The 72089-nt window shown below is 44.5% G+C and overlaps 1 protein-coding gene across 1 annotated transcript; it reads left to right on the top strand.

The window, feature by feature from the left end:
* Positions 1–31773: 31773 nt before the first annotated feature.
* LOC144774132 (vomeronasal type-2 receptor 1-like) lies at positions 31774–63603 on the top strand. Its single transcript, XM_078659155.1, has 5 exons — positions 31774–32306; positions 46470–46761; positions 53692–54534; positions 55140–55358; positions 63379–63603. The coding sequence occupies exons 2-5, from the start codon at positions 46504–46506 to the stop codon at positions 63601–63603; spliced, it is 1545 nt and encodes a 514-aa protein (XP_078515281.1). The 5' UTR covers positions 31774–32306; positions 46470–46503.
* The last annotated feature ends 8486 nt before the right edge of the window (positions 63604–72089 follow it).

Here is a 72089-nt window from a genome sequence, read left to right as displayed (position 1 = left end):
CTTTTGGGCCTTTCCTGTTGCGGGTGCTAGGTCCTCCTACACAAATGAGGTACCATTTTAATCAGGAGACCTGAGAGAACACTGGGTGGTAGGAAATTTGTGTCAGCCCGGTGATACCACAACTTTTCCACACAAAAATGTGTGAAAAAAGTGATTTTTTCAGCTAATTATGACCTTTGCAGGGGATTCTGTGTAAGAAAACATTGGGGGATTCACGCAAGCCATATGTCCCTGGCATCCCCGGGGTGTCTAATTTTTACAAATGTACAGGTTTGCTAGGTTTCCCAAGGTGCCGGCAGAGCTAGAGTTAAAAAACTACAGCTAGTCACTTTGCAAAAAAAGGGTCATTTTTCATTTTTCACTGTTGCGGGCACTAGGCCTACCCACACAAGTGAAGTACCATTTTTCTTTGAAGACTTTGGGGACTGAGGAGTGGGTAGTATTTTGTGGATCCGCGCAGATACCAGAACTTTCCAAAACAGAAATCTGAGGAAAATGTGTTTTTTGGACAATTTTTTAGGTTTGCAAGGGATTCTGTGTAACAGAACCTGGTGAGAGACAGTCAAGTAACCCCATTCTGGATTTTCCTGGGTGTCTAGTTTTCATAATGTATGGGTTTGCTAGGTTTCCCCAGGTGTAAGCAGAGGTAGGGTTAAATAACTACACCTAGGCACTTTGCAAAAAAAGGGTCATTTTTCATTTTGAAAATGTTGTGTTTCCATGTTGCGTTTTGAGACGTTTCCTGTTGTGGGAACAAGGCCGGTTAAACACGTATGAGCTATCCTTTTTATTGGGAGACTTAGGGTAACACAGATGTGTAGAGCAACTGTTTTTACCTATTGACTTTCGATGCATTTTTGCCGTCCAAATGAAAGACAATGTGCAAAAAGACGTCATTTTGAAAAATGACCTATAATTCTCATACTATTATGGGTACTCCTGATTTACGAAATGTGCACATATCTACTGTTTCTAAGCTCTATAGTTTGTTCCCATTTCAGAAATACATAGGTGTCTTTCATACCGATTTTTCCACGTATAAATTTTTCCAAAATAATTGCCATATGCCCGGTACATAATAAAAAAACATTGAAAGACGCTGCTCAGTTATTGGCTCTGGGTTTGTCAGGTTCTTGGTGAACATACAAGTCCTATATATCCCCACAACCAGAAAGGTTCAGCAAATGTAACAGTATATTGCTTTCAAACAGCTGTCATAATTAGAAGAAGTTACAGGGGAAAACGTTGACACAAATGGCTGTTTTTTTCAACTAATTTTCAATTTTTCCTATATTTAACTGTTAGTTTCTATAAAGAAACCTTGAAGGATCCACACAAATGACCCCTTGCTAAATTCAGAATGTTGTCTACTTTTCTAAAATGTATAGTTTCCAGGATCCATTATTGCTTTAATACCCATTTTTACCATTAACTGGAAGGAGGTTGAAAGCAGGAAAAATAGCAAAAATAGGCTATGTCCCAGAAAAAAGCCAAAACTGTGTAAAACATGTTGGTTTTCTGACAAAAGTCTGCTTGTCCCGGAAAGCAGGGAAGATGGTGATTTCAGCACTACAACCCCTTTGTTGATACCGTTTTGAGGGAAACAAACAGACGCTTTCATCTGGAGCCCTTTATTCCCATTTAAAAAAAAAATGTAGCTGTATTTTGGCTAATTTCTGGGTCCCCTCTAGGGGAATCCACAAAACCTGGGTACCTTTAGAATCCCTATCATGTGGGAAAAAAGGACACAAATTTGGCATGGATACCTTATGTGGTCAGAAAGTTACAGGGGCCTAAGCGCGAACTACCCCAAATAGCCAAAAAAAGGCTTAGCACAGGGGGGAAATGACCTAGCAGCGAAGGGGTTAAAGATGCCTTCTCCACTTTTCAGAAGAAGCTTTGCTTGATTACCTGACTTGCAGATTTGCTTTGAAGGGTTTTCACTTCATGGGGAGTTAAGTCTGATTTGTGTTATTTCGAGACAACTTTTTTAACAGTTTGTCTTTGATTTTGAATTGCTTAGAACTATATTGACTACTAGCGTACCCGTCGCACGTTGCTGTGATCTCCGAAGAAAGGAAATTCAAGGAAACTCGTTATGATAACATTCAATTTACATTGTGTCATTTTTATGGAAATTTATTCATTTTAATATGGAAAACATTTCAAAGTGTCGTTTTAATTCTATTTATTTATTCGAGTGCTTGTGGATACACGATTTTTTGTTTTTCCGTCTGGTGCGTACATCAGTATTCGAAAGATTATGAGGGCCCTGGGGGGGCCGATATTGAATAAAATGTTATGGCAGAAACCTTTGCGGGAGTGTACTCAACAACTTCCCATAGTTTCATGGCGATCGGCTGAATGGTGTAGTAATGCATAAAGGACAAACAGACAGACAGACAGACAGACAGACAGACATACATTAGTTTTTTATATATATAGATGTACTGGATACTGATTTTCAAATGATTTGATTTGACTTGTGACTTTGCTAATCCTTTAATAAACCTTCATGGATTACAAATCTTACACGTCCTGTCCTTTTTGTGGAGCCTGATGGGGTCAAGTTATTGAAATGCATTGATGGCCTTGTCAGCCTCAGTCAGAACTAAAGATCCATCCATGTGAGTTTACCCTGAACCTGAGTTTGCACTGCAAATTGCAGATTGTAAGGTGCTGCACCACCCTTGATGCACATGCATGTGTCACAAAAACAGTCACATTTGCATTACAACCCACAATCAAGCATGTTGGGGCACATGGCCTCGTAAGACATGAGTGCACATGTATAGCGACGTATGGCGGCCGCTTTTGTATTTTAAAATGATTGTTCTAACACGGTAGAACAGTAAATTGAAACTAGTTCAAGGAAAGAAGCACGAGGTTATACTAATATAAAAAGATTACTGGTGCATGTGAGTACAACTTACAGATGCATATGGCTTGGGAAATGAACCCCATAGAATCCACCCACACGTTTATGTGCAATCGCCTCCCTCTCAGTTTCATTCAGTTTCTTTATCGAACATATCTTGACACAACACCTTCCCTTTACACATAAACACTCATCTGCAGAAGTTGTTCCTGTCTCCCTTATATGCACTATGCCTCACTTCTCTCTGTTATGCATCCTGACTCCCATCAACTCTTTTTACCAGGGTTTCATGCATCCCATGTGTATACCTGGACTTAGGACCCTTCCTCTCTCTCTCTCTCTCTCTCTCTCTCTCTTTCACAAACACACAGTTGCAGTCTCTCTGGTACATCCCATCTAACCTCTAGAACATGTCAGTTAATTATGCAAATGGGACCAAGAGTATCCTGCAGGGTCAGAAGCAGTCCAGACAGGATGCCTCATGCGGCCCCACACTCTGCGACCATTCATGGGTATCTGTTTGTAGAAGAGCCCGGAGTGACCACTTCCTGTATATGTGTGAGACTGGAAGGGAGTTAAATGCAGATTTAGAAACAAATATCACCTTAGAGATGTCAATAGGTAGGAATATGTTGTATGTACTTTATTCGATAAAAAATTATCATAAAGCATGTACAGGTAGGAATATGGAAACCCACACCCAAGCCGTCCAGAACTCGGGAGAGGATGTGGTCTCACGGCTAGAGCTGCTGACTTTGAAGCTGGGAAACCAAGGTTCGAGACGCGGGGGGTAGAATCCACAGCCTGTGATTCTGGGCAAATCACTTAATCTCCCCATGCCTACCAAAAATGAAAGTGTCCTTGTGTAACATAACTGGTGCTAATGTAAAGTGCTCCAATACCTTCTGGTCGAGTCCGCGCTATATAAAATCTGCCAAAAAAAAACAACGAAAAAAACGGTTGGCGACTGGCCCAAAATAATTTAATGCAGTTCTCACAAATAAGAGCCTTTTTTTTGTAGAGTTTTATATAGTGCGAACTAGACCCGAAGATATCGGGTATCAGAGCGATTTACATGAGCACCAGTTTTGTTACACAAGGACAAATTCATTTTTTTAGGCACATGGAGATCAAGTGATTTGACCAGAATCACAGGATGTTGAGCGTCGTTGCCGAGACTTGAACCTGGTTCCCCAGCTTCAACGCCGACCACTCTAGCCGTAAGGCTACTTTAGGTCAGTTGCATTAATGGATACTCCAGCCACACACATGCCTTGTGCTGATTGTACTCCCGTAGCACAGCCATGCACAGGACGTATGCTAGTTGTACTCCTAACACCAGTGATCCTGTAGGACATCCGGCCATGCACAGAGCTTGTCCTGATGATACTCCTAACACCAGTCATCTTCCAGTAGGTATTAACACTACAGCTATTAATACAGGAAAGGGTCTTAGACACCTTGGGGGTCATTAGGATGGCGGGCGGACTTTGTCTGCCCGCCATCCTATCATGAAAAGGGAGCGCCCGCCATAAGGGCAGGGGTCCCGTGGGGGCCATTAGGATGCACCCGCCACAGTGACGGGTGCATCCTGCATTCCTGACATTGTGGCGGGCGGTGCTCTCAGCACCCCCCGCCACAATGCCAGGAAGGCATGTTGTGCACTTCCATGTACAACATGGCAGGCACCCCCCATCCCCGAGAGTCCCTGGGGACCCGCAACGGGCTCCCGCAAGCTATTCCCGCATGCCTTTCCGTGGCGAGCATGTTTCCACCCCCATAATAAAATGGCTGGCGGTGTCTAACAGACGCCGCCACCATATTAAACTCTTTTACACCTGGGCGTAAAAGTGTCCGCCCTGGGCCACCTCGCCATAGTAATATGGCGGGGGAAATGAGTGGCGGGTAGGGATGGATCTTGGGCGGATCGCCACCGCCATGCGGGCGGTGGCGATCCGCCCGAGATCCTAATGGGCCCCCTTGTGTCTGAGACCCTCGTTTACCAGAAGTCACAAGTCTACAAGTCGTGGAGACATGTTCATCATTTCAACATTCCAAATGCTTCCCTTTGAGTACGATTGGGTTGCCCATCTTACAAATCTTGCTCACGCTCTAAAAAACAGACTCCAATAGCATCACTCACCATAACCAACTGATATCATCCTCTCCTTGAAGATGTGTGTCAAATTTACAAAACCTTTATGCTAGGTTTGCATCACAAAGCCAATGGAAAATGTATTTTTCATTGCAAACCTTTTTTTATTAGAAATGTGCCAATAAGTAATGCAAAGTAGTGTAAAGCGATGCATTGCGTTACTCTCCATCAGAGGTGCATTACATGGATATTTCATGGCCGCTCCTGTGCTAACACGGATGCTTCTTGATGCAAAAACATGGACCGGATTTACAAGGTTTTGCATCGCTTTTGCCTTACTTTTTTAACACAGACCCAGCAGAATATATTTCTTGTGATTTACAAACCAATGCAAATTGGTATTTGCGTTGGTTTGTAATAAAAAGTAACTCAAACAAGTACAAAGCGCGGCTTTGCATCACTTTGTGTCAAGGGGACATTTAATGGGGAGGGTACATGGGAATTCTCATGCTACCACCCACGGTTTTTGATGCAACGCCCTACCTACTAACAATTGTAGATCAGGCTTTGCACCAAAAAGTTAACACCACTTCGCGAGCGTGCGTTAAAAGGAGAAATACTTTGCCTGTGTACTGTACTACACTGCACACATACAAAGCAGGTAAATTTGTAAAGTCAGTGTAAGCATAGGTACAGTTCCAGTTCAATACCTATGCTAGAGTCATGCAGACTCCAGTGCACTATGGTGCAAAGGTGTGCATGGTGCTCAACTGCATAATCCTGCATCGTCGCAAGGGAGAGAGGGGAATAGTTCTATATCTCTGTAGATATGGTGCCGCAGCACAGAAACTTTGGGGCAGATTTACAAGCATAGGAAAAAGGACGCAAAAGTGGCGCAAGGGGCTTGTAAATATGCCCCTTTGTGTTCTGTGCTGCACTGCATGAGAGTTTGTTAAAACACAGCACAGCAGCTTGAGGTGCTGCGCTGCGTTGCCTGGCATCTTCATAAATCTGGCCCCTATATTTTGCGGTATAAGGTACAAGTACTTGCATCAGCATCAGCCTTTAGCACCTCATAAATCTGTTCCTGTAGAATCATTACATCTGCCCCATCCCAAATAAATCAGGAAAAACGCTTGGCTCAAAGAGCCCTACATAAACGTTTATATAGAGTAAGCAACACATGCACACGTCCTGTTCAGCATGCATGGGGAAATGAAGAATGTAGGTATACTGTTTACTTTCTTTGGAACTCATGACACCCCTCATGTGATTGGGAAATTCATCGTTCTGCTACTACTACCAACAAAAGGAGATTCCTCTGTGTGGCGGTGAAAGATTCTCTTCTTACCCAATAACACGCTTATGTTGCTGTGGATAGATGACCCTCTGAGTTGTGCTCTTTGCTGTTCATTGTCTGAAACAACTCATAGGGCCCGATTCACAGAACTAACTTAAGACAAAATCCTAAATGTACTACTTTTGGTATTCACAGAATGCACTTACTACTTTTGGTATTCACAGAATGGATTTATGCCTACTAACTTTACGTCCGCAATCTCTGGCCCGGAGGCGGAGTTTCTGGCCTCGGGGGCAGAGTTGTCGGGCCAGAGGCAGAGCTTCTGGCCCAGAGGTGGAGCTTCCAAGCCCAGAAGCTCCGCCTCTGGGCCCAGAAGCTCCGCCTCCGGTCCCAGAAGCCCCGCCTCCGGGCCGGAAGCTCCAGCCCGAGTGCAGACGTAAAGTTAGTAGTCGTAAATCCAAACTGTGAATACCAAAAGTAGTAAGTGCATTCTGTGAATACCAAACGTAGTAAGTGCATTCTGTAAATACCAAAAGTAGTAAGTTTAGGATTTTGTCTTAAGTTAGTTCTGTGAATCGGGCCCAGGGCCATCGCTTCCATTGGTGCAGCTTGTGCAGTGGCACCAGGGCACAAAGATCTGTGGGCCCACTGAACCATTATTATTGCTGCATTTCACAATTCAAAGAGCGGCCATGGGGGGCATTTCCTCCCCTGCACTAGGGTTCATGAGACACTGGCTAAGCTACTGGTAAGCCTTTGCAATCTACCACACAAAAGGGGGTGCCGCTGTGTTTAGCAATGACCTCAGATTTAAAAAGAACCTGCTGCAGAGTGCCTTGTGCATCCAGTTTTCAGGCAGCAATCAAAATGGCAAGATAATTCTTGTCATTAATGTCCCTGCTAGATACAGAGATTAGACTTTGGTCTAGTGGCAGCTTTGACTCACCATAAAATAGCGAGGAGGGTTAGCATGCCTGCTGCAAAGAAAAGATTTGTATTTTATGTTGATAGCTGCATGAACAACTGAAGACAGCCTTTACCAGCGCTTTAAAACAAATGAAATGTTTGTGAGAGAGGGGCTATGGAGAGATGAGAGGCAATTATGGCGGTGGCAGTGATAGAATCCGAGGAGGAGGTCGTAGGGGTGCTAAAAAAGACTGTCGCACCGGGCGCCACCAGAGGTAAAGATGGCCCTGTGTCAGACACCCGGATGCAGAGAGGGGAGCCATCAGCAATGGCAGCAGCATTCAGAGCTGCCGGATTTGGCGATCAGACGCTGAGGAGGGTGCCCTTCACTGCCTGCCTGACCCACCGCCGCACTCACCTTATTGCCTGTCTGGTGCTTGCCACCTGCACAGTCGTGGCTGGCATGCCTCCCGGGTGCGGGTGGCGAGCATGGGTTGAGTGGGGAGAAGGGCTGTGGTCACAAGGAAAGGGGGCTCGTGACGGGATGTAGGTTTTAAGTACTAATAAAAATAAAAAAAATACCTTTCTTTGGTCCCCGGTCTTCTGCTTAGTCTACTCCTGCTTTCCTGCCTGCTCGGTAACAGGAAGCAGGCAGTCTTCCTCCACTGCCCTAAGTCAATTACAATGCTACATTGGCAGTATTGTGATAGATTGGGACGCGACCCCACAGGCGTATATGGGGAGGCCATTTTCGCGATGTAGGCTGCATGCAGCCCATATGGAGAAAAGGGAGAGTGCGCATGACTGATTGGGCCAACCAAACAGTCAGGGCCCGCAACATTGGACCAGTTAATTCTTCCCCTGCCCACGAGCAGGACCGTCCACCCACCCGCCCCAACCAAACTTTTTTGCTTTATCTCATTGCGAGAAGCAGAAATGTAAAATAGTATTTATAATACCATTTTATGTTTCTGCTTCTTGCACTGTGTGAAAGCAGTGGGGCGACGCTCCTCTTCCCACATGGAGAAGCCGCCCCTACACCTGCACCATTCTCCTCTGGGCTGCTTGGAGACTTGGCCCACTCCTCACCTCCCACCTCCTCACCTCCTGTCTCATGCCTCTAGCCAGTCAGTAGCAGCTACAGTCTGATGGCTAATGTCAGACGGCTTCGCAGATGCTCTAAAGGATGAGTAAGAGCTGGGGGGGTCACAGGGACAAGGTGAGGGAGTGCCCTGTAGACCTTGGTGGACCTGAAGTTCATTTGGCACAGCGACCTCAACCACAGGGGGCGGAAGTGGCTTGCTTTGTGGCGGTGTGGTTTGTACCCAGGTTAGGGGTCGCCAGAAATGAGTGGAGATCGGATGCAAGGCCCAAATGGGTCCATCTCGGGTATAACTCATGTATTGATGTCACGCACCACGCCTCACTGTGCCTAGTCACATGCTGGCTCATAACTCCTGAGTCTCCTGCACTTAGTATCATTTAGCACTGTAGAGCTGCATAGTGGCACAGCTTTAATCATCGCCTCCTCCTGCCACCTTTGGACCCATTCCACTAGCCACAGCCAATAGCCTCACAGACGTCCCCTTTGAAAGGCCCCATAAAAGGACAGGAGGCCAGGCAGCCAGAAGACTGCAACCAGCTAACCGAAGACCGGGCAGCGGGGGCGGCATCACCTTCAGTACTGTGGCTTGACGTTGCCACTCATTCAACCATTGATTCAACACGCAAGTGATCATGCCATCAATGCAGTTTACTACCAGCCATGAGGTAAAAAAGACAAGGTTCCCAGACACCATTGTTTTCCTTGGAGTGGAAACTGCCATATAGCCTGCTTCACAGGCACTTCTCCAGCAGCTTTAATACAAGGCACCCAAATATAAACCCAGAAGGTGCACTGCAGCAATCGTTAGGAGGCGACAAACTCAAATGTTCCAGTACAACACAGCCTAGGTTCCACCTTCCTCAGTAGCAGGTGGTGGCACCTCTGGTGAATCGCCCTGATGGGCCAGCAATCTGCCTTAATAAAACCACCAGCCATATCAAAATTCTATCTCAGACATTCCCAAAATTGAAACTCTCTATTCAATCAGCTAGGAAGTATCACCTAGTAAGCAAATAGATAGTGGTACTTTTAAGCCCCCAGGTCAGCATGCGGCGGCTTCACTTCCTGGGTCATCGGTCAGTGCTCATCCACACCAGCCTACTTGGATGAGTATGACATGGTCAACTAATAACTCTGATGACACAAATTACTCCAATGTTGCAGACATGAGACAGGTGCAGCAATGAAACTCTACAGAGTTGTCATGACCTAATTGGCTCTTCTACCAACACCCTGGTCAATTCCCCAAGAATTGGAAACTCAAAAGCTAATTCACCTACAGAGGATCCAGATAACGTCTTGTGTGATGATCAATCAAGATGATTGAAGGAAATGTTCACACCAAAGTATATATCAAGCGGTCAGAATGACATCCTGAACAGAGTAAACATTCTTTATCTCCTACATCACGTACCGGCCTAGGCCCGTCTCCTGTCCATCAACATTCTTAGAGTCGAGTTTGACAGACTTCTGATATCGAGGAACACAGAATAACCTGGAGATCTGCGCCAATTGCAGAAAAAGTTTTGAATGAATCAAAACATTTTACATCATGGAGTAATGATATACAACATATGTAAACAGAAAACACCCCTACACTCTGAACAATAACCACCTTACTAAAAAATGCAAATTGATCCCAAGCATCTTAAAGGGAGCAAGAGGTTCAGTAGACTCTAATCCGATCAACAACGTCACGATTCAAGTCCGTCCAAACAAAACCCAGCAGGAGTACAGTGTAGTTAAATCTAATGCAAGGTAGGCGCCAGAAGCAGAATGGAGCTGGGTTGCAGCAATACTACAAGCTAACTTGAATTACAGATGCCTGCCTATAGGGCCAGCTTTTCACAACCCAATCTTACCATGATCTCCTGGAATATAGCAGGCCAAAAGATGAGGTACAAAAAATGATAAAGGATGCTGACTGTTAAAAATGGTGGGGCATATTAGTAAGAACCTTATTAAAATTATCGCTGTTTTAGCGGCAGGAAACTGGTGCTAAAACTGCAATAATGGGCTTGCTAATATGCCTTCTAGAATTCCAATAGAAGCCCAGTTAGATGTGCAGGACATAAAAATACATTCACTGGGAAAGCTGGGTGAGCAGCAGCATAAATTAGCTAATCGTTAGGTTCACAGGTTTAAAACCACAATTTACTTGGACATAAACTTTCTACAGTGAAGACTGACTTTAAAAATGTGGAAATAGATACAATTAAAAGTTCATCCCCAAGCGATGACATGACCAAAATGCAGGGCGACATAGTCGCAGACCTAATGATCTAAGAACAGGGAGAATCCATCTCTTCCTCTGAGCTTGATAAAATGTACAGAAAAATAAAACATGCATAGGGCTCCGAATTGATATCTCATCGCATGAACATTTGATTAGCAGTCTGGAAGAGTCATTTCTGGCTGGGAAGATGAGGGATCTATGAATAATGCCCAGCCTAAAACGGGTAAGCAAGAATCTATCGTAATCAGAGGTGGCCAGTTTTAAGTAGGGCTGCCTCTTGGGAGAGATGAGGATATGTTGATGGGCTAGAACAGTAATTTTGGAAATCTCTGAATTAAATCTAAGATTTTCAACAAAGTGAAAACAGCTTTGTTTAAATTCTTTCTTGTCTAGGTTGGTTAAAATGGATGGGTTATCAAAATATTTCTGATCGCCCATTCTGCGCAAAAAGTCTCTAACATATTTCAGCCAACCTATACGAGAAGGTCCATCAAGCCCACAACCATCGATGACCATTTGGCGAATAAAAATGGTCTGCTCTGTGGTCCAGACACGATACCAAAGAATAATTGGTTGGATATGAATAACATCCGTTACATATGATAAGCCAAGCTCCATATGACAATTAAAAGTGGACACACTTTCCGGGACAGCCAATAAAAATCTAAGAAATCTGTTTTCCGCCGTCTGAAGGGCAGTCGCGTCGCCTGACCTCAGATGCCTGCCCCATGGGTTGCAATAGCAACGCATTTGGCTTTATAAATTTGGAGTAATTCTGGGCGCGGGGTTTACCCAGTTTCCTGCTAAAGTTTGTCAAGGCTGCCAAAGCCTTTAAGAATAACAATTTCCTAGAGTGAACGGCCTGGGACCATGTACCAGTGTGCTCAAATAAAACCCCCAAATAAGAGAAGGTGTTCGAGCATTCTAGGCGGTTTTTCTCTAGAAAGAACGAGCGAGAGCTCTTACTCCCCAATCCACATTTTAAAATAATGTTTTTGAGGTGTTGACTGAAAGACCCAATTTTGACATAAAATTTGCAAAACAAGAGATAACTTTCTGTAGGCTAATCGGTGTACGGGCCATAAGGTCAGCATCGTCTGCATACATAAGCGCGGGGAGTGGACGCTTCCCTACCAGTGGAAGGTCCTGGCATTCATCCATCAAAACCCTTCCTAAGTTGTTAATGTACAATGTAAATAAGAAGGGTGCCAGGACACAACCTTGTCTCACTCCTCTTCCAATAGTAAAGAAATCAGTGAGCTCGCCCTCTGCCCCGTAACGAACTCCGAACCTAGCCCTGGTATAAAATTGTCTCATAAATGAAATGAGACTGGGGTCCACTCCTATGCTTTCCAATATAGCCCAAACTTTTTTGTGGATAACGCAATCAAAAGCCGCGGTTAAATCCACGAACGCCAGATACAGGTTACCCCCTTGGCCTTGGTATATTTTCCGATTGTAAGATCCAAATTTAAACATTGATCAATTGTCCCCAGACCTTTGCGGAAGCCATATTGATTGTTGCTGATTATTTGATGGTCATCTGCCCAATCCTGCAGACGGGCTAAAAGAACTCTCTCAATTATTTTAACTGTAGAGTCCAATAGTGAAATTGGCCTATAACAGGCTGGGTTGTGCCTGTTATGTTAATGCTGAGCTCTGGGGTAGCAGTGGGGCCTGCGTTAACGTGCATGCCAGGCAGGGAGGGGTACACAAAAGGAAGTGTCTGGGATATTTTTATTCTGTTAGAGCTTGACACCTAGAATTACTTTAATACTCCAAGGCAGGTGTGTCTAGTCGAGTTGCAGGATGGCTACATCCATGTCTGATTTTTAGAATAGCCATTGTCATCTTGTGGGTAAGTTGTAGTTTTGGGAAAAAAGAGATCTGGGTTCAAATCCTGGTTTTCACTTGTCCAAACTTTGTGAGCCTGGGTTAATCGTTTTATGTTTTTGGGCAGATTTCCCTTACCTGCCAAACACTGAGGGGAGTGAGATGTGAATCTTTAGTAATGTGCTGTATGCAAAAAGAAGCAATACTTAGTGCCCATTTGTCTTTGCTTTGAGTGAGTTCCATAAATGTAAAAATACACCAATCCGGTGTTTTTGAACTGTGAGAAGTTGTGCAGATTGGTTGTCATTTTCTGCAAACATACAATTAGGAGAATGTTGTTGTCCACGTTGGTTGTCTTTTTTGGAAACATAAATGGTGGGAATGTGTTTGCCCAAGGTGGCTGTTTTTGTTTTGTATTTTGAATACACAATAAAGGGCGTAAACCTCACATGCTTCTGTCGTGTACCACAATGTGAGTTCTCCTCTTTGCTGCGGTGAGATACTTTTACTATAAATATAGGGCCAGATGTACGAACCTTTCATTTAGCACTTCGAAATGTGTGACACATTGTGAGTCGCAAATTGTGAGGTGCTAAAGGAAATGTACAACAGTGTGTTTACACTGTTTTGCAATTCCCAATGGAGTCGCAAATTGCGAGGCTCATTAATAATAATTAGCCTCTCGAAATTTGCAAGCCCATTGTGAATGCCAGCCCTCCCAGGGATGGTGGCCTGCTGGGCTCAGCAGACCACCATGTCTAGGACTGCTTTTTGATAAAGCAGCTTTTTTTTTAAATGCAACCCGTTTTCCTTTAAAACGTTTTCATTTCATTTTTTAAGGGCAGGCAGTTGTCCCTGGGACCCCTGCTTGCCCTTAAAAAAATATTTTGCATGCATTTGCAGAGGGGAAGCCGTCCCCTTCCCATTTGCAAATGCATTACCACCTACTTGAAGTAGGTGGTAATTGCGAGTGTTTTGCAAGCGAAATTGCGGTTGCAAAACATTAGTACATTGTTTTGAGATTCGCTATTTGGAAGGGAATGCCCCTTACAAATAGCGAGTCGCAAAACCTATTTAGCGAGTTGCCCAAAAAATGTGACTCTCTAAATAGGCTATGTACATGGCCCGATATGTTTTAGCATGCACAAACAGGTTTGCAAACCCGTTTGCACATGCAAAAATGGGTTGTACATCTGGCCCTCTGTCTTTTCATGAGTTTATTCTTTGAAAACACCATTTGAAAATCTGCCAAACTAAGAGGCCGATTATGATGGCCTCCACCATAGAGTAGGAGGGAACCTCCGCATGGCCTGCGGAGTTCCCTCCTGTGCAATTAGGATGTGACCGCCACCCTGGCAGTCACATCCTCTATTTTTACCATTGCCGCGGGTGCGGCTTCAAGCTGCATCCGCCGCAATGGTAAAAATGCATACATTGCATTTGTATGCAGAAAGCGGCAGGCACCGTGCGGTGCCTGCGGATTACTGCATACAAACCCCCCATGTGCACCCACCACCCCCCCTTCACCCAGGGGGCCCGCAACGGGCCCCCGCAGTGAAGTTACACATGCTTTTCCAAATTAGCATTTCGCTGACCTGTGCGCTTTCAGGGGTGCTGGCACAGTAATGGTCATTTCAGGAACTTAAGAAAGATATTCTTGTTCTGAGGCTGCTTCTCATTTACTCGAGCTCCCCTTTCAGCCCAGCGCACTCTTATCTCGACGGAGAATTTCATTCAGATTAGACAATCAGCATAATGAATCACAATAATGAAACAAGAAAAACTTAATTAATGTCCAGGAGGTGGAGGATTAGCAGAGGCTAAAAGCAGAAGTAAAAGCACATTCCAACCTAGCTGACTGATTGCTGTATCTGTAACCACCAAGTAGCAGAGAGCGTGTCACAAGTGCTCAGTCATATCTCTTGGGTGGGGGCTCCGCTAAACTTTGCTCTGCCAGTGGTTGGTAGTGTTTTTGCCAAACTCCACACTCCAAGTGGGGCGCGTAGTAGCAAAACTCAGTGAACTCTGCCAATGCAGTGGAGTTTACCGTCCAGGCCTAGTGATTGGAGAGGTGGTCGTAGCAGTGCTTGTTGATAGCTGTATAATGCAGGAGGAATATTGGCCGGTAGTTAGTGAATTTGATCAGGCTGCCCAAGGGTTTCTTTAGGAGGGCATTGCTGGATGCATGGTTCCATGCTTCTGTAAATGTGGCTATGCGGATGGAGGGGTTGAGGATGTGGTTGAGGGCCTTGCTTAAAGGAATCGCTTCTTTTTCTACGGTAAGATGGGTTCAGGTATTGAACGGGCCCAAAGCGAATGGTCTTTATGATTGCTGTGGTTTCCTCTGTGGTTATGAAGCTCTATGTGGTGAGTGTGTTATCTTTGTTCATCACTGGAAGACTTCTGGTGAGAGTGGGGGGTCCCGTTACGAGGTGAAGTTCCCATATATAGTTGTGAGCTTGATGCAAAACAAGATTGAAAGGCTATTGCACAGATCTTGGGATGGACTGATCATGTTGGTGGTAGCTGTGGGTGTAGTGTAATTCTTGACGATTGCAAAGATTATTTTGTTGCTGTAGCTGTTTATTCTTTCGATTAGAGCCTTCCTCTCAGTTTTTCAGATTAGCTGGTGGTTCCTTCATGGGTGGTTTTAAAAGGGTCTTTTTCCAATTCCAACTGGTTGTTACTCCATTTCTTTTGCAGTTGATTGCAGTGTAACTTGGTCACTCTGACGTCTCCAACGTACTAACTGGTTTGTGTTCTGGTTTTTGCTGTGTTGTTTAATTTCTTGGGGCCAGTGTTCTGGCCTAGTTGGTGATCCACTTGTTGAGATTTCTAATGTTGCATGCTAGAAGGCTCATCGGTTTTGGTTTGGCGGATATCCAAACTGACATTGGAACAACCTTTCATAGGCAGAGTGCTGTGTCTGATGTGCGGGTTCTTATGTTACGACAGATGTTGATTGTTAAATTGATTATAGCTTGGTCGGTCTGGGTGTGTAGATCATGATGTTATTGAAGTATGTGAAGACAGGATCTAGGATGTGTCCGGCAGTGTGGGTGGCTCCATGATGCTTTGACTAAGTTCCATTTTTCCAAGGCTTTCAAGAAGGGCAGATGAGCTGGGTTCAATCTGTTCATCAAGACAGAAGTTGAGGTCTCCTAGGATGATGTATGCCCTGGAGTCGATGACTAATGTAGTGATGTAGTCCGTAATGTTGCTAAGAAAGTGGTAGATCAGGTTTCCACATAGGGTGAAGGTAGCTGTGTATTGTATTTTAAAGTCGAGGTGTTATATGTAGTTTGTTTTGACATCTGAGGAGACGGTGCAGTTGAAGATGTCCTTATAGACAATTCATCTCCAGGCCTGTTTAGCTGGTCCTGTCTGGTGATCTTGTAATGGTGGCAGCGATGTCTAGCACTGAAGCTGTGGTCAACCATGAGTCTGTGAGGAAGAGGAGGTCCAGTCAAAGTTGTCCAGCAGGTCCCCGATCTCCCTGGCATTCTTACTGTGCGAGCACGTGTAAAAAAGCATGCATGACGAAGGTGTGAGGGGTGAAAATGTGTTTGTTGGTAGGTGTTTTAGTGTATGTGTTGGGTGTTAGATGTTTGATCTTGGTCGATGATGGAGTTGCGGGAGCAATGGTGCAGGTGAAAGCTCCATTCATGTTGTACGGTGTGCAGGGCCGAATTGACCCTACTGGGCATCAGGTTTTTCCTTGGGAGGCTGGAAGGGTTATGTTACCTGGGGCCAGTTTTGCAGTTGTGCTCCAGTATCAGCCCCCACTAACAAAAGCAGCAAGTAAGTGTTTCCAGCCTCTTGGGCCAGGCAGTGCTTCCTCTATGGGCTGGTTTGAAAAAATTGCCAGGGCTGCTTTGGGTTTCCAGTCCAGCCTAGATAGTGTGGCACACCAGCAGAGGGTGGGGCTATGTTTGGTATTCCAGGATGCGAAGGAGAGCAGAGTTGTAGCTCTGGGTTGGTGTAGGACCAGGGTTTCTGGCGCTGGGCATGGTCCAGGCATGGACGGGTGCAGATGGGCATGCATTCGGTGCCCCAACTGTGTGCCCCTACTCTGTGCATCTGCTGCCACTGCCTAAAAGTAGTTCCCAGGAAGGGGAGGAATGCAGGTTGTGTTGGACAGAGCTGCGAAAGAGTGCAGTCACCAGGAGATTGTGAGGAACATCTATGGAGTGGGGGAGCAGAGAGGGAGTGAAGAGAGGGAGTGGGAAATGGGCAGTAAGTAGCGAGAGAAATGTCACAAAAGTCACAGAAAAGAGTGAGAAAAATCACACAGAGCAAGAGAAACTACACAAATTCACAGATTGGAGTGAGAGACAAGCCACAAAGAGTGAGAGAAAAGGCACAAATAGCCAGTTTAATGGCACAAAAGTCAAAGAAAAGAGCAAGAGAAAAGGCACACAAAGAGAGGGAAATGGCAAAGTCAGAGAAAAGAATGAGAGAAAAGGCACAAAGAGCAAGAGCAAAATCAAGAGAAATGGCACCAAAGTCCCAAAAAAGAGTGAGAGAAGGCATACAGAGCAAGAGAAATGGCAGAAAGAGAAAAAAAGGCACAACAAGTGTGAGAAGTGGCATTAAAAGTCAGGGATTAGCATACAAAATGGGTGATATAGACACATGGAGCGGGCAGGGTAGAAACACATAGCCGAGAAAGCACTGGGGAGAACATGAAATTGAGTGCACCATGGAGGAGGTCGGGGAGACGCACATTGGTGACAACGTAATGGGGGGAGGACACAATAATTAGCACAACATGTAGTAGATGGAGAGAAACATAGAGATACCAGTGAGCAACATGGTTGCCAAGGGAAGAGAATTACACAAGGAAGACAGCTGGAAAACCCATACAGTCTTGTGGAGTGCTTAACCAAAAAGCTCGGACACAAATAAGAAGTAGGCAAATGAGACCAACAAGAAAGCCAACCAATGGTAAGTAATGGGCAGGCTTCAAACCCTGTGAGCCACAATATGTCTTTCACAGTCTTCGCAGTCAGACAGTGGGCTGTCTGGTAGACTTGACATGAAAAAAAGGAAAAACTGAGCAAAAAATATCAGCAGATAAGATGTCATATATATAAAAGACAGTACAAAGACTACAAAATAAACATTGTGCTTGGATACTTGACTGGTTTTATTCTCAAGCCTTGCCTCTCCCATTTATGTAGCTGCAAAGTGTGTCTCGAATTCTATAGATTGAATGGTAGTCAGAGGTATTCACTTACCCAGCATTGCTCTCCTCTCTCTTCAGCAGTCATTATGAGCCAAGCGTATGTTTTGCTTTTAGATTCACATCCTCCTCGATGGAGCAAGAAAGGGGTTTTCCATCCGCCGTCCCAGGATCAAGCTAGTTCCAGCAGGTCAGCCCTATCTCTGAGTGATGAGACAACTGAACAAAGGCCTGTGTCCAAGTGTAGACTGCATTGACAAATCTTTGCTCCTGGCCTGTGGCCCACTTAACATGTCCTGCTGTCAGAATTTTCATAAGATAGGCCATGACTGTCAGGCTATTTATCCCAGCCGCCACTGCTACATCTGACTGATCGCCATTCTGCTAGTCTGACATTGTTTCATCAGGATGCAGGACATGGGGCAGCTATTAGAGTAGGATGGGCTGCTAAGACCCCAAACATGCCCATTCAGGTTGTGGCTTCCTTCAGTTTGGACTGGTTTGAATATTTATGCAATGGCCTTTTTATTGGTTCTAAACTGAGTTACTTAACCACTCCCCTGACAATTCAGAAGACCAATGGTGTGCTACTTGTAGGAAGCAAGATCTGTACATTCTATCACAAAGTAAGGTATATTGTGCACAGCGACCAGTAGATTTCCACAGCCTTTAGAAAGGGGTAAGTAGGTAATACTAATGCTCTCTTTTTGTGGTAGTGTGGGCAAGTAGTTAGGCTTATCCGAGGGTTGTGTTAAGCATTTATTGCACACACACTCAATGACTAGATCCGAGACCAATTGTTTATAAAAATATTACTTTTTGTATGTTTATTATATAGAACCAAAGATACTTAGTTGCAGTAAAATATATTTTGCAATATCACAATTTTTAGGTATAAAAAGTGGACACAGTGCATTACACAAACAGTTCAATGTTAAACTATAGAGGACAAACAATGTTGTAATTTCACAGGTAAGTAGACTTAAAATTCCAGTCTGCCGGTTTTAGTACCAAACCAGGGCAAGGGTCAGGTAAATGTAGACATTGCACCACCAGCGGTACTGGGGCAGCCAGGTGCAGAGGTCAAACGCGGTTACAGGAGCCCAATGTTAGTTAACGGACACTAGAGACATACAAAGAGGTGCCTTTTGCAAGTAAGTAGAATCGGATTTAGTGGCCAATCCCCAGGGATTAGGACCAGCACTGGGGGGCCATGAGGCAGCACCAAACACACACCCTCAGCGGCAGAGAGGCAGCCTGGTGAAGAGTGCCAAAACAGCATGGGGTGCCCAATGCAAAACGACAGAGACTGAAGATTTTGAACGAAGGCTGCAGGCTCGGATCAGGAGGCTGTACAAAGGGAACCGGTGGCCCATGAAAGTAATTTGGACTGCTGAGGAACTCAGGGACACCATCAGTCGAGCTCCCCAAGGCCGGGGGGGCTGTGGGTGCAGGGATGTCTTTGGGCATCAGAGATATCTTACCGGAGTTGGTTTATGTTGAGGTACCCTTCGTGTTGAGGCTGCAGGCAGCTTTTTGGTGTCCAGGAGGCGTTCATGCCTGGGTGGACTCAACGTCAGGATTTCTGAGAAACATTCTTAGAATCAGTGGGCTACTTCGACTCTGTGTGGAGGCATCAGGAGCAGAGGTAGGTCCGGAAGTCTGGTTGTGCGGTTCAGCAGGGCACTAGAGCTCTTCTTGTTGGTTTCTATCCGGACAGGGCGGCTGTCCTCTGGAGTTCTTGGTCTGTAGGGAAGGCAGGCAGTCCTCCCAGGGTTGGGGAGATTACTGCGCCTGCAGGACAGCTCAATTTTTGGTGCAGGGTTCTTCGAGTACTGCGGACAGTCCTAAAATCCTCATGAATCAATATGGAGGATTTTCAAAGGAGGGGGTCACTTCAGCTCAGGACACCTTAGGGGTGGTCCCGACTGAGGGGGGTCACACCTCTCCTGTTTACTAATTTTCCCCACTGACCTTGCCCCAAAAGTGGGGCTTGGTCAGGGGGTGGGCATCTCCACTAACTGGAGAGGCCCTGGCTCGCATAATAAAGGACAGGAAGCTTTTGAGGCTCACTATCCTTGAATGCTGTTCCTGCTTGGAGATAGGTGTGTAGCACCTCCACCCAGAGCTGCCTTTGGTTCTGACCCACAAAAACACAAGGCTTCCACCTCCGGGGGTCAGGAACATGTCTGGAAGTTGCAGGCTGATCCAGACCAGTCAGCTGCACACTAGTGGTTTGGTAGTTTTTCAGAGGCCACCTCTGATGTGCCCTTTGAGTGCATTTATGAATGCATCCACCACTGGAATCAGTGAGGGCTCATTAAGCTGAGATGTTTGGTACCAAACATCTTGGGATTGGGTGAAGCCATCGTGGAGCTGTGGAACTCAACTGTCATGTTTGATGTAGGGGTGACTTAGCTATTCCTCTTGCAGTGCTAGTAGGCCTAGCACACATGATGAGTGCCAGGTCGACTCTTCACTTTTAGCTGCACCAAAACAGGCTGGCTTCAGTGGCAGGGTGCATGTTGGTAAGGGGTCTCTTAGTCTCTTAATACATACTGCAGCCCTGAGAGTCCCTCTCTGGTCACAATGCCTTGGTATCACTGGTACCTTTTACAAGAGATGTATGTGCGAGCCAGGGTTGTGCCACTTGTGGAAACAAAGGTACAGTTTTTGGAAAGAACACCAGCCCTAGGAACCTGGTTATCAGGGCCCCAGTGCACATTCAGTCAAAGTTGCATTCAGAGTCAGGCAAAAAGTGTGGGGGGGGGGGGTAACCATGCCAAAAGGAGTATCTTTGTACACTCCTGATTTGAAAATAATCTACTACTATTAGAACTATTCTGTTGCTAAGCAACTTAGCAAAGTAGAACTGTGTATAGTTTCTTTAGATGAGGACATACCACTGCCTGTGCAATCCAGTCATCATCTTAGATAAATTCAATGCTATGAGTTTGAATAAATATTCATCACTGGTGCCTGACTCCTGCGGTTCAAGGGGGAACTGGCAATGATTTTCAGAAGGATCATACAGTTGACCTTGAGATCCACAGCCCAGTGCTTAATTTATAAAATAATAAGTGCCAGGGTTCTTATCAAGGGGCCACTGCAGGTTGCACCACACATCGCCTCTGACATGTTCCCAATGATTGTAGCAACACAACTACTAACCCTCACAGTCCTACAAGTGTGACTATTCGGACTATTCCAAGCCCACATAGTTATAAGAATGTCTTGGGCACCGGGTAATAGTCATTTTAAATCTATATTGAATTAATAATTAACTGTTGTTGGGATCATCTCTAAATTAGCCAGACAACGCCACCTTGTGGCACACTGTGACAAGCACCGATGCTGACAATTAAATGCCTGTGTCGAGCACCATAAACCACTGGCTGAAATTAAGCACTGCAGAGTCCCCAGATCACATTGCAACTGATAACCTAGACAATCCTCTAGAAGTGGATACATTGGGTGCACTAATTCTTCAAGAAGTGAAAAAATATCTCAAGTGGATTTGTGGTCACAGGATAATTTTGATACACAAAGTGTATACACATTCACACGGGCCTGCCACTTGCATCATATTGCCATAAAATGGAAATAAAAAGCCCCATCTATCAGAAGGTTAGTCCAAAGCATGGTCATTCTATGTGGACATTTGTAGTGGTTTCTTACTTTACCTACAACTATTACAGCTCTCTCAAATCAATGTGCTGATTACAATTAGCCTATTGCTCTTGAACTATTGAAAGTAATGCTATGTTTCTGTCCCATGTGTCTCCTCCTCCCTAGAGGCCACACCTTGTGTTTAAGTATAATTGTGAGCTGCACATTTTCATTACATGTATTAGATGTGTGCATTTGGGATAATCACTCATGGGTTAAGGAAGGGATGGTGTAGGTGAAAATTATAGACCCATGTATCTCGCTTCATCTGTAAGAATGTATAAATACCTTGTGCCTGTAGGGGCAGTTCACTGGCCCTTGCCTGCAGAGTGAATCCCACAGACTATGTGTTACAGAGCTCACTCTATCACTGCTGCTGAAGATGGATTTAACGCATAAGCTCGTCAGTGTGTTTTGATCAGAGGTGGTCTCACTGCTGGGACCCATATTTATCTTCAGGGCACACGCCTAAATGATGGGTGTTACTCTGTGCCTCATATTTCTGCTGTTCTCTCATGGTGTGGAAGCATACCTTCAGTCAGCCTGTAAAATCAAGCCCTGGAAGCAACAGGTGTATACCAGGGATGGAGACATCCTTATAGCTGGAGTTTTTGTTGTTCACTCAGAAATCACTTTCACCAAACTAACTTTTGCAGAAGAACCATTGCCCGTTTCTTGTGAGGGGTAAGAGCAGTTTATTACATTCTTTATAGAAGTGCCACAGCTGATATCCTGTAAGAATGGTTTATGACATATGTACAGAAGTGCCACAGCTGATATCCTGTACGAATGGTTTATGACATATGTACAGAAGTGTCACAGCTGATATCCTGTGTGTGTAAGAATGGTTTATTACATATGTATAGAAGTGTCACAGCTGATACCCTGTGGGTGAAAGAATAGTGTATTACAGTATGTACAGAAGTGTCACAGCTGATATCCTGTGTGTGTAAGAATGGTTTATTACATATGTATAGACGTGTGACAGCTGATATTCTGTGGGTGAAGGAATAGTTTATTACAGTATGTACAGAAGTGTCACAGCTGATATCCCGTGTGTGTAAGAATGGTTTATTACATATGTATAGATGTGTCCCAGCTGATATCTTGTGTGTGTGTGTGAGAACAGTTTATTACAGTCTGTACAGAAGTGTCCCAGCTGATATTCTGTGTGTGTAAGAATGGTTTATTATATTCCATTTGGAAGTGTCAGAGATGATGTCCTGTGAGGGGTTAGAACAGTTTATTACACCCTTTAGGGAAGTTTTGGAGAAGATGTCATGTGACTGGTTAGCACAGTTTATTACAGTGTGCATTCAAATGCCACAGCTCAAATCTTGTGTGTATAAGAATGGTGTATTACAATCTGTGTAAGTGTCACATCTGATATCGTGTGAGGGGTTAGAGCAGTTTATTAGAGTCTTTATGGAAGTGTCATAGCTGATATCTTGTGTGGAGTAAGAACATTTTATTACAGTATGTTTGGAAGTGTCACAGGTGGTATAGTGTGAAGCGTGAGCACAGTTCATTACAGTATGTATAGAAGTGTCACAGCTGATATCCTATGATGGTTAAGAGTAGTTTATTATTATTATTATTTAGCTTTTAAAGCGCCTGGTTACTCCAACCAGAGTTTCCCCACGCTAGAACACCATCAGACACCTAACAAATGACCTATGCCGCCAGGCCGTCAAAAAGACACTACTTTCGTCCTTCGTGTGGGTGTTGAAAAAGCCAGTTTTTACATGTTTTCCTTAACATAGTTTCCGATACAGACATCCGTAGATCCATAGGCAGATCATTCCATGCCTTAGCCGCCAAAAAGCCAAAGGATCTCTCTCCCGCTCGAGCCTTTCGTACCCTGGGCACGTGCACTTTGGCTGTGCCCAATGATCTCAGGTTTGGGGCAGGTCGATATGCAGTCCAAAGCATAGGGCCTAAAAAGTAACTCTGGCCTGCATAGGGAGCCATTGAAGTTTCATCACGGTTTCCCCCACTGATGCCTGCCTGGGACTATTCAAAATCAGCCGAACTGCTGCATTCTGGACCTTCTGCAGGACATTCAAATTTCTGGCAGTCACCCCTAGATACAGTATGTTACAATAGTCAAGGTGCGAAGTAACAAGGGCCTGTAAAATAGTTCTTTTTGCATCAAGTGGAAGTAGGCCCAACAACTTTCGTAGCATTTTAAGGATGTCAAAGCAGGCCCCAGATACAGCGGGTATCTACTCTGAGAAGGACAGATTGTCGTCAATCCACACTCCCAAATTTTTTAACTTAGCTTTCGGGACCGGAGAAAGTCCCAGTTCCTCCGGCCACCATAGCTGAGACCAGAGTGAGGGCTGTTTACCGATTACCAACACCTCAGTCTTCCCTGCATTCAACTGAAGACAACTGTGTTTCATCCAATCAGCGAGCACACCCAAGCAGATCTTAAAACCAGATGCCATTCCAGACTCCTTTTGCTCCAGAGTAACAATTAACTGAGTGTCATCGGAATACAGTATGTATAGAAGTGTCACAGCTGATATCTGTGTATGGTGACAACAGTTAATTACAGTATGTATAGGAGTGTCACAGCAGATATCTTGTGAGGGGTAAGAACAGTTTAGTACAGTATGTATAGAAGTGTCACAGCTGATATCCTGTGAGGGGTAAGACAGTGTATTACAGTATGTATAGAAGTGTCACAGCTGATATCCTGTGAGGGGTAAGAACAGTGCATTACAGTATGTATAGAAGTGTCACAGCTGATATCCTGTGAGGGGTAAGAACAGTGCATTACAGTATGTATAGAAGTGTCACAGCTGATATCCTGTGAGGGGTAAGAACAGTTCATTACAGTATGTATAGAAGTGTCACAGCTAATATCTTGTGAGGGGTAAGAACAGTTTATTACAGTATACATATATGTGTCACAGCTGATATTTCGTACAGCAAGAACAGTCGACTACAGTATGTATAGGTCAAATGCCCCAGTAGAACAGACAACCATCCCTTGAGTTTCATAGAGCGCATCTCTTGCACTGCTTGCATGCTTGAGGCCTGTTGCTCCCAGCAATCCCTCCTGTAGCGCCTTTATCAGGCTGTGTATCAGGTTTAAAGGGTGTGTAGGAACGCAGACAATGTGATTTTTATGTAAAATTAGTAATGCATTATTTTATTAGCAGTTAAACTGAAATGAAAAGACCCGGGAGGTGAAATAATTTTTTTCATAGGAACAAGTTACAGGTCACATGAGGAATCGAAGCATGTAATGGAAATACAGAATGGGGCACAGCTTGGTTAGTAAGATTGGAGGGGTGAGCCTTAGATTTCCTAACAATCATGCTGGTTTATAATGTTAAAATATATCTTAAGACAAGCAGGGTGCAAGAGAGGGGCTTAAGGGACAGTGGAAAGGGAGTAAAATGTGGATTGGTAGAAGAACTAAGTGAGAAATTTGTAAAATACCCAACACTTTTGTGTACTTTCAAAACAGAGAGAGGGAGAGTGTGTGTGTGTTTGGGGGGGGTTTGTCTGCGCATGTGTGTGCAAAACACCCGACTGAAATCCGCCAGACAACTCACCATTCCTGATTGAAAGCACCTGTACACAACTATTCATCAGAAGATACATTTGTTATGGGATATAACACCCCAAACACGCCGCCACCCCTGGGTAGCTAGACCCCTGAGAATTGATGGCTGTATTAAATGCCACATAAGATTTACTTGGGGAGGTTTATGTACTGCAACCCATAAACTTACAGACAAGTGCCTCTTCTCAGATCAGGATTTGTTTACATGCAGAGATTCACAATGGGCTGCCAAGATAAGCTTCCAGTTTACTTTATAATAAATGTACTTTTGGAAGTTGTGATTTCTTCCCATCAGCGTGCAGACACGTTTATGTCAGGCGAGGACGGTACGGGGTTACTGGGAGCAGGGAACGTGCCCAGTGTTTGATGTCAGCTTCTAATGTGAGGTGCTGTGAATGTCAAATAGCAAATGGGGAAAGGATGTAGTCCTACGGCTAGAGTGGTCAATGTCAAAGTTGGGGAACTAAGGTCGATTCTCGGCAACAACGCTCAATATCATGTGATTCTGGTCAAATCACTTAGGGGCATATTAGCAAGAACCTCGTTAAAATTATCGCCATTTTAGTGGCAGGAAACCAATGCTAAAACGGCAATAATGGGCTTGCTAATATGCGTTACAGAATTCCAATAGACACCCAGGTTAGATGTGCAGGACATCGCTGTTTTAGCTGCAGTTTCCTGACGCTAAAACGGGGATCATTTTAACAATGTTCTTGCTGATATGCCCCACAATCTCCCCGTGCCTAACAAAAATGAATGTGCCTCTTGTAATGAAACTGGTACTAAGTAGAGCGCCCTGATACCCGATATCTTTGGGTCTAGTTTGCGCATCAATTCCTGTTGAATTTTGAGTGTTACATGAGATGGGGTGAGCAGATATTTTCTCTGTTGAGTTCAGGGGTGTAGCTTGGTCAGTAAGATTTGGATGTGTCAGTGTTGGATTTTCCAGTTATCATGCTGCCATATCATATTAAAACATATGAGAAGCAGGGAATGATTGCAGGTTAAGAGGTGAGGAGATGAGTACAGATTGGTAGGGTACTTAGAACACAATATTTTGCAAAGTAAACAATATTTTTTAAGAGTTTCAAAACAGACAAGCGAATGCTTGTGTGTTATTTGTCTCTGTGTATAAGTAAATATTGCAAGTGTAATTTGACAGATACCTCACCATACCTGACTAAAAGCAGCTGTCCCCAACTACTTACTAGATAATTAATTTATCTGGGGGATGTAATGCCCCAAACACCTCCACTAAAGGTAAGTCCCTGCTCAGGCTTCCATAATTTGTTGCAAATATGGGCAGAGTGTGTAAGCATAAGTTATAGAGTGGAGTTCTATAAAGTAGAGTGCAGTGTCATACACTGGATTGTTACACATTGGACTAGTTTACATTGCAGTGGAGTGTTGTGCTATGGATCCTCATTAAGCGGGGTGTTGTCGAGTTGCCTGTCGTGAGTGTATTGCTCTACAGTAGCATAAACTGAGCAGCATATTGTACAGTTGCTTACTGTGTAGTACAGTGGTGTTAAGTGTGTTATAGTGGAGGGCAGAGAGTGGAGTGATATAGAATGTAGTGCCCGATTATACAGTAGTGTGTCCTCAAGTCTCTTACAGTGGAGGGGCTTAAAGTGGAGCAGCATATCATAGAACGGAGTGGTGTGTTTTAAAGTGGAGTGTGGTGTCAAAGAATGGAGTGGTGTGTCGTAGATTGCAGTGACGTTGAGTGCTATAGAGTGTAGTAGAGTGTTGTAGAGTGGTAAGGCATCTCAAACACTCAAGTGGTGTAGAGTGTTATAGAGTGAAGTGGAGTGTTATAAAGTGGATTTCCATCTTATACAGTGGAGTTGAGTCTCATCCAGTGTCATCCAGTGGTGTACAGTAGCATACAGTGGAGGGCCATAGAGTGCTGCAGAGTGGTCTACAGTGGGTTGACATGTCACACAGCGGTGTGTCCTACACTTGATTAGAGTGTCATACAGTGTGAAAGAGAGGAATAAAGTGTGGGAAAATGGCGTAGAGTGTAGTACATTCCCATAGGGTGGGTAAGCGTATAGTGTAATAGTGTGGTAGAGATTTGTACCATGCTGTCGAGGAAGGACAGTGTGGTAAAATGGATGAGCTCTGAGTGTTGGAGACAGGAGACGTGTATTATAGAGTGCTGTGCAGTTTAGTAGAGTGTTGTAGAGTAAAATAGCGTGGACTAGAGTGTTGTTCAGTGGGATAGGGTGAGGTATTGTATTGTAGAGTTGAGGGGGGGTCCAGTATCATACAGTGCCATATGACGGAGTGAGGTTGTGTCAACTGGTGTGGCATAGCCTGCAGTGGAATTATGTACAGTGTGTTGTTGAGTCGAGTCTCATTTAGTCATGTGTTGTTAAATGCAGTGTCATTGAGTGGAGTGTTAGAAAGTGTAATACAGTGAGTACTGTTTTGGAGAGTGGAGTGGCTTACAGTGGAGTGGTGTGGCATAGTGTGGTGTAATATCATGTGCTACAGTGGAGGGATATAACGTGAACTACCCTACAATTGAGCAAGATGTGGTACAGTAGAGTGGAATGTGGTAGAGTGGAGCGACATGGCAGATAGTTGAGTGCCATGTCATACAGTGAAGTGCATTGGTGTGTCGTATAGAGTCACAAAGAGTCCAGAGGCCTAGAACAGAATGGCATGCCAACTTTTCTGTTAGTAAAACAGAATTGGATTGTAGTTGTGTATAGTAAAACAGCATTTCATAAGCTTACAACTCTCCCAATTGTACAAAATAGGCACGTAAATCCTTTATCCACATTCAATTTGAATTTTTAAAACTATGAGGTAGTGGAGCTTGGAAATAATTTTTCATTGTTTTCTGAAGCCACCTTCCAACTATTCCACACTAGCAATGCTAAATTTATACTCAAGTACTACAGAGATGTCTTAATGTATATAACGGCCATAACAAAACGGAAATACATTGTTATGTGTTTCTCAGACATAAGTAACATTATGTACATATTATCATAACTATTGTATCTGCAAGTGCTTCACTACTGAAATATTTGGGAAAATAAATAATTTTAAAAAGAACTGAGATTTAAAAAAAATTCAAACAAATTAGCTTGAAAAACAGCTACACTTGAAAGTCTGAATTTATACAATACAAACCCAGATTTGAGCAGGATATGCTCCATTTTATATTTTTATGTAGATTTTATGAATACCCACGCAAGCGCTATCTTGCAACTCTTTTAAAAAAACTTAATTTTACTCAGATCAGACCGGCTTTAATGTATTTACAACTTTTGCACAATGACAGTATTCTCCATATTACTGAATTTTTAAAATGAACTGTTAGGCTGAGAAATTGTATGGACAAGTAATGTTTTCTTTTTTTCTTTTTTTGTGATGAATGTATTAGTCTTTTTTTCGTTATTGTAAAGATGATACCGTTCTTTTGCACTTCTGGCACTTTATCTGATACGTGTTTACAATTAATGTGCTTTTAAAATGTACTTTTATGGTTGGTGCAAAAAACCGAAATAAAGTCTTTATTGAATTGAATTGAATTAATATGCTCCATATACACATATGCCCTTTCTATGTAGTCATGTATCTATAAATGTTCCATAGAGTAAAGAAAAAAAACGTTCACTCTCTCCAATGCACTACGGTCTCACCCGATAACTCTCTCAGTAAATACTCTAACTCCAGTCTCTGACTCACCTTAAATTTCAGTCTACTACTCTGATCTCCAGAATAACCCTTTTTATAGTCTACCCTCCTGGCTCACCCCAAATCTCATTTTACTACTATGATCTCCCGAACAACTCTTTCTAAATTCTTCCTTCCTCTATCTCTCCTTTGACTCACCCCAATTCTCATTTTTACTACTATGATCTCCCTAATCCCTTTTCAGAGACTCTTCTCTCCTCCATATCTCCCTTTTCCACACCCCACGCTTCATCTTACTAATATGCTCTCCCAATAAACACTTTCTAGACTCTTCCCTCTTCTATCCCTCCATTGTCATGTCAAATGTCAAAGGTTCTTATATAGCGCCTTATCACCGCAAGGTCTCAAGGCGCTTGCTTTGGGAACGCGTCCTGGCTTTTTCCATGTGAGATAACCCCTACTGGGCATCCCCAAGGTGAAAGCCAGGCATCCCGCCGCGGGGTGGGGGGGGCATAGTGGAGATTAAGCAAGCTATTGCCCAGAGTTGCAGAGTGTGAACCCATGATTCGAGTAGGCACCAAAGCGAGAATTATCAAGTCCGTGGACATTTGGGCTCAAGACCCTGCCGCGTCGGGAATTGAACCCTGGTCCCGGGTCTGACCTCTGCTTCAGGGTCTGCCTAATCTAACAAGTGAGCCACACTTCTCCACTAACCTACTCAATCCTACTAACTATCGCTCAAATTGATTCCTATTTCTCGATACTAATCCAATAGTAATCCTTTTGGGATCTGGTGTAGTGTACTACTCACCAAAAAGCGTTTCGAACTCCTCATCAGGGGTAGTAAACGCTATATAAATACAATTTCAATTGCATCCTTTAGCACATCAGAGGTGAACTGACCCGGTGGACCAGCACTACCGCAGCACACATAGAAAGAAGTATATGCCTCTCAGGTTTGTTTTTGTGCAAGAAGGTGTCTCTTCCTGCACAAAAACTCTGCATGCAATGCAGGTACCCTTGCACCATGGTGCAAGGCTGTCTGTGTTAGTGCTAGGCTGCAAAAAGAGCGCAGATGAAAGGGAAGAGTTCTCCATAGTGCCTTAAATACGGTGCAGTCCTGACCTTTATCTGTCGCGCAGTGCAACGCAGCAAGAAGTCGTGCTGCGCTGCTTGAATTTTACATTAACAGGCCCACAAGTCTCCAAAGTGTGACACTACACACCCAGTTGTTTCTTTCCGGTGCACAAGGATGGAGTGAACCACATGGCTGTGTAGGAGGGGGTGGCCTGGGAAGTGCCTCCTTTATTTATAAAGCCTGCCCAGTACAGGGCGGCATCCACGTGGGGGCCACTCAGGGCAGGCTACAATGATGGGCAACCTTCCCCCAAATGACCTTGTCTCCAGGCAATGCTGGGAGGCCAAACTGGATTCTACAAGTTGGACTGTCCTCTTTTCACCCCTTTCTTTCCTGCTTCTTTCTATCATCCTTTGCCTAATTTTCAGCAAGTCATGTCAGAGGGGATTAGCTAAACATATATTTCAAAGTGCCTGTAAACACTGCTCTACAAACTACGTTTGGCTAACCTTGTAATAGAAATTCTAGTGTATTTGCTTATAAAATGAATACAAATACTTTGTAATCGGGTAAAGTTGGACTGGCCTTGCGATATGGAGAATGTGGCAGACTCAGTGCAAGAGCTGGTCTGCACTGCTAAAGAACCTGGGCCTCATTTATGAGGCTGTGCGTCACTTTTACGCCGCCGGTGCATCACTTTTTGTGACGCACCAGTGGTGTAAAAAATGCACCTTATTGCGCCGTATTTACAAAGTGACGCATCTAAGCAGATGCGTCACTTTGTAAAGTCCTGCGCCACATTATACCTGCGCCAGGTATAATGTATGCAAGGGTGGCGCACTGACGCAAGAAAGGGTCATGGAAGTGACGCAGTGAAATCTATAAGATTTCACTGCGCCATTTCTAGGACAGATATGCGTCAATTTCTTACGCCTGCCTCACAGCAGGCGTAAGACTGACGCAGGCCCTTTCACATGGGGTTTGCCCCATGTGAAAGGACACATTGCTGGAGTTGCGTCACTTTTGTGACACACTCCAGCAATGCGTCACTTTTGCACCATACAGATACGTCAGAAATCCTGATGTATCTGTAACTCCTTGCGACATGATGCGTCATACTGTAAATATGACGCATCATTGGTGTCGCAAGGAGGGCGCAGTGAAAAGTGACGCATCGCTGTTGTCACGCAGCTATGCGTCACTTTTCATAAATGAGGCCCCCTTTTTTTAGTAAATCAAACCGAGGCATTGCCTGCCTCCATGAATGCTCCTGGGCAGCCAGCTATCACAAGGAAAGTGAGCCATCAATCAAAAGATGGTAAGATATTGTACTGATGATCAGTAGATAGGTTGCACTCCTGTTTTTTACTCTGCTCATCATATTTCTATATTTAACTTTGATTAAATCAAGCGTGCTCAGTGGTTACGTGCCACAATCCATCTGTTTTCACGTGCCACAGGGGCAGGGCACGTAACCACTGAGCACGCTTGATTTAATCAAAGTTAAATATAGAAATATGATGAGCAGAGTAAAAAACAGGAGTGCAACCTATCTACTGATCATGATTATTATAAACTGCCTCAACCAGGTTTGCACCCACAAGAAAATGGAAAATAATAGTTTACCTCGAAGTCGCACATTGAATATCCACGAATAAGGCGGAACACCAGATTTCATGAAGCATGTTTATATTTTTAAACGTCAGCAGCGAACTAGATATGAATCATCTACAAGGGATCACGGACTTGTGTTTGACAATTTGAAACGCCATGATTATGGTAAAAAAAGAATTGGTTCTCAAACTGACGAGATTCGTAATAGAACTAGAGCATTCTGGGAGTAGTAGTGTTTATTGATTCCTATACAAGAACGATGCCAGCTGTGAGTTACGTTGAGTTAATGCAGTCCTGCCAAGTATCACGCATTAGGCGTGATGCTAACGCATTTCAGTGTGGTGATCCGCATCACCGCACTGAAATGCGACGTCACGCATATAGCCTGTGCCCACTAAGCGCTGTGATCACAAAAAACTAGTGTCAGTCACTGTCAATGTCAGAGGTCGGCAGCCTGCGCTGCACGGGAGACTTCTCAATGGGAGAGAAGCTCAATTCAACTGTATTGAATCGAAGGCTGCGCAGTAGAGCGGCGTACTTTCACTTTCGGAGTCCTTTGTCAGTTAGTCACAGACTTTGATAGGCCACGTGACAGGACGTCCTGACGCCCGCGGCGTGTGCCCAGCAGGCGTAAATTCAAGCTCCTTGGCTGCTCGCAACGCAGTGGAACAGGCAACTCTACCTAAATCCAAAATGGAAATTATCCCGGGACCGGACCGCCCGACAGTTGGTACGCCGGAGGAATTATTAATTGCCGCTACTGAAGAGGGCACAGAACGGCGCTAGAGAGAGCCCTTTAAATCAGCTGGGCCTCTCCCTGCAGAAACGAATTTAAGTGTTGCAGCGAACTGTTGTATTTTCTTAGTTAGGGGGTAGGTGCTGTGGACTCTCTGGCTCAGGCAGGCACGGATGGCAGCCGGGCTAACAGCACGCAAATAGAAGTCATTAATTCCCATTACCAGCTACAATACAGCACTTCTCGCAGTGAAGACATGCTGCTTAGTTCAGGTGACGTCGCAGCTCAGGCACATTCTAAAACTGCTGTTTCAACCCGTGCCCCCTTTACCCCTGCCCAGCAAACCGAAGAGCTCAGCCACCAGGAGAAACGATGTCGAAGTGGTGAAGCGCTCAGACTGGTACATGCAGAAGCACTTGTTTATCGGCAGCCGACGGGTGAGTCTACAGGCTCTGTGTGTCCCGTTCAGTTGATCTCTACAGCATTTCGTTATCAATACAAGGCAGCAATGCAGGTTACTGCCCACCATTCATTTCAGAATGAGCATGCCCCGGAGTTTTTGTTTACTCACAGGACGAATTGTATTCATGTTGTAAGTGTGATAAATGATGTCTGGCAATTTCCAGCTCAGTGCAACTGTAGCCACAGAGGAATATAAGTTTGTCCTTCCTGGTTCAGTAGTGCTAGTTACTTCTTATAGTGCTACGAGGAGCCAGGCTGTGAGTGAGCACATGAATATGGAAATTGTTTCAAAATTGTATTGTGTACAGTATAAGATAGACTGCCACAAAAACTGCAGACATTTAGAGTGCATAATAAAGCAAGGGTAACCTTTCATTTCATGAGGTTTGCTCCAGTTGCAAGATATTAGAACTTGTGTAAGAATTTTTATATTTCTCTTTCCGTGCAGCTCATTACTTGGTTTTACTTATGAGAAAGTGTTACTCTAAGTGTCACACATTCGGTAGTTAAATGTCATTCATACGTCCACTAATACCATGTACATGCCACACATAAGCAAGTGCCCTCCAATTTCTGGTAGTTCGCAGCAGTTTTTAAATCTTCTTAGTTTCTCTTTGCTTAGTTGGGTGTAATTTCTTATAGTTAAATGTTTTACTTGTCTAAATTACTTGATTTTGCTCGCTAGAAAGTGTCACTCATAGTCATTGAAATGTCACTCATAATTACAGTGACATTATGAAAATGTCACACATAGCAATCTTAAACCTTGGCAGCTATGTTAATGGGAGGTATAGCCCAGGTACATGGGGAGGGGCTTGTGTTGTTTAAGTAGCATGGGGGAGTGTTGAGAACTAAAATTGCTCTATCTAAAGGAAGGAAGGTCGGAACTGGTTTCAGCAGGTACGTGAGGGTTTTAGGCAGGACGTTAAACAAAAGGTGAACAGGTTTCTGTAACTTAACTGTATGTCATAAACAGCAGGGACGACCAAGCACAATTAAGTGGGTGTGGAGTTAAAAATAAACGAAGCATCTTTTTCACAAGAATTGGGTGTATGTCATACTAATGAAACGGAAGGAAGCTTGATGTTGTTTGAAAGTGGGGATTGATAATGGGTGGATAGAGGTTAGATGCCGAAGCACTAGGAAGCAGGGGAATGCAGTTCGAGAGGAAATGAGAGTATACGGGCAGAGCATTCTGGTGAGGGAAAGGGAATGAGTTTAACACGCAGGCATCGGGAAGAGACCCAAATAATAATGTGTTTAACAGGGAATTTTTCACGGATTAGAAATGTGAAGATTTCATCATTACGCTCTCAGTTTAATTAGGTTGAGGATTGTCATTGCGGTATTTATGTTAAAGACGATAGACAATTGTTAAAGAGGTTGTCAATATTTAATGAGAAAGTGATACATTGCACACATATTTACCGTTGTTTTTATTGATCTTTCTAGTTACCCCTGACGAAAGGCCCATTGAGGCCTGAAATGCATTGGGATGTTTAATAAAACTGCTTTTGATGAAAATTGCATTACTACGTATTCTTGATTGAAGAGGCACGGATGGCCCATTGAGAGTATGAGAAACACAGAAAATTAGCATTTCCTTACAAGAGGATGTAATGTGCCAGAAAATGAAAAAACGAACGTTGGAGAAAAAGTTATTACAATAAGTGTATTACAGGATTTAAAACAGTCAGAAAAAAAGGAACCACAGATTTCTGCAATAGCAGCAGCTACAGTGCCGTGGTTTGGGGCACTATCCAGTGCCCTAATGTTCAGAAAGATATTGTACTGTACATATGTAATGTGCACGTTTTGCGCGCTATTTACACATGAGATTGCCTGCTGAAAGTCTTACTTGTACCTGTAAAGTTTGCACAGTATTTTGTTTTAATGTAGAATTAATTCACAAAGGCATTTGTGTGGGTCTCAGTGACTGAAACGTGTCTGCAATTTGCACACCAAGGTGTGCGTTTTAAAAGTTTCGATTGCATTCCAAAGACAACCAAAAAAAGTGGCCCTTTAGGTATCTGAGCTGCCCTGTGGAGATTGCAAACACGTCCAGGTTTGAGAGAATTCCCAGAAGTGCACATGGAAATCCACCCACGCACAGCGTAGGATGTCACACACTTCTTCTCCAATATAGTTACGTTTGTCGATTGGCTGCAGATAAAAAAACAAAAAAACTCTGCTCATTGAAAATATATTTTAAAGGAAAAAAAATCCCCTCTGCAACAAACTCAAAAAAACATGACATTAGGTACATTTGCATACTACATTTACACACTTATGGCAACGTTTTGTAACCCCTTCCATGCTGTAAATGTTTTTGTACTTGTATAGCGCACAGCTACCCGCAGTGGGTTTCCCGGCGCTTGTACGAATACCGCAAGGGACCCCTTCCTGGCTTTCCCTGTGAAGTGTCCACTCCTGGGCACCCCCATGGTGCAGACCAGGCATCCCTCGCGTTGTGGCGGCCGTTGTGGAGACTAAGCAAGCTATTGCCCAGAGTTGCAGCGTGGGACCCATGATCAGAACAGGCACTGAGGCGAGAATATCCGGTCAGGGGAATTAATGAGCCCGAGACCCGCCGAGGCGGGAATCGAACCCTGGTCCCTGGCCAGAGCTCTGCATCGAGGTCTGCCTGCTCTAACCTTTGAGCCACACTTCTCCATGCGCATGACGAGCTGAGCTCGTCATGAGTTGCGCCTCTCGCATGCTCATGACGAGCTCAGCTCGTCATGTAACGCAGTATTTCAAAAAAAGCCGCACAGCGCAAAAATTACCGCCGCACGCTTGCGGTTAAGAGAACATTATTGCGTGCGATTGTGATAGAAAAACATTAGGAATGAAGCATAAATTGTGGGTCGTCCCCTTCTTCCCATGGCCTCCCCCGTGCCATCAACTATGAAAGTACGTAGGGAGAACCCTCCCACTTTCTGATTTTCCTCTGTTCTGATGTACAACAGCGGCCGTATTACGCATTTTCATTGTTTGCCCCCGAAGCACCATTTTAAAAGTGCGCCGGGTGCAAACAATGAAAATGCCCCCTATTACCATGAACGCGCTTCCGCCAGGGCAGACGCTAACCCGCCCGGGCCTGGAGTACGCTTTCATGTGAAAACACGAAGCACCTAGAAGGTGGCACACTGTGAGTGTGCCCCCTGAGGGCTTCTTTGCCTGTGTTCCCGCATCTGTAATATGGCGCTGGCGCAGAGGCAAAGGAATTCCCTCATTTGCATAGGCCACTCCCCTATGCAAATGAGGGAACATCCCCTGAAGGGAGCAACGGTGCTTTAAGTGCGCTAGCGCTATCGGTATTACTGAAGGGGGTGAAAAAGCATCTGCGCCCTCTTCTGTAATTCCAAAATGCCCCAGTGGTATGCAAAGCGGGCACAAATGTCCTGTTTGCCCCCGGGCACGGCCTCTGATTTAAATGCCTGCAGTGTCTTCCATTTGCGCTCAGATTACAGAAGACTTAAGTTCCTGTGTAACTTATGTGGAACACTTGGAAAACGTGGATTATTCATTTTACATAAATTGCACAAAATGCCCAAAGTAACATCAGTCTGGCATTTTGCATGCATGAACACATTAAGCAGTATAAAATAAACCCACAAAATGAAAAAGAAACTCAGACAACAGCTTGTGGTTGGTTCGTTCATACTCTTGGAACGTTTGCATAATAATTGCAGTGCTTAATTTGAGCAGGTGATGTCAGCACCAGCAATGAATTGGTTTTTGGTGCTCGGCACTAGTTCTTAATTATCAAGGACTTAGGACAGTCTGCCACATGGTGGCGCTGCTCATCTAATTTAGAGATGAGCAAAACAAGGAGTTTTTTTTTTAATACAATTAATCCACATTAAAAATGACTCCCCAGCCATTCCTTTAGCTTTATGGACCTGGAATAATCTGAACTGTCACATTTACATGGAGAGATGATTAGCAGTTGTTTTGGCAGCAATGACAAGGGCGATGGGTGGTGCAAGCTGCAATGGCCTCCTGGTCATAGGCCTAGCACTTAATATTTTACAAATTAAGCACTGAATAATTGGAAGGTGAAATACTGAAACTTATGCAAGATCACAACTGCGTGAACGAAATTTCCCCTGTGCACACTTTTATATAACTCAAAAACAAAACTGTGTGGCATATTACCAACAACTAGCTTTAATTATCGCTATGTTGGTTTAGCAGCGATATTCTTATCGCCGAGCTGCGGCGATTTTTATCACTTAGGAACTTTGCCATTATCAAGGTTTATCTCCTAAGCGATAAAAATCGGCCGAAATGCATGAATATCGCTGAAAAGTCAGCGATATTCATGCATTACCGAGCTAATGCTCTTAGCCATGTTATCCACCTCCCATTGGATAACATGGCTAAGAACTGCTCTGGGCAGGTGTTAGCTTTTGGAGATATTCGAGCTTAGCGCGAATATCTCCAAAAGTTGGTAATAAGAGATAGCGATGTTAGCGACTGTTTCCAGTCGCTAACATCTTGGCACGCCCACTTTGCATGTCATGCAAAGCGGGGCCCAAGATGGTCGCTATCTCCTACTAGCTGTCACTAACTGGTGCTAGCGACAGCTAGGTAATAGGGAGATAATTTTATCTCCGCTTTCTTGGCTTTTAAAGCCAAAAAAGCGGAGATAAACCCCCTTGATAATATGCCCCTGTGTTGCCAACAGGTGGTGTAATGTTATGCTTACTTTACAGTTGTGTGAGAGGGGCGGTGGTGGAGCTCCTGTCCAAAAGAGATAAATGGAGTTTTTCTCCTATTTTCGGCACTTGTTGGCTTTTCCAAGAAAACTCAAGGTTACGCACAGGTTGAGTCTGGCAAGGGCATCTCAGTTCCTATAGGTTTGGTAAAGACATTTGAATGATAAATATCATAAAAACCAATACAATAAATTTCAAATGTAATCTTTTTTGCAAATCTACTAACCTTAAATGAGTGACGTAGGCCTGACTTTTCCTACAGGTAGAAGTTATGATTGCAGACGGAGGGCAGTTCTCTTAATTAGTAAAATGGGCATAAATTGTAGTAAGTTACAACCCCTGAGTAATGTGATTCATGTGGCAGTAAATGAGAAACTGATTGACTGTGCAAATGTCCCCGGTCCAAGTCCAACTTAACGCATCCTCTGCTCTTTTAACCCCTTGCATGCGTCGGATGACCTCTGGCAGTCCGACATCACGGTAGGGCGCGTGCGTCAGATTGCCTGGAGCCGTCCGATTTGCCCACGCGTGAAATATTCCCACACTGCGGGAACATTTCGAACACATTCAAGGGGTTAATGAGGGCGTCTCCTCCCCCGTCACTGTGGGCCCAATTCATGAAGTGACATTTGGTGGTGATGTGAGTGTATGACCAAATGTAACTTTTTTATACCTGACTGGAACCCACGAAGGGTTTCCCGACAGGGTGTAAATTGATTAATGAATCTTGACATCTCTGTCATCTGTGCAAAGAAATCACCAGTAGCGGCCTGACCCCTGCCAAAGTGGAGGGGGAGGCCGGAAGAGGGAGCTGGGGTGTTGGAGTACAAAATAATAATAATCTTTTTAAACAAATTATTTACCTGATTGCTGGCGCCGTCCTCAGAATCGCCGCTCTGGGCAAAGGCCTCCAGAGAGCACTGTGGCCAATCTTGATGCTGCATGAACCTCTACCTTCTCAATCACTTTTCTGAAATTTCTTCTAAGTCCAAAGGTAAGCCGGCTCCTTGGATCCGACCCAAGCTCCATTGTGGTTGGCCTTGACTTTTGATATGACCTGGTCCAGTGCGACTAGATATCCATGGTTGGCACTTTGACATTTTAGGTGCTATTATTCACAAAAGATTTTAAAAATGAATAACTCTGGTTCTAATGATGGGTTTAACAATTGGATTTAATTCATTTTGGTGTCTGTTTGTCAAAATGAACTACATTTTTCTAAATTGGCGTGCAATTTGGTTGTTGCGTTTTCACTTTGCAACAGTTTGCGTGCTGCATACATATACTGCAGAGCTGGAGGAATTCCTTCTCTTCAGGATGGGAAGAGAAACAAACCACTCCCATAGTTGGTGTGAATGTGAAAGAAGAGCTTTCTACATAGGCAAACATGTTTTCAGTCAGTCTGCTTACCAGGCACATTATGGGGAATATTGTTGATCAAAAAAAGTATAAATCTACATGTGTATGTAAATCTATAGGATAAGATTTGTTTTCATAAATCAGGACTGATATTCAATTATTAAAGACTGTCCCCTTGCATTTTGTTTCATTACTACTGTTGCAAAGTTATCCTGTGTCCTGGGCACCTCCAACCTTTTGCTGACTGGTACTGGGGGTAACTGACTCTGACTGACTCTGACTGACCCTGGACTCTTCCTAACCAGACCCAGGGCCAGTTCTATACTGAAAACAGAATTAGAACACAGGGAAGACACTTATATACACTAGGGTACAATATGGGTTAGGTACCCCTGAGATTGGCTTGGCCTCGCCTACTAGGCCCTGGTACATATAGAGCAGGGGGATTGAACTACCTCTAAATCCCTAGCATAAAATTGGGCTGGGTAGTTTAGAGGCCAGCAGCCTTGTCTGCACTTGTATGTGTGCACTGCTGGAACCTGAGGTCTGTTTAAATTAGCCCTGTGTTGCAGGGCTGCTTTTAAAATGCAAATAGTGCCCACACTTGATGTTTATTTTTTGGGGTACACCTAAGTGTTTCAGGGGAGGGGTCAGGTACTTATAAGGGGAATCCTTTTAGAAGGATTTTATATGCCCTGGGTTACTGAAATTGCACATTTCACTCCCCACATTATAGTAAAGTGCTTCCCAAAATCTACTTTTGTGCAAGGAGCACTGGGGAAATGAGGATCTGCAATATTGTTATCTATTCAGCACCCCTAAAGTCTTTCCTAGGTGTTCCCTGATTGGAGGGTCCTGTAGATATAAGCAGGATCCTTATAAAAACATAAACAAAAAGACCTAACAGTGGAACCTTCTGATTGCCAGCACCTAACCTGGTATCACTCCCTCAATCTTGTCCCGTCTATACTAGCTGGGATCTGTGTGCACACTGAATAGCACCCACCGTCACAGTGCTTGTTCCCTCAGGAACCTAACAATTCAAAACAAAAGCACAGGTGCACCACACAACGGAACTTATTCAAGGAGGATAGTTATGAAGTCCATATCCAGTAAAGAAAGTTCTTCAATGTTTTCTTTTTTATTTTTTTATTCCATTTTCATTTCACGTAGGTAAAACACAGAATCCAGTTTTAATGACTCAACACAGTGCAGCCGACGCGTTTCGTCCTAGTGGAGGACTTCTTCAGTGCTGCTAGATACAAACAAATAAATATACATATATAAAAAACAACAATTACGATAAAAAAAAGACAATCTATACATAAATACAGATGGGCTAATTACCATCCCATATACTCATCACACTAATTTTACATATTTACACATTATACACAGCAAAGACAGACCAACAAGATATTAAACAGTTATTATTTATTATTTATTTTTAGAATTTTTATAGAGCAGCTGATACCTTCCAGGCTTCCTGGCGCTGGAGAATACTTCAACTAAGGATAGCTGGTAGCGGGCAACAAGCGGGAGGATAATTAGGGGAACAACCAGGTCTTAATCCGTTTCCGAAAGGGAAGGAGTTGAGGGATTTGGCGTATGTCGATAGGCAGACTATTCCATAATTTGGCCGCTGCGACCCGAAATGATCTTCCCCCCGTTCTAGCTTTGTAATATCTGGGCACTTTTGTCAGATATGCCGAGGAAGAACGCAGGGCTCTGGTGGGAGTGTACCATGAGAACATATCTTGCACAGGTCTGGGTCCAAGTCTATGCAGCGCTTTAAAGACAATGCAGAGGGACTTGAACGCCACCCGCTGCCTCAAAGGTAGCCAATGTAGCTCGGCCAGGGCCGCCGAAGCCGAGGATCTCCTCGTCCAGCCAAGAGCTAGCTTAGCGGCGGCGGACTGAATTCTTTGAAGCCGGTCTAACAGCGTGATTGGGGACTCAAGAAGTAGAGCGTTGCAATAGTCAAGGCGACTAAGTATAGTGCACCTGACTATCATCGCCCGAGCTTGTGAGGGGAGGAGTGGCATAATTTTACGCAAGGAACGTAAAAGAGCTGAGCACGTCCCCACTGTTTTGGCGACCTGGGTGTCCATGTTCAGTTTATTATTGAGCGTGGCTCCCAGGTTGCGGACCGAGGTAACTGGCAGTGGTTTGACCCCGAATTCCGGAGGCCAGAAATCACTCGGGAACTGACGAGAAATATAATTTCCCGCACAGTACAGAACCTCTGTTTTGGAGGAGTTAAATTGTAAGGAGTTCCTGTGCAACCACCCAGCCGTCTCTCTTAGGCAGTCATGGAAGGAGGTTAAGGGGATAAAGCCTTCTCCCTCCCATGAGAGAATGAGCTGGGTGTCGTCAGCATAATTGATCGTTGTTATCCCGAAAGACTTGATTATCGTTATTAGTGGTTTAAGATACACGTTAAAAAGAATGGGGCTGATAGAGGAGCCCTGGGGAACTCCCTGAGGTACTGAGGCAAAAGCGGATTGGAATGGAGGGAGGGAAACCGCCTGTCTTCTGTCCTGCAGGTAAGAATGAAACCACAACAGGGCCGTGCCCTCCACACCTGCCTCGCGGAGTCTGTCCAACAGCGTCCCGTGGTTGACCGTATCGAATGCGGCTGACAGGTCCAGCAGTATCAATGCTACTGGCTTGCCCCTGTCTGCATGCATGCGAAGGTCCTCCATGGCTGTCAAGACTGCTGTTTCGGTACCGTGAGCAGGACGGAAACCGAATTGGAGTTCATCCAAGAGGTTGTTCTGTTCTAGGTGCGTGGAAAGACAAGAGCTTACCCAACGTTCGACCACTTTTGCAGGAAATGGCAGGAGGGAGATGGGTCGGTAGTTAGATAAACAGTCAGGGCTCAAGGAGGGCTTTTTCAAGAGCGGGGTAACGAGCGCCTGTTTCCAGGGGGTTGGTACATATCCGCAGTGTAGAGAATAATTGCATATTCGTCGCAAAGTGCCAAAGAGTTCTGATCCAAAGTTTTTCCAAATTTTTGGAGGGAGGGGATCGAGAGGGGATCCCGAGGTAATTCCGAGTGCCAGTCTTTCAAATTCGGATTCAGGAATAGGGAGGAATTCCCGAAGCCTGGCCATAGGGATGGGGCCTGAGGAAGTCAAGTCCTGCGAGCTGGTGATGGCTCCCAGGCTGTTGGAACATCCCAGCGCAGGGGGAGCCTTTAAGTTATGGATAATGGTGTTAATTTTTTCTGTGAAAAAAACAGCGAGACTGTCACAAAGAGCTTGAGTGGGAGGCTGAGTAATTGTGGCACATTCTGGGTGAGTTAAATTTTTGAGTATCTGAAAGATGCTTTTCGAGCTATTGGGGGCATTGGCAATAGTAGAGCAAAAGTAGTTTGTCTTACTTTGCACTATGGCAATTTTATATGCCCGGAGGTTGTCTTTCCAGATAGATTTATTAGTATCAGTGTAGCCTTGCCTCCATTTTCTCTCAGATTGTCTGCAAGCTAGTTTAAGGGCTCTCAATGAGTCATCGAACCAGGGGGCTGGTAGTCTTCTCTTGGGATTACTCTTTTTCTGAGGGACAAGAGAATCCGCGGTGTTGGAAATCAGTGTGCAGAGGGCCGTATAGTTGTCCTCCACCGACTGCAAGGTGGAAAAACTATTCTTCACATTGAATACGGGGCCAGTCAGTCTTAGTTTGTCCAACACTTTCCAATCTCTATACAGCGAATCGCGAGAGGAACTATTATAAAACTATTATAAAAGTTCCTATTTACATTAGATGAGCAATACATAAATACGTAATATTCTCTGACATAAAAATGAGGGTCAAAGGTCCAAGGAAGGACAGAATTAACAGAAGCAACCTCATGTTTGCCTATCTCCAGTGACAACATATTATTCACGCTTCACTACATGAGGTAGGAACACTGTAATCCATTGTCAGTGGTTACAAAACAACAGGAGATAGGAAGAGAGAATAACAGAGTGGAATTGTCCATTGGGGCTTGGAGGCAGTAAAAGGCGGAACAATCAAGAATTTAGAAAGAAAATTTGTCATGGCAAGAACCGAATATATACAAATTCCATCATGAAATGGATACCCGAGAGGAGAGTTTAAAGTGTCACAGCTTGGTCAAATAAGCCAATCCCCCATATTAACGGATCGACAGAAAAGGCAACAAGACGCCATGAACTCAATAAAAACAGTAAGCAGATGAGTACCCACCACTAGATGATGGTAGAGTCAAACACATCCATGAACTGAGAGGTCATAGGATTACCTGCTAGAGAGCTGTTTCCCGTCCGGTAGATTCTACAATATGAATAACGGCAATCAGAAAAAGTTGGGATTTTAGCAGTAGTAACGGAAATAGTGCTATATTAACATAACAAATCCCATTTTCTCTAAACATACATTATATCAAGGATTAAAGCCGTCTATATAAAGGCCATGCCTAAAAGGCACGTCCCACCATGATGATGTCCAACTCCGCCAGGTTATATTGGGATGGTGCTCAAAGTAAATCATGTAGAAGTGTATCTGAAGTGAGAGAGGAATATTACAAATCCAACATAAGAGCCCAATAGAGGCATGACTATTATCAGCAATACTGCTTAGACTGATGGAAAAACAGTAGGATTTACATGATATCATGCTAAGATGGGACAACCTAATAAATCAGCACATACCTTTCAAAGTATCACGCGAAGGCCTAGAGGTAAGACAAGTGACACCCCCTGATGAGGGATAGGCCTGTGCAATAAACAACACTGCTAGACCTGCGGGGAAATAATTAATTCTGATCAATAATATCCTTTCCATGTCCCAAGGTACGATGCTCAATTGAGCAAGCTAACTAACACAATAACATAAACTCGGTAAAGAGGGCTGTGAGCTCTCTAACTACTCCTTACAACCCTGAGCATATGTTAAGTGAGGAGGAGTGCATATATCTACCAGTCCTGGAACCAGTTTTCCCTTGTATCTACATTTTGACCAAAATACATAAGGGTGGCCCCTTTCCACCGGGCCGCCCCTAGTATTTCTGGCGTTAACTCACCCACCAAAAAACTCTCTGAATATGTGGCCCATTACATACAGCCCCTAGTGCAAAACTTACCAACTTACATTTAGGACACAAAATTTATCTTGGGGAAATTTGAAGGCTTCAATTGGTCCGAGACCTTAACCTTTGTGACTCTGGACCTAACCAGTCTGTGTACGCTTATCACAAAAGAATTTGGGGTAAAAGCACTACAATTTTATCTGGGACAAAGGACGACAGACCATTATTCACATAATGAGGTTCTGCTGGAAATGACTGTTATCATTCTGTCAAAAAATGTCTTCATGATTCTGAATGGTTTAATCAAATTCAAGGCACAGTCTAAGCGGTCTAAGCAGTAGATGGGGATATTAAGGAATATTATGTGGCCCCCTTCCCGAGCTAATAGTGGCCCGTGGGAACTCCCTCCGCTGTGACTGAACCTATTTGAGAGGGGTGGGAGTGCACAGTTACGGTTCTGAGCCTTTACAGGCCCCGGGGACCCAATCTTCGAGGAAAATGTTCTTTTGAAAGGGAATGGGGGTGGAAATCCCACTTCTTGAGCAAAGCCTGGCCCAGGAACCCCAAACCCCAGTGCTTAAGGTGGGTGCCAACCCAGGATAACTGCAACACAGATTTCTGGGGGCTGTGTGGGTAGCCTCCAGGGCTCCCATGGTCCCACTGGGTGCCCTTGTGCATCCTGGGTGCACCAGAAGCTGACTTTTCCCTGCTCCCACCAGGCTCCACACGTCTCCCTCTCCAAACGTTTTTGACCCGGCACAAGGGTGGAAGGAGGGTCCAGGTATCTCTGCCATGTCACCACTTGTTCTTATTTAAAGGACATTGGACTAAGTCTCTGATTACTGTAATGGCTATCACAAGACTTGCCACCATGTTGCAGCCAGCCAGTCAGAGTATTCACTCAGAGAAAGTCCCTCAGCCAATGAAATATCTTGAATTTAACAATTTTGACCTGCAGTCCAGAAATACAAATATTTTTTAACCTTACTTTCTCAAAAACTACTGACTGGATTTACAAAAAATCATAAAAGCATTCTTTCCGGACCAATATCTTGCTTCCCACCACACTTGTGTAATTCAGTTCAGCTCTGGCTGTAGCACGTTTCAAATATCCCTATGGAAAGTGCATGGGAAATTGCACTTTGGATCCCAAGATTTCTAAGTCCCTGCTTGATAGAGCGCCCGTCCATTCAGGAATTTTTGAGAAATTAAGATTCTAAACCTTTATATATCTGGACGATTGAGTCCGGAGATGCTCGCAAGAGTCCTGCAATCACGCAACTTTGAAAAATAAAGTGATCTGGTTGGCAGCAGAGGCTTTTTTTCCCATCGGCCACCTTTTTCTTGAAGTGGAGCAAGAGCTACGACTCGAGCTCACACTCTGATTGGCTAACCTCAACATGAAAATATTTGTTACAATGGCCATTACAGGACTTGGCACTGTGTTCTGAAAATGTTTTTAAAAAGAATATAACGCTGCAGGGTAGGTAAGGATACCCTATCCCCCTAGCCCTTGCGTGGGGATTTTAGAGGGACCCTCCCAGTGGCTAAAAGTAAAAAAAAAATTCTATTTGCTGCATCCTACATTTCTCCCACAGGATTGCAGTAAATAAAAAGTGGCTGTTTTGTTTTTAAATAAATGACCCCCTGGTGGGACCCAGGCCTATTTTGGCCTTTGGGACCCCATCCCCAGGGTTTCTTTCCATAATTAAGGGATGGGGTACACTGGCCCCTTCCTGGAGCCTCAAAGAGGCCATCGGGACCACACACACCCCCGGGGAATATTTAATTTTAAATGGAGGGGGCATGGGGCTCCATACTAAGCCTAAGAACACCATCCCGGGGCAAATTTAATGCATGGGGAGGGAGCCATGTGGCCCCCTTGCATGAGCCTGCTAAAGACCCCGGGCCCCATCCCATGGGACAAGTGTACTTTTTGTTGGGGAGTTGCCCCGTGTTGGGCTCCTCCCCTGTTGAAAGCTCTGTGGACCCAATTCTTGGGAGCACAATTGCACTCTCCTGGACACCCTATGCCCCAGACTCTGTGGGCAGGGATCACAACAGCCACTCTACCAGGTGGAATAGCTACTCCTGAACATAACTCACAGACAGCTTAGAAGGTAAGCATAAAAACTCCTGCGCTTAACTTTCAGACACTTGACAGTGTGGAACTTAATAACCTGCTTCAGGTTCTACTCTGCCTAGGTCCGCCAGGAGAAAATCACAACCCGAGGCTCAGCCACACTCACCAAGAGTGAAAACAACAACACTGCAATTTAGAAAAACCCACCAGATGTGAAGGGCACCAAAAATATCACACTGCAAGCAACATAAGACCAATCGGGGTCCTAGAAGCATGAGTGCCACTCATGCATAGATTAGATAAATCTCTCACTGATTCCAACCACCTTCAGTCCTGGATGAATACTCCAACACTCAGCAGTCTGTAACCAAATACAGGCTGCAAAATAATACACTTAGTCATGTGGCTCTGTTATTCCATATAGGGAATATCCATTACAGGCCTCACCAATAATCCAATACCCTTATTAACATATCTAATGCAACCACTCTACCCCATCTAACAAGGCCTGGAATGACATTTTTAAGACATCTGCTGCTCAATGCTGACCACTGAAGAAATTAACATAGTCCACACCTGAAGGTCCTGACCAAACACATACTATGATTGCTCCTTAAGAGCACTGAATGTCATTCACAGAACCTATGGCCATGAAGCAGTCTATCCTGGTAGGCCCCAGACCCTTTACCCTCCCACCCATACCTGCTGAGGCCGAGAAGACTTCAGAATGTACAACCCTATGTTGTAATTATCACCATGGACTGCAGAGCAGGTCAAAGTTGCCAACATAATACTCAACGTAAAGTGCACAACATGAATGTTCAGTACTCCTGCTTGTGTCATCGAGAATTTATATAATAACTATTGCAATTGAATTGATTACTGACGACTTATTGAAAGGAGCTGTCTTTATACCTAGGTTTCACATTCGTTATTACCGAGATGTCTTGGAGATGGAGTTCGCCATTGAAGAAATTAATAGCAATCCAGACCTGTTGCCAAACATCACCCTTGGACTCTGGATCCTTGACACATGCATGTCGCAGACCAGAGCGCTCCGCGGGGTCTTGGATCTGCTTTCAGGGATGCAAAGAGCAGTGCCAGGATACTATTGTCAGCCTCGTTCAATGCCAGCGGGTGTCATTGGAGAGCTGGAGTCATCCATATCTGGCCCGATGGCCAGGATTCTAGGGCGCTATCACTTCCCCCAGGTAAGGCTGATGGATCCACTGGTATGAGCATGGGACGCGAATGCAAGGATGAATGATGCAATGAGTGGCATGGAGCAGAAGAGTGGATAAGTGGGACATGACTCATCCCTTTATGAAAACAAACCCTAATAGTGATCTCTTGTAGAAGGGTAGTTGCAGTGTCCAGTTTAAGACCCTCAAAAAGACAGTGGACCTGTTGGTATGTGTTTGAGTGTGTGTTAGGTTGCTGGTGTTGTTGTTTTTGATCATCAGTATATAACGCATGAAAAGAGGATCAAAGCCACCACCAGGCTGGCACCTACTGTAATGTTTTGATTTTTTCGACATAGAGCTTATTTATTTTCTATGGTAATTGTTTAGTATAGATTCATATTTGAGGACCTCCTGTTCCTTTACAAAAAGCCACTTGGACTATATGCAGTTAATTCATAAATTAGTCAGGAGCTCCAAGTGATAGCTAATTGCAGTGATCCAACCTACTTAGCATAACACCATGCACTAGGAGGGATTAAGCTTGGGTGAGTAGTAAATATAACACATTCCTAAGGCCCATAGGAGTGCGAAATCGGTGTCTCCAACTTTTGTCTCCAGGGATAGCTTGTCGTAGAATTGGACCCCAAGATTGCGGACTGTGACCTATGGTCGCACCTCCTCTTCTTTGGAAAGGCCCAGAGTTTGGGAGGACGTTCCATGGGGCTTCTACTTGCCAAACAACACAAGAACTCGTTTTTATCCCCATTTAGTTTAAGAGAATTATTTAAGTTTGTCCAGTTCACAATATCCAAAAAGCTTGTCTGAAAGGCTGCCACTACATCCTGCTGGCCACAATTGAGGGACAGAATTAGTTGAGTATCATCCGCATAGTTGACCAGCCTGATGTCATGCGCCTTTATCAGAGTGATCAGTGGCCTCTTATCAACATTAAACAGGGCAGGCCTAAGTGCCGAGCCCTGCGGGACTCCTTAACACAGGGTTTTAAATTCGGAGTGATGGGTGGGCAAGGCAACAGCCTGACACAGATCCGACAGGTAGGATTCCATCCACTTCAACACTGTACCCTCCACTCAAATTGAGGCTAATCTAGCCAGAAGGATGTTATGGTTGACCATGTCAAAGGCATCCAACAAGTCAAGAATGACCAAGACTGTCGACTGACCACTGTCCACCCTCATCCGTAACTCGTTTATAGCCATGAGAAGGGCTGGGTCAGTGCCATGTCCAGGTCTAAAACCTGGTTGTTTTGTAGAGTAATATTTTTCCACTTGATATTCAGCCATTCAACATTTTGTACATGAAACATGAATCACCGCAATTGTGAACAGTAGGACTAAGCAACTAAGTGACTTATTTAGGGTTAGGTGGTTTCACCCAGCTGCCATTTTCCCACCCTTTTTATAATCAGAGAAAGCACTGGGTCACCTTCAGTGGAGTCTGTGCTGCCTCTGCCGGCAGTAACCCTTGATGCAGCAGTCCATCCACCACTTGACCACTGAGTCACAGTGACAGTGGCTAAGCCCTGCTTGTAGCAAGGCTACCGCTACTCATTTTCCTGCCTGTGTTAGCCGTAAGATGCATGGCGGACAGAGACAGGGAAAATGGTGTGTGACCCCCACACACAGGGAAATGCTTTTTGCTTTTAAGAAATACATTCTTGTTTTGGAAATTTCTTTCTTGAAAGCAAACACGTTTGCTTAGTGGGCTCTTTAAACTTGGTGATCATTGCTGTGAAGGGAGTAGCCAGGGTGGTGGCTCCCTTCACATTGGTGAGATTTCCACCAGGATGGTGGGGATCACTTCATAGCACATGCAACCTTCGACCCAGGGGTTGGGGGTCATGATATTCCCCCCACCCCGTCAGATAGCAGATAAAACTCTTAGGAGCATATTTACTAGAAATTGGCAAAGCATGGTTTTATTCCAAAATTGGTAGCACCACGCTCCATCAGTTTCAAAACACAGGGATGCACTGTATTTACAAGAATGTGGTGCACCCCTGTTTCCACTAGGGCTAATGCTAAAGAAGCTGACTGGTGCAAGCGCAAGCACCCTTGCACCATTTTACAAGGGTGCCTTTGCTGCAGGATTGAATGTTTATGCACATAACCAATCTTTACATGCAATTTGCTGTTTCTATGATGTTGCACATATGTATAGAGCAAAATATGAGGAGAAATTAAACATTTCTCCTCATATTGCCTGCCTAAGACCAGGTATTCCCTGGCAATATTATTGGTGCTGCTCCATACCTTGTAAATATTGGGCAGCGTCAAAAAGCAATGTTTGTAGCTGTGGAATGCCAACTGCAACACCCATTGCACGCCCCTTTCGTGCAAAGTGCTGTGTAAATAGGGGCATTATTTACAATGCAGCGTTAAGCCACTTTAGGTGGCTTATGCCACCTTGTAAATAAGGCGACAAACTTAACTCCACCAGAACGCCAGGAAAAAGTGGCTTTCTGGTTGTGTTGACTTATTGTAAATATGTCCCTAAGTCTCTCTAACTCTATAAACAGCCATTTATTTGCATCATAAGTGATTATGGTTTTCCCTCAAACGTTTTGCCTATTTTGCCAACTTTCCTCGACTTTTATGGCTGAAATATATTTTTGTTGGCCTGAGGACTATGTGCACTTTACTACTGCTAACCAATGTTGAAGTGCTTGTACCCACTCCCCTAAACATGGATTTATTGGCTTACACCTGATTGGCATACTTCATTTACTCACTTGTAGTGTGGTAATGCTATATACCCAGGGCTGTAAATTAAATCCTGCTAGTGGGCCTGCAACACTTATTGTACCATCCACTTAAGTAGCATCTCCCGGTCCTGTCATTACAGTCTGAAGGCAGTTTTAAACTGCCAATTTGATTTGTCAATATAGCCACCTTTCCAAGTTTTAAACTTTCCTGTTATTGCATATAGGTCACCCCTAATATAGGCCGTAGGCAGCCGATGGGTCAGGGTGCATTGTAATTAAAAGGTCACCCATCACTTTTAAGTTTTGTATGTCCTGGTAGTGAAAAACGACTCGATTTGTTTTTCACTACTGTGACACCAACATGTCCCTTAGGCTAACATTGTGTTGCCTTACTACATTTAATGTTGCTAACGTTTGATTGGGACCGGGTAGCCATTTCATGTTTGGTATCTATGAAATTGTAATAAAAGCCTCTGTAATAGTAAAGTAAGATTTTGAATACAAGTTTGAAAATGCCACTTATAGAAAGTTTGCATTGTCCTGCCATTAGTCCTTTTGTTCCTCCATCCTGTCTTGGGTCATATGACTGGGTGTAACTGACAGCTAGACTTTGTGAATTCCTACCAGACAGTCACAAAATACAGAGATTGGGTATGCTTGAACATGCCATCTGTTGGCACAAAGCGGTAGCAGAGCTGAATTCAGCCCCATTTGCAACTGAATAGACTGTGCTCTGCTTTCATACAAAGGACTTTACTGTCACAGAAGCCAACTTGGAGTGAGGGCAGGGAAGTCAGGAAATGCCTTGCACTTCAAAGACAGAACCTCTAGAAACTTCTCCTAATTTCAATTGGCTAATTGGCTATAAAAATAGGGTCCAATGACCCACTCTTCAGTTTGCTGGCCTCCTGTTCAGAGCTATGGGGACATACCTGGGTACCTCTACCTGAAACCCACACCTGGCCCCTTGCCTGAGTGAGTCTTGAACCCCCAAGTGGTGTCCCACCAGTCCTAGACCCTTGGATGTGGTGCCAAAGGTACCCAGATAGCCAACATCCAAAACAGACTAAAATCTGCTCTGAGAACCGAGGGGAGACTGTGACCAACCTGCTCATCTATCGTCTCATGGTGCATCTCCGGTTGACGTTACTTTGCGGCTGTTCCTGCTATGCTCTTCTCCACAGCAGCAAATCCTGTCCCCTCAGTTTCTTTGCCAAAGGGGTAGCCAAGCCCTTGAAACTATCTTTGGCCACAGTTTCCTGGCTCTTCTCCCTGGAGATTTTCAACTAGTCTGAATGTACAAATCTTCACTGCAGCTTTGACTCAGGGCTCCCTGATGATGACGCTTCATCCTCATTCACTGACTGCAGCTTTGCCACACTGAACTTTACCAACTCAGAAATTTTTTCCTAAAATGTCTTCCAATCCCACAGGTAAGCGCTGACCGGGGCCCAATCCACTTCTTGTATGCTACCAGAGCTCCATCACGGTTAGCCATATTTGACAACTTTGACCTAGTCTTGTACGACTCAATGTCTGCGGTGCTATTTTTTACAGAAAATGTTTTAAAATTCATAACTCCAGTTCTACTAATAGGTTTTTCGCTTTACTTTTCTAAGTTGGTTTGGGTTTTGTCTTATGTTATGTTTTTAATTTATGTATGCTTGTGGGCTGCATAAATATGTTTACACACTGTCTCTAAGTTAACCTTGGGTTCTTTTTGTGCCACGCTACCTAGGGTTAAGCACAGGATAAATTTGTGACTTTTTGGGGCTTACCCTGCCAGGGATTGTGACTCTTGCTTGACCAGGGTTTACACACCCAGTCAAATAACAACTCAATTCCTCACAATCATCCTTTAATATGTGTGGAACCTAACCAGGGTTTTATATAATAATAAGATTAATTAAACTGGGAATGTATGGAATCAATAATCTTGTATATGACTTCTAAACATCCCAGCAATCATGGTTCCAAATCTAAGCATGCCCAACCCCAGATGCAAGCCTCCTCCACTGGAACAGCCTGCAGATGTCATGCCTTAAAACCCACTTGCTCCGGCGTCCTAAGACCCTCTTGGCCCACCTGCTTGCCAGTATTTCTTGCCCCCACCTCCTTTCAGCCCCAGCATCTCAAGAGCGAGTCAGCTCACAATATGCTATTGTATTATTGAGGGTTGCAGTCCATGCCCACTAAATGTAGGAGCTGGGCACAACTCATTAAATGTTCTCAGCACTCCTGCAAGATCGTATTACTTCTGTGTATATGCCAAGATGCTCTTGTGAGAGAAGTGGCTATTTTTGGCATGACTCCAATATAAAATCTATTCATGAACACAGGTCCTTACTTTAGGAATTTTCCAGTGTGAATATTGCAGTACCTGAGCTCCTCTTGCACCAAATCACTATATTTAATGAAGATCCTGAGATTCTGGGAATCTTCCTCCACTTTGTGAACTGTAGAAACAAACCTTTTGACTGCTTCAAGGACAAGTGTTCATCTTTTGCAAATTTGAATTTGCCCATTTCAACCTATAGTGCAAGGTTAGCATTTGATATAGTTTTAACTATTTGAAAAACACTTGCAAATTTGCCTCCCCCCTTTTTGCAAGGGTGTAGATGTGTAAGTCTACACTTTTAAATAATTTTACACTCAGACTGTTTGAATAGCCAAAAGTGTAGGAGTAAATGACGTGTAATTACTCGCAAATATAAGTGGCATTTCTGAATAGCCCTTTTAGGATATTAAGTGGTTGCTGGAAAGAGTGAGGCTATGACCATGTAATTTAACGAATAAAGTATATTGCAAGTCACTTTGGAGTTCCTTGGCCTTATGAAAGAAGTCTGCCTATAGGCTTGTTACTCACTATGGTCACAGAACTCCTCAATGTCTTGCAGTATCCTTCTAATATAAAGTCAGGGGGTACTTTGGCCATGATATCATTTCCCTACCTGGTTATTTTTGCCAGTTTCAAATGCAATTAGGGAAGATTGTCATTAACATAAAAAAACTTTGAGAAACTATTTTCATGGATCATTCCTGCAACATTTAAATAGGTGAGGTCAAGTGGCATATGCAATTCTTTTCTGCTTGGATGTCATTTTGGACAGCCATAGTACTATAATAAAATCGAAAATTACATTCCTGCTGCTTTGACAGAGGTGTGCATTAGGGGCAAACTTTCCTTCAAATCACAAATATTGAAAGACAAATACAGAATGCTCCACTGGGGAGATAATACAGTGAACAAACGAAAACTCTGTGCTGCGTCTTCCATTGCCCACCTTATAATTTACTATTAGGAATTTTATTAAATAAAAAACATTTATGGTTATCCTTCATTTTCTATTTGTTGTCAGAACATTGATTTCCTTTTTCACTTTTATACTGATAAATTTAGGTCAGAGGGAGTTTTCCAAAGTTCCCAGTAGGAGGGGATTTCCTATTAAGACTTTTTTAAATAGTTAGTGGCTGATTACCATGGCAGGCTAACTTACATCCGCCAGCCGCACAATTGGAAATTGGACCCACCTGACAGATGGTCCCGCCATAGGTATTATGATGTGACAACCATGGCGGTCGCAATGCCTATCTTTTGTATTGTGGCGGTGCTGCTGGCTGCAGCACACGTTGCAATACAAAATGGGGCCACTTTACTAAGTGACAGGCACTATGTGGTGCCTGCCACATGGGGCAGGGACATGTAGGGGGCACCATAGGTGTGCCCCAGTGCCCACATCAGAGGGCCAGGAGGAAAGGGGGCCCGCTACAGGCCCCCAATGTCCCTTCCTACCAGCCTGTCCATCGCGAGTAAACTGCCATACAAAGGCTGGCGGGGAGGGACATCGTAATCCCTATGGCAGTCCCTGGAAGGCAGCGCCACCATTGCAAGGATTGTGAGGTCCTCTGCCGCACTGGCAGGCTCAAGGAGACAATCGGATGCATGACGGTCTGTGTTTCCGACCAATGGCGGGTGGTAAAGATAGTTCAGATGGCGGGAACACCACCACCCACAACCTGTCGGTGGTGGTCTCGTACCCAGCGTAATCAGCTCCTTAGTTATGTCAATTTAAGTATCAAAGGGTACTTTTCTATAGTATTGTTCACAGACAGCTTTTTAATCTGTAGCTGTGCACACCCATCTCATACCACTGACCTTCCCCACTGTTCATAAAGTACATTTTATGTGAGGCAAATTTTCAAATTTCTCCTTTGAGTTCTTTGTTTTACAGATCAGCTATGGCTCTTCACTCGCAACACTCAGTGACAAGCTCCAGTACCCGTCCTTCATGCGCACCGTCCCTGCCAACTCTTTACAGATCACTGCCCTGGCACGCCTAATGAAACATTTTGGTTGGACGTGGATTGCAGTGTTGACATCAGATGATGAGGTTGGCGTGCAAGGGGGTCAGGATCTCAAAAGGGGCATTGAGTACAATGGAGGATGTGTGGCTTTCATGGATAAAATCCACTTGAGCTACTCCCCAGAAAAGATTCTTAGCCTGGTGGAAACTCTTCAAGATTACAATGTAAAAGTCATCATTATCCACAGCTCTGAGGTTCACACCAAGATGTTTCTGGAGACCCTGGCTTCACAGAATGTAACTGATAAAGTTTTGGTCTTCACAGAGTCCTTCACATTGACCCCCGGCCTCTTCAGAAAGGAAGCATGGAGAATATTCAATGGATCCATAGCCCTCTCTCCTCGTGCCATGGACATGCCAGGATTTGAGCAGCATCTTCACCGTCTCCACCCCTCAAGGGCACCTGCAGACATTTTCATCAAGATCTTCTGGGAAAAGGTGTTTAAATGCAAGTGGCAAGGACTCAATGATATAGAACCAGCGGTCTCTGAAGGGGATGGTGAGCGGCCAGAAACATGCTCAGGGAATGAGACTTTAGGCAGCTTGGACACAACTTTCTTTGAGATGAGTGATTTGAGCTTCACTTACCACACGTACCTTGCAGTGTACGCCTTTGCAAATGCCTTGCATTCTCTAAAGTCTTGCACAATCGGACAAGGACCTTTCAGTAACAGAAGCTGTGGAAACATCAATGACCTTCGACCATGGCAGGTAACTCCAGCATTTTAATTATGTTTATCATCTGCATTTAGAGATGCTTTCTAACTGTCAATATGGTTTTAGAGAAAGATTAGGAATGATGGAGCAGGGTTTAAATACTATCCATTAATTGGGTAAATACACCATATTTCAATATACCCCTATAGAATCCTGCATATATGTTGTAAGGTGTTTTACCTCCCCTGCTCAGCCAGTGCCTGTGCTCTGCATTGGAATGTTGGAGTCTGATGATGTCTCGGAATGTTGGGACTCAGAGAGGCAGAGTGATGGTTGACCATGGGCTTGCTCAGCCTTCTGATGAGACCCCTTGTCTCACATGTGTGTTGAAGGGCAGGGTGATACCATGGCTGCTGGCATGATTCAGCATTTGCTCAGGCAACCAAGAAGGTAACTAGAGAGACCTTCATTGTGTCCAGGGTTTGACATATTTGTTTGTTCGTTTATACATCAGGAATGTATCTGGTGATGTCAGATAGAAATGTGATCATGCCGCAGTAATTAGGGCTGTGTTTGAAATTGAAATAATGTATTGTAGTGCCTTGTTAATGCTTCGGTGTGCACTTCTAACCAATCTGGCATCTGTTTAAAATCTGCAGGTGTTCCACTATGTGAAAAATTCCAATTTCCAAATGAGGAATGGGAACAATATTTCATTTGAGGCAAATGGGGATGCGCCGGGTGCCTACGACATCCGCAACGCACAGATGCACACCCCTGATGAAGTCCAACTGGTGAAAGTCGGATACTTTGATCCCGGACAAGGGGAAGAAGTCCATGTCAATATGAGCACCATCTTGTGGAGCAAAGGCTCTCAGGTGAGAGAGGGAAAGATGTGCCTCTACATATAATGTGCAAGTTTAGCTCCTTAGATCCTTACTGGAACTCAGTAAGTGCAGTGAATATTTCATGTTTCCTATGTGCTTAGTGTGCTCCATGATGCATTTAATGATCTTTCACTTACAGCAGATGTTCAATGATAGTGAACGCTTTGCCTCTTGAGACTTCTATCACAAACAGAATCCCTAAGACAAATGTTGTAAGGACTGAAGTTGACTTCAGTACACACATTCAATCCCTCTCTGTCAATTTCTCAGTTTTTGCAGTAAGTGACTTTCCAATGCCTTTGAAGACTTTTGATGGTGGTGGAAGTGTGGATGAGTATTCAAGGCAGACTTCCTCCTCTATCATGTTTTGAAGTTCTAGGAGCATTGTATTAAGGTATTAAGCTTTATTGTTCAATTACTTAAAATCTTTACAATATACTATCATTATTAAAATCACACGCCTGTGACTACAAACTGGTAGGGCATAAAACCTTTAAAACTAATATTAAAATCTGGTAATAAAGTCCATGTGCAAATGCATTAGACTTAAAAGGGAGGTTTGTCAGAGTAGCCAACTGGTTTCTTTTTTTAACTCTATTTTCAGCGTCAGTGTGCCTCGAATTGACTCTGTAAATTTCTCCAGCAGCGAGACTGGTTGAGCTGTTTTAGCGGACAAACACAAGTCTGAGACTTCTCTGCATCGTACAAGACCCTTAGCTCTGCAGATAGGAAGAACTAGTTGGTTCCTCTTGCTGGCTAACTTGGCTGTTAACCCATTGATGATGTTCAATATGTTGCAGCAGAAGGGGAGGATGTGGAGTTTTGTCTAGGGGTCTCATAGAGTGTCAGCAAGTATAGGTGGTGGTGTTGGTGTGATTGGGGTGCCACCTACATTGGGCCTAATGATTTGTTGGCTGCATACACACAAGAAATTTGTGCTACAATTGATTAGTGTTAGAGATCCTTATGTCACAAAGTGAAGTGCTGCCCTGATCACTTTCATGACAAACATGTGGAAACAACTCCCCCTTGGAGTGAGCTTAGAAACAAACAGTGCATTCTGAAAACTTAAAGGGGAAATTATCCTAAAAGACATTAAAATCTCAATGCCTCCCTAGGATGATGTGCACCTAAACAGAGCATGACACAGACATAGATAAATATTGTGCTACTAGGTTTAACACGCTTCTTAAGAAGCGCATTTGGCTGGATTTAGAATTCAGTGCGGGTCCAAATATTTGTCGGGAGATGTTGATGGCAGATTTTGGTAGCCTATTTCAGTACATTGTTTTGCCTTTTTGTGGGTTGTCACATGTTGCCCAACCCAGGAATGGAGGATTGGCCCTTGTTGCTCAATTGAGTATGCCGCTCCAGCTCAGAGTGCAAATCTCAGAAATAGAAACAGACAGACCAGGGGCTGTATTACAAACAGTGCCTGGGAGATGTACAGATGTCTACATGTGTTTCCTGTGTCCCCGGGGCATTGTAAAATGACAGTAAAAAGAGCAGTCACTTGTGCGCATTCTCCTGTTCAGATAGTGCTATTATGCAGAGAGCCGGCACTTTCTTCAGAAGGCACTCCCTAATGAGCATGGGGGCTTGGAAACTTGCCTCTCTGCCTGTGTCCTAATTCCGTTGCAGGCACAGGGACAAAGCAGGCCTTATGAGGAGCACAGACAACAATAGGTGGCGCATTGTTGGTGCCCTACCTGGGGGCAGCCCTCTTGAGGTGGAAAAGGGGGATCCTTGGACCCCTCCAGACATCCCTATGCAGGTGGGTGCAGTCACTCACAGAACCAGTATAAAGGGGATGCTTTGTCATCTCTTTAAAGTGCTGCTGCTACCACCTGCAATGTGAAACCCAGGGCAGCATGTGAGCAGCCACTCTGAATCCCTGCCCTTATGGCGTGTTCACCGCTGCCTTGGGGCAGCGCATTGATTGGAATAGGACCCACTGTCCCGGTGTGCGCATGATACACCTGCTTAAAGGGGCGCTGTGTTGTAAACATGACAGTGCCTGCGTTGCATATTATGTGCCCTGATGTTTTTTTTTTTAAAGCAACCCCTGCCCTTTAAGAAAGTTGGGCTGCTTTATAAAAAAAAATTCTCATTTAAGCATGCAAATGCAGGGATGGATGTTTACTGTCTCTGGTGCATATGACACTGGAGGTTGTTGCAAATAGCAGCTTGTCTAATTACCCTTCAGCAGGCTAGTTGTTTGACATTTTCTATGCACGGTTATTTCACAATATAACTTCTTTGTGTGCAGGCCTCAATACAAAGGACATCCCTACAATTTGAGCATCCTGTTGTGTGAATAGGGATTAGAAACTATATAGTAAGGACTCGCACAGCTTAATTATTCCAAAATTATAAGATTGTTGCGTGCTCCTGGGGTATCACTCTCCAGTCCTATAGGGTGTTAAAAATGATCAATCCTTTTGAAACACCCCCTGAAGTAGGGGATGTCCCTTAGGGCACAGCTTGGGAGCTAAATAAAGCTTCTAGTTTGTCTCATTGCTTCACGTAACCAAATGGGCTCAAAACCAAAGGTTAGAATGAATGTTTTAATAAATGTCTTTCAAGTCTTCAAATGATAATTCGATCCATAATTCAATCATAATTCATCCTGAATTCAAAACATTCCCGATGCATTTCGGGCATCAGTGTGCCCTTCTTCAGGGGTTTCTCTGTGAATACAACCAAAAAGAAATGCGCTATTTCCATTTCAATGTATGACATATATTATCATTTTAATATGTAACATATTCAAATATTAAGAGTTGAAATCTCAGTGTGATAATAAAATGTGACAACATACTCAAAAGGGAACGGTGTGAGTGCTCATTATCAAGGATAAAGGAAAAAAAGTCGAAGATGAATTATGATTGATTTATGCATTGAATTATCATTAGAAGACTTGAAAGACATTTATTATAACATGCATTCTAACCTTTGGTTTTGAACCCATTTGTTTACGTGAACCAATGAGACAAACTAGAAGCTTTATTTAGCTCCCAATATGTGCCCTAAGGGACATCCCCTAATTCAGGGGGTGCTTCAAAAGGATTGAATAGGGATTAGAACATCCAACCCTATATGCTAGCACCACAGGGAACACTATGGTGATTGAACTGTGAAGAGACTGGGCCCCAGCAACAAAGAGTTTGCTGTGACTTCTGGTAGTACTCCTGGATTCCAGGAGTAAGCCAGGTATACACCCCCATTAGTCTTGAAATTCATGAGTAAACCATGCGCTTTATGAGAGTAAGTCACCCCTACTCATAAATTATTTTTTCAACGGCCCTCCGTGTTTGAGGTTCCCTGGACAGTTCTATCAGACTAATGTCCAAACTCACACTTACATAGTTCAGCTCTATGGAAGGGGCAGGTGGGAGCAGTTAGGAGACCTGACATGTGCATCATTCAGATCCACAATTCCAGCCAAAGTATTATTCCCAAATGTGTCCTGCAGCTCACTTCCAGTGCATGCAATACTAAGCATCTTTGAGATGTGTGTGGCACTCTTCCTATCCAAGAGTTGTGCATGCTAAACAAGCAAGGGTGATACCCAAACACAAAGCATGCAGAAAAAGCAAGCAAAGCTCTGGTCACAGCTCCAGTCAACATTCAAGCACCTTGGTGACCAGCACTGTGGAGTTGGTGTGGCCTTCATTGATAATGCTGTCCTGCAAGAGGTGACCCCTGTGGGAGTCCTGCATGAGATGACCCCTGTGGGAGTCCTGCAAGAGATGCCTCCTGAGGGAGTTTGCAATCACATGGGATCCTGAGTCTTGTTACTTTGTGGCTTTTTGTTGGAGTCTTGTATCTTGGTCCCATTGTGGGACATCGGATCAGTCCTGTGGCTCATGGGCTCAAGGGTTCTTGATGGGGCTTGGCATGGGGAAATGTACCCACATACAACATAGACATTATCACAGGCTCGGGCTCAGACAGGATGTTTATATTTACAGAGTTGCCAAAACAAGACTTTCTTGGTTCACTAGCACCAGCAAATCATGGGGGCACACACATGACACATGGGTCACTGACACTAGGTGTTTGATACAGGGGGGACTGTGGGAGTTCCAGCTCCCCGAGACAAGGAAAAGACTGTGGGCCATATTATCAAGAAAGGGCAATACATTATTGCAGCTTTTATTGGCAGGAAACTGCCGCTAAAGCAGCGACAATGGGCTTGATAATATGCCCTTGTGAATTCCCATAGAAGCCCAGGTTCTAGTGTTAACTTGGGCTTCTATGGGAATTCACAAGGGCCTATAATCAAGCCCATTATCGCCGCTTTAGCGGCAGTTTCCTGCCGGTAAAAGCGGCGATAATGTATCGCCCTTTACTGATAATATGACCCTGTATTACAATGACACAGAAGGGAAAAACACAGAAATTGCTGGGGCCAATTCCATAGATACTTAGGAGTATGTGAAGCCCTACTTCCCATACCTTTGTGAATCAGCCCTCAAATGGCCAGCTCCATATGAGCAAAAGTGTGAAAAAGAGCACAGACCCTTCTATTCATACTGATTGTACATCTATGTTACTAGAATGTGGGCATTTTATTTGTTTTGGGGACAATTCACAAAGGCATTTATGAGTATGTGAAGTCTTAGTATAAGTAGTACTTATAAAATCAACGATTGTGACTGCTACATTGTTTATTGAATGTGTAATCCCATTTTAGGAGCTTGTGAACTTGTATTGTCTCTTAAAAAATGGTATTGTGACTCCTAAACCGATTTAGAGTCCAGTTTTTTACACATCTGGGGGCATATTACCAACAACTAGCGATAATTATCGCTATGTTGGTTTAGCGGCGATATTTTTATCGCCGAGCTGCGGCGATTTTTATCACTTAGGAACATTGCTATTATCACGGTTTATCTCCTAAACGATAAAAATCGGCCGAAATGCATGAATATCGCTGAATAGTCAGCGATATTCATGCATTACCGAGCTAATGCTCTTAGCCATGTTATCCACCTCCCATTGGATAACATAGCTAAGAACTGCTCAGGGCAGGTGTTAGCTTTTGGAGATATTCGCGCTTAGCGCGAATTTTTCCAAAAGTTGGTAATAGGAGATAGCAATGTTATCGACTGTTTCCAATCGCTAACATCTTGGCACGCCCACTTTGCATGTCATTAGTGATAAATATCACTGACATGCAAAGTGGGGCCCAAGATGGTCGCTATCTCCTACTAGCTGTCGCTAACTGGTGTTAGCGACAGCTAGGTAATAGGGAGATAATTTTATCTCCGCTTTCTTGGCTTTTAAAGTCAAAAAAGCGGAGATAAACCCCCTTGATAATATGCCCCCCTGGAGGCTTATTTATGAGAGGCTTGAGCCACTGCAGCATCACATTTTTTTTACGCTTTGGCAGCGTAAACTTCCCAGTCATACTTATGAGGGGACGCAGAGCCGTTCTGCCTGACTTTGCATGGCCTCATTGACATGCAGTGAGACAGAGCTCCACAGGGCACTGCCTTTCCGTACTCTGCGTCAAGGAGGCATCCCATGTGCATTGTGGTGGGTTCTCCCAAGCTTTACCCATGGATTTTGACGCTGCCCCAGATTCACTTAATTATGTAAACCTGCCAAAAGTTCCAGAACCTTTACCCCGCCCCAGAGCAGGTGTAACAAGGAGAAATATTTGTATTTCTCCTCTTGTTTTCTCCTCTTCTCATGTGTCCTTCTTGCTGCAGCACACATAAAAAGAGAAAAACACCTCTTCTGATTGTTCTTGTGCATGAAGGTGCCCGTTCCTGCACAAAAACAATCCTGCATCCAAAGGAGGCACCCTTGCAGTGTTATGAAAGGCTGCCTATGATGGCACATGACAGCAAACTGTGCGCCAGTGCAGGCAGAAAGGACAGGAATGCACCGTATTTTATAAATATGATGAATTCCTGCCCTGTCACATTGGCTTGCACCACTGCCCTATGCCAATTCCTCATAAATAATGCCCCTGGTGCATAGTGATTTCTGCAAATTCCATTCCTTTTGTAGGGTCGTAGAAGGGGCAGTATTGGCAGCTCTGTTTTTGAAGCATAGCCACTGCCTTAAACAGGTAGAGTGGATTTTAACCCTGAGAAAGGAGGACCTGGCATTGTTGTTGTTATTTCAGAAAAAAGGGTAGATAGAGGAATGAGAACAACTAACAAAGGTAGTTTTAATTTCCCTCCCTCTCTCTCCCCCCACACTCACCTTTTACTTCATCTAACACATAATCTTAACAACAAAAAGTTCTCCCATGTGAAACTTAAGTCGTAGCACGCCCCTTTCCGCAGCGGAACGGGAAGAACCCAATGATGTAGCACTACACCAAGGGGAAACCCTGGTGGGTGAGAGTTATCTCAGGAAAACCTACTACTTTCCAAACAAACACCCTAGTGGGGAAAAAAACCTTCTTTTCACAGAAGGGCTCCATTTGTATTGTTGTTGTTAGCCTTGCGTGTCTGATTTTGTTCAAGTTAAGTTAATCTGGTGTCATTGTTATTCAGTCGCTCAGAGCTTTCTTTTCTTTCTTTTTTTGTTTCTTGAATGGTGTCAGACAGCACAAATAGTGAGCCAGTAAAGAACTAGTCCACATTTCCGATTTATAAACTTTTAATAGTTTATACTTTTGTATGATGCTGCCATTCCTGGAATTCATCTTTACCCCCAGCAGCTTAGGAACTTGGAAAATAACATCCATGGTCCTGGGGTGTTGTGCCAAAATATATAGTTAAAAATATCAGGTGACAGAAATATCATAAATTAAATGTTGAAATGTGCAAATATCATTTGACAAGAATATGGTCTTTGAGGTAAGTAAAATTGTTTCAAATAATACCATTTTCGAATGTTGTTTTCAGTAATAGAGTGGTTAGAAATATCATTTTGTAATATTTTAATGTGTTTTAGTTAATATATTAATTGTATGTGTTACTACTGTTTATATAATTGTTTTTTTTTTTAAATATAGCTTCCATTTGTAAATGATATAGTTTTTTTGTTTCTAATTGAAATTTATAGTGTTGTAGTGGTGGTTGAGTTTTTAGAGGGATGGGGTGGGAAGAGAGCTAGGTAATAATTAATAATTTTTTGATAAATGTTGATACATTTTATTTAATTATATTATTGATATTTATTATGTAAATTATGTAATACTAATTTATTTTTATAACATTTTATTTTGCGGCAATTGGGTTTGTAGGGGGATAGGGTGGGAAGTTAAATAAGTAATCATTATTTAACAAATAATTATTAACTACCAAATAATTATTTAATTGATTTTCCTCATATTTTAAGTTACAGGCTGCTAAGTTTGTAGCGGTTTAGGGTGGGAAGTTCATTCACAATACTACACTAAAAAATATGTATTTTTATAAATACAATTTAAAATTAAAAATATAAATTATGGTACACTAAATATAAACATGTTTAAAGAACCACAAACACATATGTATATATTTATATCTATTAATACATATTAGTGTATTTTTTTTAATTTACATTATATGATATTTATGTGTTAAAATATTTAACACTTACAACTTAAAAAGTTTTGGATGATATTAGAATCAACAATATTTATTTTCCAATATTTTTATACTTACTATTTAAGTATAGGAGCACAATATTGCGAAAACAATATGTTTGACACCATATGTTTGTCAATGATAGAAGCTTTTTCTGTGTTTGATAAGAAGCTCACAGGTCAGGTTGTCTTCAGTTCTCATTTTTAGCGCTTCAATTTTTACAGCAGTCAGTGCGTGCTCATATTTTGTACACTGACGAAAGAATACCTAAGGCTTCCTCAGGATCATGAGCAGAATGAGAAGGCTGGATTGGGACCTACTTGGAATCCGAATTTTGTGAACTAAACTGTAGTATATGAGTTACTTAACACTTGCTACTGGTTGCTCATTGCAGCCAGGTTTTTTGCAAGCATTTTTATGCACATCAGTCCCTTAACTACAAGATTAAGCTAAATCCACTCCTAATTTCATAGCAAGAAGAAAAGGAGGCAATTTTCAGGGGGGAGCACATCAGGGGAGTAAATGGTTCAGGGCGTGGACACATCATCAAAGTAAATCGTGAAGAAGTAGATGACCTTCCAAAGTCCAGTGCCTACAAACGGCCTGATATCAGTTATGAGGCAAATTCTAAGGAAAGTATTGAAGAAAATATCTGCAGCAATGTGGCTGTAAAATATAAAACGTCTAACTCAATTTAGGGTAGATCAAAGGACCCAGTACTTAGGGGCCGATTAGGATGGCGGACGGACTTGCGTCCGTCCGCCACCCCTGAGTAGGAGGGACCGTCCGCATGGGCAGCGGCGGTCCCTCCATGGCAATTAGGATGTGACCGCCACCCTGGCGGTCACATCCTGTATGTTTTACATTGCGGCGGGTGCTGCTTGAAGCAGCACCCGCCGCAATGTAAAAAACGAAAGCTGTGCATTTGCATGCACAAAGCGGCAGGCACCGCGCGGTGCCTGCCGCTTCGTGCACGCAAAGGCAGGGGGGTACCATAGGTACCCCCCATGTGCACCCACCACGCAACCTTCACCCAGGGGGTCCGCAACGGGCCCTCAAAGTGATTGTCCGTATGCTTTTCCACGGCGGAAAAGGCGCCGCGGAAAAGCATTACTTTCCCTACATCCTAATATGGCTGGCGGTGTCTGATAGACACCGCCAGCCATGTTAGTGCTTTTCCGCCGTGGTCGCCTTCCGACCGCGGCGGAAAAGCGGCGGACACATTGTGAGACCCACCAGCCATCCTGATTTGGCGGTGGGTCTTTCAGGCCTCCTCTGCGGATTTCCCGCATACTCCGGGACGGAAAATCCGCTATCATAATGACCCCCTAAATGTGGAGATGTTAAAGGGGAGAGAGGGGCTCAAAAAACAGAGAATGAGGGAGTGGAATGACTGGAAGAGAAGTGGGATTACAAAGCTCTAAGAAACAGAGAATGAGTGAGTGGAAGAGAAGTGCTCTTGGAACTTGACCCCAATGTCAAGAGAAGCTGCAGGCACTAGCATGCATAAACAGTTAACTTTGTCACCCCTGGTTGATTGTCACGTGATACCGAGGGGCCACGCTGAGGTCCATCCGAGGTCCATAGTGACCATAGTGACCATGAATAAGAGTATTTAAGATGAGTGATGGGAAGTTCCTTGTGGACGGGGCTTGATGACACCCCAACAGCAGGCATCATGAATAATAAATGGAAAAATTCAAATAATAGATTAAAAAAAACTAACAGCCAGATTCATCATTGAAAAATGGGCTTGCAAAGGGCCAGATTCTGAGAATCTGGCCCTTTGCGAGCGCAATTTTTGCATTTGGGATTCATCATCCCAAATGCAAAAATCGCTAATTGCGAAATCGCATATTTATTTCTCGCCAACAGTATTTCTTCACAGTCTATTTCTGCCCAGGATAGTTTTTTTTTATTTTAGAGCTATGCTTTCCCTGTGATAGCTTTGAAATAAAGCTGTATTCTGCCTAGGATAGTTTTCAATTAAGCTGTACTCTATCTGGAAATGTTTTCTATTAAATCTGTACTCTGCCTGTGATAATTTTCTATTACAGCTGAACTCTATCTGCAATTGTTTTTTTTATTAAAGCTGTAGTGTGCCAGGGATAGTTTTCAATTAAACATGCACTCTATCTGGTATAGTTTTTTAATCAAAGCGGCACTCTGTCTGTGATAGTTTTTAAATTTTTTTTTATTAAAACTGTACTCTGCCTGGGGTAGTTTTTTTTATAAAGGTGTATTTCACCTTGAATCGTTTTTTTTTATTAAAGCTGTACTTTGCCTGGGATACGTTTCAATTAAAGCTGTATCCTAGCTAGAATAGTATGTTTTTAAAGCTCTACTCTGCCTGCAATAGTTTTCTATTGATGGTGAACTCTGCTTTGGATTGTTTTCTAATAAAGCTGAACTCTACCAGGGATAGCTTTCTATTAAAGCTGTACTATTTCTGGAATCGTCTTTTATTAACACTGTACTCTGCCTGGGATAGTTTTTTTTAATTAGAGCTGCACTTTCTCTGGGATAGCTTTCTATTAAAGCTGAACTCTGCCTGGGAAAGCTCTCTATTAAAGCTGTACACTGCCTGGGATAGTTTTCAATTAAAGCTGACTCTATCTGGAATTGTTTTCAATGAAATCTGTACTCTGCCTAGGAAAGTTTTCTATTACAGCTAAACTCTACCTGGATTTGTTTTTTAATTAAAGCTGTATTCGGCAAGGAATATTTTTCAATTAAAGATGTACTCTATCTCATATATTTTTTTATATTAAAGTGGTACTCTGCCTGAAGTAGTTTATTTTTAATTAAAACTGTACTCTGCCTGGGATAGTTTTCTTAGAAAGCTGTACTTTATCTTGCATATTTATTTTTATTAAAGCTGTATTCTGCCTGGGATACTTTTCAATTAAAGCTGTACTCTATCTAGAATAGTATTTGATTAAAACTGTACTCTGCCTGGGATAGTTTTCTATTAAAGCTGAATTCTGCCTGGGAAAGCTTTGCATTAAAGCAGTACTCTGCCTGGGATACTTTTCAATTAAAGCTGTACTCTATCTAGAATAGTATTTGATTAAAACTGTACTCTGCCTGGGATAGTTTTCTATTAAAGCTGTACTCTGCATGTGATAGTTTTCTATTAAAGCTGAACTCTGCCTAGGAAACTTTTCTATTAAAGCTGCACTCTCTATTACAACTGTTTTGTTCCTGGGATAGTTTTCTATTGCATTGGTCAATTCGATTCCTATGATCGCCATGATACCTGCACACATAACAACAATATTGTTAACAAATACGATGATGTTGATGTCAATTCACACCGTGATGTATGTATGTGTAATGATGATAATATTGGTAAATGCAATATCTATGACCGCAATGTTATATGTACATTTAGGGATGAGTTTGTATCATTGCTGTTGAAGCTGTGATCACGTGCACCCCATGTCGGACATTGGACATGTTCACACTGTGTTCATGCGGGATCAAGAGTCACCTGTTCCCTTAATCGGATGACTGAGATTTATGGTTCTATGACTACACCTGGATTTATACGCTCTACCGGAATGTGTAACATTTTATTGTACCGCAATAACTGTATATAATGTTGCGGGGGGCGGAGCTAGCCAGCGTCAATGGTGGACGCGTGAGCGTTAGGCTCCTCGCCGATACCCACACAATCCTGCATTAATATCCTTCCATTGCGGTGAATTGCATACCAGGCGGCAGCATTTGACAGTGAGAGGCGTCCGGTACCTCCGGTCAGAGACCTGGGCTCTGGGGGAGAGCCGCGCCGACGGACGCTCACAGGACGCGCGAGTTGACGGACTGGGCCCAGTCCCCGGTCTTGCGCTGAGGAGGATCCGATCAGCGTAGCTGTGCGTGCGGCGCGGCGACTGACCTCTTCCCGCGACGGTGCGGAACAGCCGTGTCGGAGGCTCCCAGCGCACTTCCTGCCCTTGAGGACCAGCCTGACAACGTCGCATGCCTACGGGAGTGTCCCCGACCTGCCACGGACATTTCACACGGCCAACGGGAGCAGCGGCCAGTATTGGCGGCTGATAGCGGAGTGCCCCTGCAACGAGCGCGGGGCCCCGGGCCGCCCTGGGGAAACGCTGGACATTGACTGCGGAGCCCGGAGCTGGAGCCCATATTGCGCCTAAGTCCCGACGGTGGCGGGAACCAAACGAGTCAGGCACAGTGACCCAGACGGACTGCAGGTGCTGAGGACTTGAGAGCTTGCACCGAGCACCAGGACCTGATCCCCGGACTCCCCCTGTGAAAGTGAGCGCGGAAGAGTGCTCCGGACTGCGTCTGCCCTCTCGCTGGAACGAGGAGACCCTCCTGGAGACCTGGCTTCGGGGGTTACCAACACGAAGAGAGCCCTGCAGTGAGGTGGGAGTGTCATCCCTCGGGTCTGGTGTAGAGGTACCCCTCCATTGCAGTCTTGTGGAGTTAGGCTGGCCCACCCTACAGGCACCACGTGGCATCGAAACGAGAGGCGAGAGGTGAGCGGGGGGCGGTGAGGTGCGTCTGCCCCCACAGCACCCACTGCGCGACGGACACTGGCCCCTCTCCCCCCCTACCTCACTTCGACCAGCATACAGAGTGAGGAGCGTGACGGGGGCTCCAATACAGGATATTCATTGACAAGGGGATCCTGCGAGCTAAACACTGCGGTGCATAGCGACACACTTGTCGCTCGCCGACATTGGCGCAGACGATGGCTCGCGTCTGATAGCCTTACGAGGTGTGCATAGGATCGGGCGCAACGTGGAGTGGAGGCGCTCTGAGGTTTCCCCAGCATAGAGAGAAGCCGCAACTGGACGCTTGGCAGACAACCATGGGAAAGGGCGATAGAACTCAGCCCAAGCTATCATTCGAGCAAAGGCGGGTGAAGGACCCGGACACACAGGCCGCAGGGCCGCCTGCACAATCCACAGCTCCTGAGGGTGGGATGTGCTCAGAAATCAGGGAACTGCTGACGCACATGGAGAAAGGACTGCAAGATAGTATAACAGCAATAGGCACCAAAATAGACGCCCTTTCCTACCGAATGGACCGCATGTCGGAGAGGGTTGATAAAAACGCGGAACGCCTGGACATGTCGGAAAGGAGGATCACGGAGGTCGAAGAAGCGCAAATGGAGTGGGACAAGGACCGCAGGCAGTTCAGTAAGCTGCTACAAGTCATCCAGGACAAGTCGGAGGATTTGGAGGCGAGCTCCAGGCGCTCGAATATACGCATCACGGGAGTGGCGGAAACGACGAATACTGGAAAAATGGAGCTATTTGTTGAGAAACTCTTGACCACTCTCCTGGGCGAAGAAACCTTCTCACCGATGTTTGTTGTCGAGAGGGCGCACCGCACCCTGGGACCCAGGCCTAAAACAGGGACAACACCGAGACCCATCATAGCCAAACTCCTGAATTACAGGGACAGAGACGCGGCGTTGCGAGTGGCCAGAGAAAAGGGCTCACTGCAGTATGAGGGTATGGACATATCTTTGTACCCGGACTTCACGGCTAAGGTACAAGAGGAGAGGCGCCACTTTGCCCCATACAAGAAACAGCTGCGAGAACTGTGTCTAGACTACGCGATGTTGTACCCCGCCAAACTTCGCATTAATAAGCAGGGCCGATCCCACTTCTTCACAGACCCGAGGGAGCTGCAGAAATCTCTGAAGGTGTGGTCGAAGGAACAGCGACATAGCCCGCGCAGCCAAAACGAGGAACATGAAGATACAGCGCTGCTGGATGAGCAAGACTGAGCGAGTGACTTGCCTCTCAAAACATGGGTGGGGGGGGGGTTTGCAGCCGAGCTGTTCCAGAACTCTGTGGGCGATTGGACTAACCCGCGGACCAGCTGCCCTTATGCGAGAGCAGCGGCAACTACTGGGTGAGATCTTACCATTGTTGGACTACTGGTCATTGCTTGCAACACTGTTTGTATGTATTGTTGGAGGTTCTGCCGCGCTCTGTGGGGGACCCTCATTGGTTGTGCTCCTTCTGGGTACATGAGTAGCATCATCTGCGGGGGAGAGTATGAGTTCACAATGATTGATGGGTTGTATGGTGGACACTTGAGCACTCAGCAAACCATTTCAAGGGCGGGCTGTATGGCGGGTGGTTGAGCACCTCGAATGGAGAGATATACCCACGTTCAGTGGGAATGGGGTGTATGGGTTTACCCCCCTTTTTCTTGAGAATTGCTGAGATACGTCACACAATGGTAGACAATAAGGGTATGCGGGTGTTGGGGTCAGAGTACATGAGAACTGTTGGACTTACTACGGCTAACCATGTTGGCGACCTCTGCCCCAGCGCCTTTGGCTAATGTGGCCCCGATGTGGGCTACTTGGAGTAAAGTTAAGTTTGGGAGGGGAGACGTTGGGGGTCGGGAGGGTGTGTTACACTGTCAGGCCGAGTTGGGGGAGGTCTGCTGTGGGAGGGTGGGTGGGGGTAGGGTATTGTTTTTCGAGATGCTGCTGCAGGTTGAAACTTTCAGGAAGGCCTTGAATGATGGTGATGACAATGACTCGCTGTGGATGTACAATCAATGTGTGTTGGATAATGCAAACTCGCACTTGTCAGCCAGATACTGTAGTGTAGCCTTTGGTGCTTTAGATGGTTGGCTGCGGTCTTGCTATTTGACCCTCCCAGTGTGCTACTACATTACTGCTTTTGTGCCCTATATCGTGCAGATTAACTTGTAATGTCTATGACTGCAGAGATTAACCCTTGCTTGAATGGTGACACGGTATGCCTCAGGGCCCTGACATGGAAGGTGAGGGGCCTTAACGATTATCGTAAGCTCAGGAAGGTATTGAACTATCTGCAGAGACAGCACATTGACCTGGCCCTCATACAAGAAACGCACCTAGTTCCAACTAGTCCGATGCTAAATGCTAGAGGGTTGGTGGGATGTACTGTGCAGGCAGGCTTCACTTCACACTCTAGGGGGGTGCTCACATGGGTCAACCCCAAATCCCGGCTACAGCTCACACTATTGAGAGCTGACCCGGATGGCAGATTTGTTATCTCGAGGTGTGTGGGGAAAGGGCAAGACTTTATCGTAGTCAATGTATACGGCCCGAACTATGACACTCCCGCATTTTACACTACATTGGCTAGATTGTGCACCCAGTATGCAGGTTCCACGATGTTATGGGGGGGCGATCTCAACTTAGTGTTTGACCCGGAGGTAGACAGATCGACTGGGCCCTCACGACGCCCGGCGGCAGCGGCACAACAGTTACAGGTGAAAATGCTTGCACTCGACTTAGTTGATGTTTGGAGGGACAAATATCCGGACACAGGGGGTTACACACACTACTCGTCTTTTCACAATATATATACAAGAATAGACTATTGGCTGGCATCGTGTGTCATGATGAAACATGTACGGAGATGTGAGGTACTGCCTCGTACGTTATCTGACCACTCCCCAGTGCTGATGGTGATAGACACTCCAGAGAAGAGAATACCCCCCTTCACCTGGCGGTTCCCTCCTTACTCACTGCTCGACGAGACTTTCCGAGCAGAGCTGGCCGAAGAGATAGACTCATTCTTTGACACTAATATTGGGTCGGTTGACACTTTTTCCACGGTCTGGGAGACTTTCAAGGTGGTCATAAGAGGTCAGGTGATGGCGAAACATTCTAGTGTACTTAAGGCTATAAGGCAGAGACTGACCCACTTAGAGCAGAGTATAGCAGAGTTGGAGCGGGCACACCAAGCGAACAATGCTGAGGCTGATTTGCCTCGAATGCAGGAACTTCTCCGGGAATTTTGTGAGGAGGCAGACAGGGAGGTGCGCCATCTGGGTAAATACGCCTCCGCGCGCATCTATAGCGAGGGGGAGCGTCCGAGCTCTTTACTGGCGAAACTCATTAAGGGCACCAGACGTGTCGCCCCACTCAAGGAACTTCATACAGAGGAGGGCCGAATTCTGCGAGACGAGGGCGAAATGCTCAAGGAATTCACAGACTTTTATTCACGCCTCTATTCTGCTAGATTAACCAATGTGGAGAATGACATTGACGACTATCTGAGCTACATCAAGATGCCTTTCCTGGAAAATTGGCAAAGGGAATTCCTTATGGCCCCGATACAAAAGGATGAAATTGCTGATGCGCTAGAGGGTATGAAATCGGGGAGTGCCCCTGGGGCGGATGGTCTGACGGTGGGCTTCTATAAAGCCTTCAAAGAACTGCTGATTCCGCATCTCTCCACTCTATTTGACGAAATATGTGAGTCGGGAATGATGCCCCCATCCATGCGAGAGGCTCTCATAGTTACGATTCTTAAACCAGGGAAGCCCCCTGAACACTGCAGGTCGTATAGGCCATTGTCGATGATCAACGTCGACGCTAAGATCTTCGCGAAAGTGTTAGCGACACGCCTGGCGTTGGTGGCTCCCGGGTTGGTGGCGCCGGAGCAGGCTGGTTTTATCCCCGAACGCAACCTGAACTATAACATTCGCACGCACTGGGCGCGATCCAACACACCCGCCAAGACACGCAAGCTGTAGCTGTCTTCTTGGACATGGAGAAGGCTTTTGACTCTGTGGAGTGGCCCTTTCTGCTTAGAGTTTTGAGGAAGCTGGGGCTGGGCGAACCCTTTGTCCAAATGCTAGGAGCACTCTATCATAATCCCACTGCCAGGGTACGGATAGGAGACGCAGTTTCGGATCCTTTCCCGATTAGTAGAGGCACCAGACAGGGCTGCCCCCTATCTCCGCTACTGTATGCACTGATTGCGGAACCTTTGGCGTGTGCACTTAGAGAATACCACAGGCACAGAGCTATCAGCTTTCCGACATATAAGATAGGGATATCCACATATGCGGATGACACACTGCTATATATCAGGGATCCTGTCAGCAACTTGTCGGCGGTCCTGCGGGAGGTGGTGCGGTTTTTGGGCACTTTCCGGACTTCGAGTGAATTGGACGAAGTGGGTGGCTTTCCCGTTAACGAGCGGTACAGACTGTTTTGACATGGAGTACCCACTGATGTGGTCTACGGACCCAGTCAGATACCTTGGCATTCAGATACACACTGACCCAGACATCTTAGCCCATGAAAACTATGGCGTGGCCTGTGGTAAGCTGGCTACCGATGTGGACAGGTGGTGTAAACTTCCGCTTTCACTCATGGGTAGGATAGCCATCATAAAAATGGTGA

This window comes from Lissotriton helveticus, chromosome 8 (assembly GCF_964261635.1).
Source record: "Lissotriton helveticus chromosome 8, aLisHel1.1, whole genome shotgun sequence".
Lineage (NCBI taxonomy): Eukaryota > Metazoa > Chordata > Amphibia > Caudata > Salamandridae > Lissotriton > Lissotriton helveticus.
This window is presented reverse-complemented; position numbering and strand designations above follow the sequence as displayed.

Coding starts and splice junctions, on each gene's coding strand:
- LOC144774132 (XM_078659155.1), top strand. CDS start 46,504: ATGGAGTTCGCCATTGAAGAAATTAATAGCAATCCAGACCTGTTGCCA. Junction 46,762..53,691: donor GGCGCTATCACTTCCCCCAG/GTAAGGCTGATG, acceptor TTTGTTTTACAG/ATCAGCTATGGCTCTTCACT. Junction 55,359..63,378: donor TGTGGAGCAAAGGCTCTCAG/GTGAGAGAGGGA, acceptor CTAATTTCATAG/CAAGAAGAAAAGGAGGCAAT.